This window comes from Pinus tabuliformis, chromosome 6 (assembly GCF_031772625.1).
Source record: "Pinus tabuliformis cultivar Carrire ecotype Pingquan chromosome 6, CPIR1, whole genome shotgun sequence".
Lineage (NCBI taxonomy): Eukaryota > Viridiplantae > Streptophyta > Pinopsida > Pinales > Pinaceae > Pinus > Pinus tabuliformis.
Window position 1 is genome coordinate 2,060,525,613 of NC_142292.1, and position 72,089 is coordinate 2,060,597,701.

A 72,089-nucleotide genomic window follows, 5' to 3' on the forward strand; every position below is an offset into this window, starting at 1 on the left:
CCACTTAACGTCTGGACGCTCCCATGCTATGGACATGCCAGCGTCTAGAGAGATATGGATACTCCCACAAGCTTGCATGCCAACGTTTAGGGACTATTTCTAGTAGACCCGTGCCAGAGTCCGAGGACATTAAGGCACCTTTCAGGCCTAGAATTCCGGCCACTACCCAAAACTTGCTGTAACTTTTGGAATCCATTAAACACATGATGACAAGAAAAATAAACCAAAAATTAACTCTAGGACTAGGCCTGACCACCCCCAATTGGGACTAACATTTTGTCAAACACTTGGCTTCAATGTAATCTACAGGTGTAAATAATAAATCTGAGCATAGGGGTCTCATAGGCCATTTCACTTTCAGTTTTATCCATTAGGCCATAGATACATTGTTCATTTTTATACAAGTAAAAACATGATGGGATCCATACATAGCTACTGTCATAATACATATTCATAACCAACATAATAACAGCATAAATACCAAGGAAACAACAACCATATAATCCACATATAAACTTATATAATACTCATGAGATAACAAGGATAAATAACCTCATATTAATGATGAAAAATCCAACCTGGTATGGGACTACCACATTCCACTGAGTGTAAAATGGTTGAGCCAAATCTCTCTTCAACCATTCACCCCCGTGCCATATTCCAAGCATGAATGTTGGATCTCATAAAACACATCAATCCAAAACCATCTAGGGCTTCTAGGGGCCAACCACCTCAACCCATCAAATAATGATTCCACCTCATGGTCGGACATCACAAAATCATCATCAGATTGGTCTCTATCCAAGCCTTCCAAGGTTCTAGAGCGTTTTTTCCAACCAAGGCTCCAAGACTAGTAAGTCAACCCACAACTTTTATTGGGTTCCAGAGTGTTTGTCCAACCAAGGCTACAAGACTAGTAACTCAACCCACCAAAGGCTCCAGAGAATTTATCCAACCAGGGCTCCAGGACTAATAACTCAACCCAAGCTGTTACAGGGCTCCAGAGTGTTTGTCCAACCAAGGCTCTAGGAACTATTAACTCAACCCAAGCTACGGAAACATGAGAACCAACCAATACAAAACAATGAAATAAACCCACAATATCCATGGCTATATAGGAAATGGCAAGGCTGGGAAATCCACAGTCAATCCCATCCATCCTCCATGCCAATGACAGGTCATAACCAACAAACCACATGCATATGCCATGCATGTAAAAAATAGTGAGGAAAACATACATGCAACTCGGTACCTGCAAGAAAGTATCGTTGTAGCTGCTGATTCCAATGTCCTCTTGCGCTTTCCTACTCTTCCCTTCCTTCTTGCTCCAAAAATCCAAGTATGCCACACCCTCCACGAGTGCTCCAAGAAAAATCTAAGTCTCCAAGGATATGTGAGAGAGAGAATAACGAGAGAGCTCCAAAACTGAACTGACCAAGCTTACCCGAAGCCTTTTTATTAATGAGGCCTTTATTTTCTTCATTGTCCATTATTTTCCTTCTTTTCCTCCTCACATTCAACCTATGAGCTTTCATTTCCATTTTCTCCTAATTTCCATTATTTTCATAAATAAAATGCCAATTAATGCCTCATTCCTTTCCAAAACCTTTTCCATTGCCTTTGCCAATTTCGTTAGCCATAATAAACTGAATGAACACCCACTAGGATATTTCTCCCACCATTCAGCTGAGAATACGTGTCCCATCACCGCAACCTTATATATTTTACATGGGTTTTTAACTAGGGTTTTTACATCATTGACAAATACTAAAAATAAAACACCCTCCATTAGGGGAATTATGTCCCATCAGAACTTGCTGAGTCAATAAAAAATTAGAAATAAGATTTCGAGAAAATTATTTTGAATTTACGAAAAAATAGAAATATTCAACATTTTCTTGAAAATTTGGTTATAATTGCAAAAACACACCCAAATAATGTAGATTCAATGCACTTTGTTTGTGAGGGGAATGCTATAGTCCCTGGTTAGGCATGGACTAATTACTTGAATCTTTAGCATAGAAAATTCTATTTTAGTTGAATCTTAACTGACTCCGAATGTTTCCTCCGACTGTCTACTCAAAAATAAATTTGCATGAATTCTAAAAACAGCAATATTATATTATATTAACTTTATTCTAAAAATTTTAATATTATAAAAATGGAGAATTCACTTTTAAATGTCGTAGTCTAACTAGCAGGAGGAATTGCCCGGAAAGTTATGGAATTTCTGGTCATATTTAGAGAAAATCCGGCAAAGATTTTTGTAAATCCAAGTTATAGTTGTTAAATTTCAAAATTTTAGGTGTCCTAGACGTTTTTGATGGTGATGAATCCATTTCCACCATCAAAAACATGATTTTTTGCAATTTTTTTTCCTAGATTCCGGCCACTTTTGGCTGTCCGGGCAATTCCTCCGCCTTGGTAGACGACTCCCTTTTAAATTGATTAGTAAATTTAGTGACAAAGTCAACTTTTATGTATATATTATTAAATAATAAATAATAATAATGTAATTTTAAAGTGATAGTTAAGCCAAATATCACATTGACTTATAAAACCACTTTGTTTTTGGACAAATGACATGATTGCTTAAGTTTACAAAAATGTACATATACTACTTCTCTAGGTTTAAACCTATAAATACACTACCTCTTTTGATTTAAACCTTTAATCTCTTAGAAGAGAATACATACTTTTTAATTATCATTATATACATTTAAATCATTCATATTTAAAGTAACTTGATCACCAAAGACTAAAAATTTATCACATTACCATTTTAAATACAAATAAAACTAATAAACAAATATCTAATATTTCTAAACAATTTTAAATCATCTCAAATTATAAAGTTAATAACAATTTATTTATATAAATTCTACCAAAAATAAACTGATTCCAAATTTATAAAATAGAGGCAAAAGAAACCCAAAGATTTGCTCAAAAAGTAAAGATATCCCAAATATTTGCTATTAACATTAATTGCTTATAATTTTTGTTCCTCATTTTTAACTTGGAATCTTTAGCATAGAAACTTCCATTTTAGTTGAATATTAATGGATTCCCAATGTTTCCTCCGAGTGTTTTCTTAAATTAAACTTGCACTGATTTTAAAAACAACGATACCCAATATCATATTATACAATACAACTCGCTCACAAATGGATGCACATATACTGCATTTATTGTTGGAAATAATACTGAGAGGGGGGGTGAATCAGTATTATCTAGCAATTTAATAAATCTTCCTTATTTGATCTTTGAATTATTTTTGCATGTCAGTACCATAAAATAATGAGCATGAACAAAGAAAACAGATAGTCACACCAAAGAACACAAGATGTAAGGTGGAAACCCAATGTGGGTGAAAACCACCTGCTGCAATATGTCTCTATCTTCTTTCAAATTAGAAACTCCTTTTACAATGATTTTGTACTGGTGCAGTCCTTTACCAGTACGCAGGCTGCAACCTGCAGAGAGCTACAACTCTCTCTCTCGTTTTCCAGTCTTCTCCTGGAAGGGAGCTACAACCCCCTACTTCTTTTCATAAAGCATCAAATGATCATCAAGTACATCACAATTACAGTCCACTACAGTTATCAGATCAGTAATAACAGAACTAACCCAGAACACCTTATCAACAGAGAAATTCAATCAACAGATCATCTTAAGATAGAGACGCAGTTTTCCCTTCTGTGGCCTGCGACCAGACGCAGTTAACCTTCTGCTCCGATGCGTCCACACACAGAGATCCTTCTGCTGCGCTGCGTGCCCACGCACTGTTCCTTGAACTGCACTGCGTCCTGTTGCTGTAGGGACGCACCCAGAAACACTATCGCGCCGCGTACTTTGCTGCAGAGACGCACCTAGAAATGCTATCGCGCCGCGTCCTTTTGCTCCAGGGACGCACCTGAACCTTAGTCGCCCTGCGTCCCAACGCAGATCTCCTGTTACTGCACTGCGTCCCGGACGCACCTGAACCCTTCTGCGCCTGCGTCCCGCCGCACCTGAACCCTTCTGCGCCTGCGTCCCGGCGCACCTGAACCCTTACTGCACCTGCGTACCTCCGGGCATAGATGATTTCAAGACTTCAAGAGTAACCCAAACAGTCAGATCTACAGATCTGATCATGCGCCAAAGAGATCTCAGTCTTTCAGAAGATTCGCCTTTTTAGATCTAGACCAGATCTAGCCTCATAAGATATTCAACCAAAGACATACCCAAACCAAATGATCTCCTTTGCTTTATATAGGCAAGCTCCTCCTCAAAACATGGAACAATACCACGAGCCGACACCATAGTAACACAATACCGTCGGCTAGATACCAAGAGTAAAACACAAGAAACCCCCACGTGTGCTTTTATTTGCCTTAAAATGTGTGCACTGGGTGGACGCACTTCCTGAACGGCTGGCCTGCGTCTCTGGATGCGGCTTCTGCATGGTGTACCTATGGGTACGCATCTTTTGAACTGATTTCCTGCGTCCTTCTTTGTTTTCAATAAAAAGAGAGCCTTGCCATGGGAATTGCCATCAAGTACAACATCTGTAACATATATAGCCATTCCTGAAACATAGTGCACTGGGTGGACGCACCTCCTGAACGGCTGGCCTGCGTCTCTGGATGCGGCTTCTGCATGGTGTACCTGCGGGTACGCATCTTTTGAACTGATTTCCTGCGTCCTTCTTTGTTTTCAATAAAAAGAGAGCCTTGCCATGGGAGTTGCCATCAAGTACAACATCTGTAACATATATAGCCATTCCTGAAACATAATGCCAACAATCTCCCCCTTTGGACTTGATGGCAACCTCACAAACTTTGCTTCATTCTCCCCCTTTGACATCAAGGGCAAAGGGTATGCTCCCCCTAAGATCATGTTCCCCCTGAACCAGATCTGCAACAAAGAACCATAATCCTCAATGAAAGAGATAGAGACATATTGCAGCTATTTCCAAGATCTCCTTCTGACCATCCTCCATAATGCCAACAATGCATTATGTGCTCCCCCTGAACCTGTACCATCAATCAGAAAAGGTTCAACAATAAGATGATGCATCAACAACCCCCAGCTTTTGCCTGAGGTATTCAAAAGTGTCCCTGGGCAAGGGTTTGGTGAGAATATCAGCAACTTGTTCCTTAGAAGGAACATACTCCAACTTGACCTTCTGTTCAAGCACTTGTTCCCGGAGAAAATGATACTTGATTGGTATGTGCTTGGTTTTTGAATGCATAACCGGATTCTTTGAGACGCTGATTGCACTTGTGTTATCACATAAGATGGGGATAGGTGGTGTACAAGTGATTTGAAAATCCTGCAAAGTCTGCATCATCCAAAGGAGTTGGGTGCAACAAGATGCAGCAGCAACATATTCCGCTTCAGCTGTAGACAAGGCAATCGAACTTTGTTTCTTGCTGAACCAAGATACCAGTCTGGAACCCATAAAGAATGCACCACCACTTGTGCTTTTCCTGTCATCCACGCTTCCGGCCCAATCTGCATCTGTATAAGCATGAAGTGTAAGATCTGTATCTCTAGGATACCATAAGCCATAATTTTGAGTCCCTTGAAGATATTTGAAAATTCTCTTCACTGCCTGTAGATGAGTCTCCTTCGGATTTGCCTGAAATCTTCCAACTATTCCAACTGCATGCATGATATCCGGTCGGGTACCTGTCAAATAAAGTAAACTTCCAATCATAGATCTGTAGGTTGGTTGATGTACTGCTGCAGATTCATCATTTGCACTGAGACTACATCCTGTGACCATGGGTGTACATACTGGTTTTGCATCTTCCATGCCATATTTCTTCAAAATCTGTTTGAGATACTTGGTTTGAGATAAAAAGATTCCTCCTTCTTTTTGTTGGATTTGCAAACCAAGGAAATATGTCAGTTCTCCTAGCAAAGACATTTCAAATTCTTTCTGCATGACCGAGGCAAAGTTTTGACTCATAGCTTCTTCATTGCTCCCAAAAATAATGTCATCTACATACACAACAAGTATTAGCAATTTGTCATTTTCAACTTTTATATAAAGATTGCTATCTGCTGATCCTTTTGAAAAACCTTGTTGATGAAGATATTTGTCCAAACGGTAGTACCAAGCCCTTGGAGCTTGTTTGAGACCATAGAGAGCCTTTTTCAATCTGCATACAAGATTTGGATCATTTCCAAGAATGAACCCATCTGGCTGTTCAATGTACACTTCTTCTTCCAAGTCTCCATTTAGAAAGGCTGATTTCACGTCCATTTGAAATACTTTGAAGTTTTGAAAACTTGAGAGAGCAAGAAACATTCGGATGGCCTCAAGTCTTGCAACAGGAGCAAAGGTTTCTTCAAAGTCTATCCCTTCTTGCTGTGCATATCCTTTACAAACAAGTCTGGCTTTGTTTCTAATTACTTCTCCATTTTCATTCAATTTGTTTTTGAAGACCCATTTAGTCCCGATAACATTCTTATCTTTTGGTCTAGGAACCAGCTCCCAAGTGTTATTCTTTTCGATCTGCTCAAGTTCTTCATCCATTGCTTTCACCCAACATTCATCTTTGCATGCTTCTTTCACATTTTGTGGTTCAGTCGAGGAGAGTAATGCCAAATAGCTTGAAGCTTCTGCAACTGTTCTTCTAGTTTGTACACCTGCTTCTTTTTGTCCCATAATCTGAGATTCTGGATGGTTCTTCTGAACATATCTGGATGGAGTCTTTTCTTCTATTCTTGTTTGCTCCTCTGGTTCTTCTTGAGGTTCTTCTTCTTCATCATTCTGTTTTTGAGGGTAGCCTTCATCTTCTTCGATGTCTTCACGATGTACTTGCCTAGGAATGTATCCCTTCTCATCAACCACTACATCAATGCTGTCAACAATTCTGCCAAGTCTTTTATTGTAGCATTTGTATGCTTTGCTATATGGAGAGTAACCAAGAAGAATGCCTTCATCTGCTCTAGGTTCAAGTTTGCCAAGCTGCTCATCAGTATTCTTGATATAGCATTTGCTCCCAAAGATTTTGAAGTGCTTTACTGAAGGAGTTCTACCACTCCAGAGCTCATGAGGAGTTTGAGTGCTGTTCACCCGGACATTTGTTTTGTTGAGAATAACAACCGCAGCATGTGCAGCTTCACCCCAGAAAGTTGCGGGAGTTCCTGATTCATCAAGCATAGCACGAGCCATTTGTTGGATTGTTCTGTTCATTCTTTCAACAACTCCATTTTGCTGAGGAGTTCTAGCTGTAGAGAATTCTCTCCTTATCCCATGTTCATCACAGAAATCGAAAAATTCATTTGAAGTAAATTCCCCACCTCTGTCGGATCTGAGGCACTTAATTTTGTGACCTGATTCATTTTCAACCAAGGCTTTGAAAGATTTGAATTTTTCGAATGCTTCATCTTTGTGCTTCATAAGTCCTAACCAGACAAACCTGGAGAAATCGTCAATGAATAATATCAAGTATTCTTCTCCTCGAGGTGTCCTTTTTCTGAAGGGACCGCATGTATCTGTATGTACTAGCTCAAGAGGCATGCTAGCTGATCCTTCTTTCTCTGGAAAGTTAGTTCGGGTTTGTTTTCCAAACTGACATGATTTGCATATGGTGTTGTCAGGAATTTTGATATCTGGAAGATCGCGAACTGCCTGATATTTGCATGCTTTCCTTATTTGTGAGAAGCTTAGATGTCCCAACCTTCGATGCCATAACCAGTGCTCTTCATCCTTGCTCAGATAGCATTGTTGTTGTCCTTCTTCAAATATGTACAGATTATTTGGAGTTCTTTTGCCTTTGAGCACTGTTTTACCTGTATCAAGATCACGAACAAGACATCCATTTGATCTGAATATAACCTCGGTTCTTTGATCACACATCTGGCTGACACTTAGAAGATTATGCTTCAATCCATCAACATACAAAACATTTCCAGCCTTGACCTTTTCTTTTAACTGAGCAATGCCTTTTCCTTTTATAGTTGCAGGAGTATCATTTCCAAAAGAGACTTTCTTTCCCTTTTCTAAAGTAGAATAAGACTCAAGTTTTTCTTTATCACCTGTCATATGCTTCGAACATCCACTGTCAATATACCATAGATTTTCCTGTCCCTCTGCATAAAATGCTATCCCACATCTTTCCGTTTGAGGTTCCTTTATTCTCCATGTTTTGGTGCTTGAGGCTTGTTCCTTTTTCTGCTCTTGTTCCTTTTTCTGCTGAAACCTGCTCCTGCATTCAGAGTCTTCATGACCAAAATTATTGCAAATAGAACATTCAACTTCATTTTCAAGAACCGAAAAGTTGTTATAGGTCCTTTTTGTAATCCCTGTCATACTTCTTTGTTTTTGAGCTTCCCTAGTCATGATTGTTTTATATGCAACACATTGAGCTGCTTTGTGACCAAAGTTATGGCAAGAAAAGCATTGTCCATTGAAGAAGCTTCTGCGGTTATTGAATCTACCAGCCAACTGATTGTAATTCCTATTTTCATCTATTCTTGAACCAAATTGAGAAGATTTTACCTGTGGCTGGTTGTAGCTTTTGTTCACCCTTAAGATGGATTGCCCCTGATAGTTTCTGTTTGTAATACGTCCCTGCTTTACCTGATGATCTTCATTATTCTTTTGCTCATTTCTTCTTGCCGCATCAAGATAACTTTTTGAGGTGGATGCTTGAGAGGTTTCTCCATTATAACCCAGACCTGTCTTGTTTAGAGGGGACCGCTGCACATTGATAATCTCATCCAAAGTTTCAGATCCTTTGACAAACTTAAGATTAATAGCTTTTGTTTTCTCAATCTCTTTTCTAAGACCAACAATTTCACCTTCTAGTTTTTCAAGGTGTTTTTCCTTTTCATCAATTTGAAATTGTAGAGTATCAATGATCACATTCTTTTCTTCTATACATCTCTTGAGTCTAGTAATTTCATCATAAAGGTTATCCACATCTACAGCATCCATATAATCATCATCTTCAAATGCCATTAACAACTTATATTTATTACCTTGTTCATCTTCATCACTGTTTGATAAACCATCACTATCTTCATGGGTGTAGTAGCTTTTCTTATTTGCACCTTGTTTCTTGTTCCATCTAGCAGGTTCCTTTCCTTTATCCTTATAAGGACATTTTGCAGCATAATGACCTACTCTTCCACAAGCAAAGCATTTAAAAGGTAGCTTACCTCTGAACCTTCCAGAACCCCTTTGAAGATTTCTGACAAAATTTGATTCTTCTTCCTCTTCTTCTGGAACATGGCTTGCTTCATAATAATCTTCTTTGCCTGATGCCTTGAAAGCAGCTTCCCTTCTGTCTGATGGACCTCCCTTTCTCATTTCATAAGCAGTTAGAATTCCATGTAGCTGAGACATAGTGAGAATTCGTAGATTTTCCTTTTCTTCTATAGCAGATACTTTAGATTCAAATTTGGGGGACAATGATCTTAGAACCTTTTCAACCACTATAGCCTCTCTTATTTCTTCACCCAAATTTTTCATACAATTAACAATCTCATCTACCCGAAGAAAATAGTTAGCCACACTTTCATCATTATACATCTTGAGAGTCTCATACTGAATCCTGAGAGTTTGAAGTTTAGCACGCTTTACCTGTTCATCTCCTTCATAGCTTGTGACAATTTTGTCCCATATCTCTTTTGCGGATTTGTAGTGCATTACCTTCATGAATTCCGTTTGGGATATACATCCTAACAGAGTACTGACTGCTTTTGCATTTGTTTCATACTTCTTTTTCTCTGCTGGATCTGTAGGAGTAGCTGAAGGAAAAGCGTAGCCTGTTTCTACAATGTCCCAAACTTCTGTACCAAGAGATTGAAGATATGCAGTAACTCTTACCTTCCAATAATTGAAGTTTGTCCCATCAAAAACCGGTGGCCTGATTGATGCTTCTCTCTCGTAGTTGCTCATGATGAACGATCTACCTTCAAGCGATCAAGCTTCTCTGAAGGACCTGCTCTGATACCAATTGTTGGAAATAATACTGAGAGGGGGGGTGAATCAGTATTATCTAGCAATTTAATAAATCTTCCTTATTTGATCTTTGAATTATTTTTGCATGTCAGTACCATAAAATAATGAGCATGAACAAAGAAAACAGATAGTCACACCAAAGAACACAAGATGTAAGGTGGAAACCCAATGTGGGTGAAAACCACCTGCTGCAATATGTCTCTATCTTCTTTCAAATTAGAAACTCCTTTTACAATGATTTTGTACTGGTGCAGTCCTTTACCAGTACGCAGGCTGCAACCTGCAGAGAGCTACAACTCTCTCTCTCGTTTTCCAGTCTTCTCCTGGAAGGGAGCTACAACCCCCTACTTCTTTTCATAAAGCATCAAATGATCATCAAGTACATCACAGTTACAGTCCACTACAGTTATCAGATCAGTAATAACAGAACTAACCCAGAACACCTTATCAACAGAGAAATTCAATCAACAGAACATCTTAAGACAGAGACGCAGTTTTCCCTTCTGTGGCCTGCGACCAGACGCAGTTAACCTTCCGCTCCGATGCGTCCACACGCAGAGATCCTTCTGCTGCGCTGCGTGCCCACGCACTGTTCCTTGAACTGCACTGCGTCCTGTTGCTGTAGGGACGCACCCAGAAACACTATCGCGCCGCGTACTTTGCTGCAGAGACGCACCTAGAAATGCTATCGCGCCGCGTCCTTTTGCTCCAGGGACGCACCTGAACCTTAGTCGCCTTGCGTCCCAACGCAGATCTCCTGTTACTGCACTGCGTCCCGGACGCACCTGAACCCTTCTGCGCCTGCGTCCCGCCGCACCTGAACCCTTCTGCGCCTGCGTCCCAGCGCACCTGAACCCTTACTGCACCTGCGTACCTCCGGGCATAGATGATTTCAAGACTTCAAGAGTAACCCAAACAGTCAGATCTACAGATCTGATCATGCGCCAAAGAGATCTCAGTCTTTCAGAAGATTCGCCTTTTTAGATCTAGACCAGATCTAGCCTCATAAGATATTCAACCAAAGACATACCCAAACCAAATGATCTCCTTTGCTTTATATAGGCAAGCTCCTCCTCAAAACATGGAACAATACCACGAGCCGACACCATAGTAACACAATACCGTCGGCTAGATACCAAGAGTAAAACACAAGAAACCCCCACGTGTGCTTTTATCTGCCTTAAAATGTGTGCACTGGGTGGACGCACCTCCTGAACGGCTGGCCTGCGTCTCTGGACACGGCTTCTGCATGGTGTACCTGTGGGTACGCATCTTTTGAACTGATTTCCTGCGTCCTTCTTTGTTTTCAATAAAAAGAGAGCCTTGCCATGGGAGTTGCCATCAAGTACAACATCTGTAACATATATAGCCATTCCTGAAACATAGTGCATTAGGTGGACGCACCTCCTGAACGGCTGGCCTGCGTCTCTGGACACGGCTTCTGCATGGTGTATATGCGGGTACGCATCTTTTGAACTGATTTCCTGCGTCCTTCTTTGTTTTCAATAAAAAGAGAGCCTTGCCATGGGAGTTGCCATCAAGTACAACATCTGTAACATATATAGCCATTCCTGAAACATAATGCCAACATTTATTTGTCCAGTTTGGAAACATACAAAAACGAATGTACATGAAATTTAATGGAATTCTTCGGCCAATGCACACTAAAAAATTGTGAACCGCTGACTGTGGTCTAACCACAGTGTGTGCAGTTAAGTTTCCACAAATCTGATGGTCCATTAAGTTTTCATAAGTCCCGCTGTCTATTTATAGAAAAGACTATGTACACTGGTAAAGAATACTCCAGGTGCAAATTTCCCAGCCAAGCAATATTCTGACTCTGGAAAACCTAAACCATGGCATTGCCAGCTGTCCCATGGAATTTCCAATTATCCCATACCTATAACGACACATAGAAAGCAACGATCGTTGGATGCTTATCAATGGGTTGCCTGACAGACAAATAGAGAGAGAAACAAACACTTTGTATTGAATATAATTATGGAAGGGTGACATGAAATACCCTTCAAATTGAAATTAAGACCAACCCTTCAAATTTGATCATTAATTTCCACACTCACTTCGACGAGATTAAGGGAACAAAAAAGGGCACTACGTCAGGCATCCCATTCGCCTGCGCCTCCTCAACGTGGTGGCGGGAACAGACGAGATTAAGGGAACAAAAACGGGCACTACATCAGGCATCCCATTCGCCTGCGCCTCCTCAACGTGGTGGCGGGAACAGTGGTGGCAGATGATGTGTTGGAGAGCCAGGCGTACTTCACCGCCAATAGTTACACTGCCCCAGATGTGGAAGAAAACTCACCACAACTGTCTCTTGTCATATTCTGTGGGTGCGACCAAGAAATTTGTGAGCCGAAATGAGAGGCTTCCCCACCTCTCATTTCTTAATCACATCAATATTTTTCTCTCATAGAAATCTCCATCTTGTCCCCCTGCTCCTCCTCTTACTCATCCTGAGATCACAACCACCCATTGTTGATTTAGTTCAGAGACAATCAAGAAATAATGATTGATTTGATAATGAAATGAAATGATATTTTAAGGTCCACGAGACTAAAAATAGTCTATGAGACCATTAGTTCCATGTTTTTCGCTTTTTGCAATTCAATCATCTTCCTATTGAAATTGATGATGAGCTGACCCAACCTTCCAACAATCCCCTCACTAAAAAGATAATGCCAAGAAACTAATGCTAACATGTTCTCACAACTTTCTATGATGTCTTTCAATGCATCACATTCCAAGATGAAATATTTTCCTAATTCCACTTCTCCAGACGTGCAAAATGTACACACCCATTCTTCCCAAGCTTCTTTAGATCTTTTCCACCATCCTGTTTCACACTAAAGTTGATGCGAGTTGGTCCTTAATTGAGAAATAAGAACCTTTGTCATCCATGGAATGTTGTCTCCAATGAACACTTTTTGTTGTAGATCACACGTAGGGTTGAATTCCTCAATGTAGTACTTCTTCTTTCTACCCAACTCTTTTCCCCATACCATTTTACGAAACTTCTCGATAACAAAATTCTTTAGCTCCTTGCTATTTGTGGGATAGGCCTTAAGGTAGATATTCCATTTTTACATCCATGTGTAGTTTTGTTTCATCCACGTTTTCTTTCTTTCACTCGTGCCTACATTGAAGATATCATTAGGCCATCTACCTACTCTCATATGATCAATTATTTTTAGATATCTTATGAGTCACACCATAGAAATTGCTTTGATAGGATTTTCTCCTATTTCACCCAACATTATCTCATAAGGTATTGAAATTTTTATTTTGAACTTGCTCATGATCAAGTGTTTTTGGATTTTCTCAATTTGTTTCCATTTTGAGATGGGGGTGCTGCTAGCTCACAATTCACACCCATATAGCATCACTGGATGAACTAGGAGTCCAAAAAGCACCTTAATTGTTTTCCAATCTAGGGAAAATTTTAAGAACCCCCCCAAATTTACATGTATAATAAATGGGCAAATCTCCATGGTATATAGGAAAAATGGAAGGCGATTTTATCAATAATATGATATGTATATATAATTTTTTGGCGAATCTCTCACCAGGCCAATATTTTACTCAATTATAAAATCTTGTGTTTATTGAATACACAAATGAAATCATTGCATTTCTTTAAAATATCTTTTGAAATCAAAATTACCAAAACTACATATCGATAACCTAGTGGGTGTAGAATAAAATTCACGCATGTGAAAAAAACCTAATACTATATATAAAACCAAGAAAAATTCAAATTAATCACTTCTAGGGACCTCGTAACCACCCTGCCAATACACAAGTATGTTCCTATTTGCAATTAGAAAAATTACCCAAATTACAATCTGTTTACTCCAGCATATGTTGGAAAGTTGTAGAAGGATGACTAGTGCAATCAATCCATTCCTTTTAGCCCTGGATTTGTTTCAGTTTAAAACAGAAGTATACAAATATACTTGTCCAATGTCTATGCTTTAACCATTCACCTTAAGATTTTTTTACAATATAATTTCCTAAGTCTATTTAATATCTTCATTATCATAAAAACCAACCTATATCCATCTTAACTCCACATCTACCACTCTTAGTGGATGAAATTTATTTATCCCTCTGAGCACTTGGTAGACCTAGAATTAAGATGGATCTAAGATGATAGAATTTCCCCTTTAAATAGTCTATGCTCACATGAATACCATGGGTTATCATAAACCTGGAGCTTAAAAATTACTATTACTAATTTATAAAAATTAATAAAATTAATAGTTGATTTTTGATTTATTTTTTATTTTAACCAAGCTAAAATGTTTAAGATACATTAAATTACAACATCCATTTTTACTCTTGATCGGATCAAATATTTTTTCACTCTATGCTAGTTTGCATATCACGATATTTGATACCTCTCGGGGGTTAGTAGATCCAAAGTAAAGATGGATCTATCCTGGTTTAATTCCCCCATTTAAATAGGCTACATTCCAGGTCAATACCATGGGTCAATACCATGTGCCATTTTGGTGAATACCATGGGTCAATACCATGTGCCATTTTGGTGAATACCATGGGTCAATACCATGTGCCATTTTTATTTTTATTAATACTAATATTAGGGTTAATAATGTTTTTTTGCATGGTATTAATAACAATCTAGTCCATGGTAGTTGTCCCATAGTATTTTGCCCATAGGTTTCACCTAAATATAACGCATTTTTTGAGTGTTCGTAAATATAAGGTGACTTATGGAGTAAATATAAAAAAATGTTTTATTTTTTTACCATACCTCTCGTTTATTTATATTTTTATTAATTTACCATACCTCTTTTACAAATATGGTATTTTTCCCATAGGATTCACGTAAATAAAACCTCTTTCTTGAGCCTTCATAAATAAAACAAGGGTTATGGACTAAATATAAAAAGAGGTTTTATTTATTTACCATGCGTCTAGTTTATTTATATTTTTATTTGTTTACCATACCTTTTGAGTAAGTATAAAAAGAAGTTTTATTTATTTACCATATCTCCACTTTACTTATATTTTTATTTTTTTACACCCTTGCATGTACATAAGGTGACTTATGGAGTAAATATAAAAAATGTTTTATTTATTTACCATACCTCTCATTTATTTATATTTTTATTAATTTACCATACCTCTTTTATAAATATGGTATTTGGGCCTTTGGCCCATAGGATTCACTTAAATAAAACCTATTCTTGAAAATGGGCGAATGGAAGGTTGTAACTCCTAATTTCAAGGGCTAAATTTACTTTTTTTACCCTCTCCCTTAAAATAAGGTGGGCTATTTGAGGTGATTTGTAAAAATGTACTATGATACAAAATATTCACCCACTAAAAATCTAAAACCCCTTAATTTCGCCCCTAAAATTTTCTATGTTACAATCCCATAACTTCGCCTCTCTACATTTGTTTTGAACAACATATAATACTTTCCACCCTCCTAAAATTGTCTTATTTCTGTAGTCCTCCCAATTGAGTTTGTTGGTGAAATCAATCCTGAGGTACTTGTACTCATTTACTTCTTTAATAATGTTGTCTTCAAAGAAGAAATTATGTTGGCTCTACTTCCTTTTATTAGAGAAAATCATATTTTGGTCTTGCTAGTATTGACTTGTATCCCCACTACTCTACAACAAATGCTAAATGGCATATAAGTGCATTTGCAATCCATATGCTGATTTAGAAATCAATACAATATCATCAGCATATAAAAGAAGCTTTATCATAAACTCCCCCAACCGAACACCATCTCCACCTTGTAGATTTAGCCACTCTTCCAATTTATCATTATATAAACCAAATAGAGTAGGGGATAAAGGGAAACCTTGCTTGACTCCAATGTCACTTCTAAAGATTTCTGAAATACCTGCTGAGGTTCTAATTTTGACTTTCACCTCTTCATAAAGTCTATGGACAATGGGTCTATAATGCACATGAATTTCAAGTTCTTCCATTCTACACCACAACTTATCTCTAGGGACTGTGTCAGATGATTTTTTGAAGGAAAAAAAGCAACAAAATACTTCTTCTTTGTCCTCACAAACCTTTTCAACAATGTGTCTCAAATTAATACCATGATCCACTTTAGAATGCTTCGGCCTAAAACCCGCTTGTCCTCTTGCCCTCTTTTCTTTTACTTCTGCCCACTTACTGATTCTGTTTTCTACCATGTTGCCGAAAATCTTTGCAAACAAAGGATTGATCATAATGGTTCTATAGTTGGATGGATTATTAACGTCTCCACTTTTAAAAAGGGGTATTGCTAGGCTAGTTGTCCAATATCTTGGGAATCATTGTTGAATGTTGTTGTTGAATATTTCCATGATGTGCAGTGCAAGAGCATTCATTCCCTATTTTAGATACTCTACTTGAAGTTCAACCAAGTCCTTTGCCTTTCCTGTTTTTAGCTTCTTAATTCCATTCTCCCCCTCCTGTAACGTGAAGAGCTTTGAAGTTGTGTTGATCCTAAGGGGGGCCTCTGCCTCAGATTCTTTCTCATAGAGTTGCCTTGCATATTCAAACCATTGATTGGATGTAATATTATTTTCAATTTTCTTCTTCCTTGGTTGCAGTTCCTGCCAGAAAAGCTTTGGATTATTCTTTCTTAAATATATTAACTCTTCTCATCTTGTTTGCATGAACTCATCTTTTTTCCTTTTTAGTGTCTACTTATATAGCTTTACATTCATCTTCTCCTTGCCTACCTTTTTCAAGATTCTCCTTTCCATTTTGCATTCCTCATCAAACCAAGCATTTACAGGAAAACACTTTGATTCTGATTTCCTATTTTTTACTCTTTTGCGCTTCTCAAGTGCACTTTGAATTATATTTGTTAACTCATGACTGTTGAAACTTTTGAAACCAATTTTCTCCTTCTGAATCAATCTCTTTAACATTGCCTTGAAGATAGTACAATTTCTTTGTGTTAGAATAATTTTGCCCCTTAATAGTGATTGTCGAGAGCATTGGGTTTTCCTCCCATGTTTCCTTTCTTCTAACCATGATAACCTTATATAAATTGGGTTATGGTCTGATTTTAAGTCCCAAATATGCTCTCCAATATTAGCTTCATCTATCTTTTCTATCAATATTTGTGAACACATCACATAGTCAACGACACTTGCCCCATTGTATGTGTTGCAAGTGAAATTCCTAGACCTTTTCCATCTATCTAGACCAATGCAAATAAATAAGTTGAAAGCCCCACACAATGTAAGAAACTCCTCTCCAAAATGATTTCTAAGTTTGTCATCCTCTGAACACCTCACCCATTTGGGATTCTCCTCTTCAGTGAGCCAACTAGAATTGTTATCCTCTTTGCAACAAAAATGCTAGCTTGATTATTTGTTGTTCTAGCATTGAAATATCCCACTAAAAGAACTTCTCCCTGCTGAGATTAAACAACAATATCTTGTTTTAAAGCTGCATATAGATCCTTGTTGTCAAGCCCCTTATTTTTGTAAGTTTTTGAGACTTGAGGGGCAAAATAACATGCTGCAATTCTTATGTGATTCTCATTCTTTGATATTTTGAACCATAAAACAAGGAACTAATGGTCTCATAGACTATTTTTAGTCTCATGGACCTTAAAATATCATTTCAAATCATAATGAAAAGCTTAAAAAAATTCCTTTCAATTGACAATAGTATATTATCCTTACATTTCATTTTCAGAAAGAAAAAACCAACGATGTTTGTGTTAATAAAGGGTTGTTACATATAGCAGAATTTTCAAAATATACCCCATTTATGGTGAGATGTCTCAAGAAAAATATCGACCCTTGATAGGAATACATGGGTACATGCCATGGACAAGCAAATATTGTCAACCTGCATTAGAATTTGAACTACTAGGCAAAGAAAAACAGGCCTCAAGTTGTTGCAGCCAAAAGTTTTCAAGTTTGCAAGCTATGTTCTTATTTTTCAATGATAACAAGTAGAACCATATATCGCATTTTTGTTGCACCCTACGAGCCTCCATCAAAGGATTATGTCCATTTTCCTTTCATTAGAATGTCATATAGAGAGCTGCAAATGGTGACAAGTAAACTAAATGCAACTAAGAGTGATAGTGAATGGCTCCAACTATAATAGAAGCCAACAATGAGCCTAATAGTGACTAGCAGGAGGAATAGCAGGTTGTATTATTAACTTCCTAGACCAACAACTTATAATGGCTATGGGTCAACGTATAGGACTATAAGACAACTACATTGCACTGAACTTGCAGATATATTCAATAGGCTAAGGATCATATAGTGAATGTTATCCTAGCATAAGGCCTATTTTTTCTCAGAATGATAAATATTTGGGGAAAACAACAAATTTAAGTTCTTTCACCTTGCCAATTAGGTTGTTGTTTAGCTTTGAAGAGAGTGGCCTAGCTTGATAGGCCACCCAACAAGGTTTAAATCTCGTGGAGGGATGAATAAGTGGTTAGGGATGGCATAATTCTTAGGTCATTTTGATGGAGGAGAACACCCATCGTGGAGTTTTAGTGCTTGTGATTAATGGTTCACCTTCCTAAGGTAGTTTTATTTGTGAAAAAGGACCACTTGTGGTTCCTGCTATATTCAGGCTAATATAGTCCTCATTATAGTGTAGCTAATATAGTCCCCACTGGGGTTTAAGTACTACCAATACATGCTAGTGGTTGTGCTCGCACTTGCGGATGTACAAAAACACATACAATAGCACTTGGCAACTTTAGTGGAGTAGATAAATTCCATTAGCAAATGCTTAGCTAGATATCCAAATTGAACAATTTTAATACTAAATCTGGTCATGTTAGCATCATCATCATATGAGGAAGCTAGTTAAAAAAAAAAAATCTCTCCTACTTAATGCTCGCAGGGAAAATGAATTCCCAACATCTAACTAATTCTAGAAAGGTTCCCTATACCAGGGTACAATATCCAGTAAATCCTGAAACATATGGGGTATTCACAATGAGTCTCATTTTTCATTAAGGAGCCTCTAACAAAAGGAAAAACCCCTTGCCAATTATTCTGAAAAATGCCAGAGGATATTAAAATATTGAAGTTTTCATGAGTTGATGCCCTGCAAAATCATTACATATGATGAGCCCAAAAATGGGTAACTTATTGGGCTCATTTTTCCTATTTAGATCTGTTCCTTATTGGGCTCATGGAAGGCTGAGGATTTCCAAGGGCAGCTGAGCAGCTTTTGTGAAGTGGCTGATTACTTGCAGTTGTGAGCAGCCAAGCTCCTCGAGTTAAGGAGGGCTGTTGGAGGTCCTCGTGGGGCATAAGTAGGAAGGCTTCAAGCCTTGGTAGTTTAGCTCTTGAATAGTTGTTTTTTGCACTTTGGTGCTGCTATGCCTTTCAGCTCATTTTCAAGCTTTTGCTGTAAACATTTTTGTGACATCGTTATTTTTTGAGTAATGGAGATAAATTTCACTTTGCACTAGCTCTGAGCTTTTCTTAGGAGGTTGTAGCTCTTGGGGTTGGGCCCAACCCAAGCGCCAATACCTCCTTCGTGTACTATTATGTGTTTTATTTGCATTCATAGAATAATTTCTGTTATTTAGGTTAAAATCTTGCTTTGTTGCTTAGGTTGCTTTTGATGATTAGAATAGCTTTTCATGCTTCAGGTTGATTTGACAATTTGATAACAGAAAAGATCTGCAAAAAGGCCACCAAGCAATCCTTGATCTCATATCTCCCTCCTTGGGACCATGAGCTGAGACCAAGGCATACTTGCTGCCACAAAAACACTATTTTGCCTTTCAATGAAATTGCAAGTGTTGGATTTTTAGATGGAAAAGTTGATACCAGTTGTGCTTGCATATTTAGATCTGTTCTTGCTTAGGTTTCCACAGTTATCTTGCATGATTTACTGTTCACAACTTGTTGGTCATCATGACTCTGGTTCCTAGGTCAGATTAGGTCACAGTAGATAGATCTCTGATTTTTTTAGTCTTTCTTTGATTAGTTTTGAGAAATAGTGTGTAGATCACCTAATCCATCCCTGCCTATCCTCCCTTCCTCACACAACCTGTTTCAACCCAAAATTCCGGATTCCTTCCTTCATTTGCCACACCTTGCCAGTTTGACCTAATTCTTCATTTCTGGTGCAACATTGCTCCCTCCATCCTTGAACAAATCCAACTGTCTTCATCACTCCTTAGTCTCATTTACCAGGTCCTAGACCTCTTCACAGCCTCATCCATTCTCCATTTCCACTTTCTCACCATTTTTCCTCCATCAACCCTCAAAAATCCTCTCTCGGCTCTTCCTGTAGAAAATCCTGTAGAACCCCTGCAGACTTCCTATAGAAGATCACGTGAGTAGTTTCTCAAGATCTGATCATTGTGAAACTCTATGGAAGGGTGCTAGGGACCCCTTAGGCCCTCTTCTCACCTTCCCAACCTCCTGCAACCGCCCACTCCATTTCCTTTCGCCAATAAACCCCTGCACAGTTAAACATAGTTAAAGAACATGCATAATAATCCTGTAAAATTACTCAAAAATACAAAAAGATGTGCTTTCCATATTTTCCTTCAGAAGTAGCTTAGTCACATGCATTTCACCTTTCCAAGAGTCAATGGCATCCATTTCTGCAACTTTCATCTCTTTTCTTGCATCCGTAGGGCTAGTCGGTAAAACTAGGGTTTTCTAGGGTTTGTGTTTCCTTTCAGCTTTCAGCTTCTTTCTGAAAGTAGATTAGCCTCCTTTGAGTTAGCTTTCATCCATCACAGTTAAAAGCTTCTTCTAAGAGCTCATAGAAGTTGGTTTAAGCTCCTAGCGGACTTGTGCCAGCTGATCAAGTGACAGCCTGCGGCAAAGAGCTAGTACTTGTGCATACAACACTGTCGCTTCCAAGTTTGTTACGAACTACTGGGTTGATAAAAGTAAAGAAGGGAGTCCCAGGAGTTGCAGCATCATTTCTGCAATACTAGAGCCCACCATCTTTTTGGCACCATTTCCGGGGAAGCGCCATTGTATTTGTGATTGCTGCTTTTCTTCTATTTTCTATTGCAACATTCTGCTAAGTAGTTTATTTCCTCAAAAGTAGATTAGACATTTCCTGCTTTCATAGATTAGCATTTCAATTCTGCAAGCGTAGATTAGCATTTCAATTCCATAATTTCAATTCTGCAAGTGTAGATTAGCATTTCAATTCTGCAATTTCAATTCCGCAAACGTAGCTTAGCATTTCATTTCTGCAATTTCATTTCAGCAGCATAGATTAGTCCTTTCCTACTTCCATTTCAATTCTACATTTTCATTTCAGCAAGATAGATTTTAGTTAGTTTCAGTTCAATCTATTTCAGTTTTGCAGGTACAAGTAGAAAAAAAGCAAAAATCAACCAAAAATATTTCATTTCATGCCTCATAGGAACAGAGACCATATAGGAAAATTCTTATCCAACACCCCCACCACATCACTGAGTCACCCTTCTCTCTTCTTCAGTGGCAGTGATCCAGAAGAACCTATAGGTGAACCTCCAGAGATATATGAAGATCCTATAATAGAAGAAGAGCAAGAAAACGTTCCTCTTGAGACCATGGCTGAACACAGGAACGGTATAGGGAATGAGGAGAGAATAGAAGGTGCCTTTCCTATCCGAGAAACAAATGGGGACACAAAAATGAAAAACATCAGTCCCTCAGCCTTACCTCACTTCCATGGATTGACCACTGAAGACCCTCATACCTTCTTGTTTGAGTTTGTTGTCCTTTGTCGAACTTATGACTATGCAGAAGACGAGCAAAAATTGAAACTCTTTCCCTCTACCCTCAAGGATGCAGCACTACGCTAGTTCATGGGGTTACCTGGAAACAGTATCATAACTTGGGCTCAAATGTAGCAAGCCTTTAACAACAAATACCGGGACTACTGTAGGTTAAAGGAAACGAAGGGAGAAATCTTTCGAATGACCATGGGAAGTGATGAGTCTTTGGAAGACTATGAAGAAAGGTTCCAACTCAGTTATAAAAGGGCCAGGTGCACACTTGACCCCGAATATCTGAAGCTGGTTCTACTCCGAGGAGTCCCTGAAGACCTTCTAGATACCCTCCATTTGCTAGCTGGAGGAGACATCTACCAACTACCTTATGATGACATAAAGACTGTGTTTAGAAACCATTCTAGGGCAGCCCGAAAAGAGGTAGGGGGAATCCACTTTCAGCTAGTGCCACCTTCTCCAAACATGAGTTTATAAATTAGATGGAAGATCTTAAAAGTGAGGTGAGACAGACCATTGCCATGCAACTGGATACTTTCCAAATCCAGCAGAAGAAAGAGGAAGCTGACAGTTCTTTGGCCATCTTTTATCCTAGATGCACAAGGAATCATCCTAAGAACGAGTGTCCATTGCACTCAGTAGAGGTATGTTTCATTTGTGAGGAAGACCACCCTAAAAACTAGTGCCCAACCTTACCTGAACTTAAAGTTGTGTACCAAGGGGCTGAAGGAGCCACTGAACCACTCTACTTCCTCAACCAAAGGAGGCCACATGGATCCAGACCTTACCAGCAGGGGATGCAAGGGACATCCCAAACGTATTACAACCCCAACCAATCCACTCACATACCTTCTTGGGGTCCCCCTGTTCATCCTTCTTGGTCCGCACCCCCTCCTTGGTCATATCCACCTCAATACCATACTCAACCTGCTGCTCATTCGTTTCATTCTCATGTTCAGCCACAACCTCAGTGGAATGTGCTGCAACAGGGGTGGAGGCCCCATTACAACTCTCCTCCCTCCATTTTTCCTCCACCACGTGCTCAACCACAACCATTACCTCCTGCTCCTCCAAGACAACCCCAAATGCCTACTCAACCGAACCTGAACCCCAATAACAGACAGGCCTAGCAGGTATATGCTGGAGAGACAACATGCCCTACCTACGCTGTGGAGATTCAGGAGATCAACCTACGATCTGGGAAGGTCCTCCCAGATAGCCAACCTCCTCCTAAGGAGGATGAAGCAGGGGAATAGGAAAGTGAACCCAAATCCATTCCACCCTTTCCTGAGAGACTAACTGGAAACACACAACCAAACCCAGAAGAGACTGAACTTCTGGAAGAACTTAAACAGCTGTGTGTAAAAATACCACTTCTCTAGGCCATCAAAGATGTACCAATCTACAACAAATTGATCAAAGAGAAGTGTTTCAGGCACCCAGGCAAGCGCAAGAGAGATGCCCCAACTATCAATGTCATAGAACAACTGTCCGACCTAATGTTGGGACATGTAATATGTCCAAAATATTTGGACCCTGGGAGTCCTGTAGTGGATGTCCACATCAATGGCACCATAATCCCCCACACCCTGATTGATTTAGGGGTTGCCATTAATGTGATGACTAGGGACACTATGCTCAAACTTAACCTTCAGGGTTCCCTGAGAAAGACCTTGACAGTACTGTAAGATTGTGGAAGATGTCCTGGTCTCTGTTGATTCTTGGGAGTACCCTGCAAACTTTTTGTTCCTTCAGCCAAAGGCAAAACTCACTGGATACCCCCTCATTTTGGGAAGGCCTTGGTTAGCTACTACAGATGCTTACATCAGTTGTCGAGCTAGGAGCATGACCATTAAGAATGGGCCAATGTCCAAACAGCGAGTCCTATATCCTCCTACCCAACCTTTACTCGAACATGACTTACCTCTCTGGTTGGAGGAAGATGATGAGGATGAAGTCTACTCTGCACTAATGTGCACCATGGAAGCCACCAACGGGGTCCTCAAACCGAGGATGACCTTATTGAGAATTTAATCCAAAATCCACCTCCCAGTGTGCTGCCATTAGAAGAGTTGGTAGGAGACACCCTAGCCAGTGCTTTAGTGGATCTCTGTGTGGCTGATCCGACCGCTTCCCAAGTTAAGAATGTGGAATTTGACCCCGAAAGAACCTTGAAGATCAACTTGTCCCTATCTCCCTCTCCATTGTTTGGTCTTTTGGGGAAAGATGTTGAGTTTATGTGGACTGACAATTGTCAAGAGGCTCTGAATGTGTTGAAGTATAAGCTGGTAACTGCCCCAATCTTGAGAGGTCCAAACTGGGCCCTACCTTTCCACATTCACACAGATGCCTTGAACAAAGTCATAGGAGCAGCCTTAGGACAAGTTGAAGTGAAGCTACCATATGCCATATATTTTGTCAGTAAAAACCTGTCCAAGGCAGAATTAAACTATACTGTAACCGAGAAAGAGCTCCTAGTTGTAGTCCATTCCCTAAACAAGTTCAGACACTACATCACTAGTTATCAAACATTCGTACACGGTGATCATGCTGCAATTAAGTATTTGATGAATAAACTTGATGTAAATGCTCGTATCATTAGATGGTTACTTTTATTACAACAATTTGATTTGACCATTGTTGATAAGCTAGGTAAGGAAAATGTTGTTGCTGATTTTCTATCTAGACTAGATTTGTCTGCAGGAGAATAAGGGGTGGTGGATGATCAACTGCTAGATGAACACCTGTTTTCTATTTTAGTACGCTTGCCATGGTTTGCTGATATAGCAAATTACTTGGTTTCAGCACAATTCCTGCCACACCTATCCTCAAAAGAGAAGAGCAAGATCGTGAGGAAAAGCACCCCATTCACTTGGATTGGGGGCAACCTGTTCAAACTTGGCCCAGATCAGATTTTGAGGCATTGTGTCAAGGAGGAGGAAGTTTTTTACATACTCTTGACCTGTCATGATGGACGCTGTGGAGGCCACTTTGCAGCAAAGAGAACCACTTTCAAAATTCTACAGGCAGGGTACTATTGGCCCACTCTTCATCAAGATGTCAGAAGATACATTAGCCAATGTGACTGATGTCAAAGGATGGGGAAACCGACTCCAAGGGATGAAATGCCCCTCCAACCTCAGGTGACTTTCGAGCCATTTGAGAAGTGGGGCATGGACTTTATGGGTCCTATCAACCCTCCTTCAAGACAAAATTCTTACATCATTGTGTGCACAGACTACCTGACAAAGTGGGCATAAACGAAGGCAATCAAGGCAGCAACAGAAGAAAAAGTGGCTGAGTTTTTGAGGGAAAATATCTTCTATAAGTTTGGCTACCCAAGATAATTAGTCACAGATCAAGGAAGCCAGTTTACCTCTAACTTGATTGTAGACCTGCTTGCTCATCACAAGATTAAGCATAGAACTTCCACCCCTTATCATCCGCAAGCAAATGGGTAGGTAGAAGTCACTAATAGGGCTTTGGAAGAGATCTTGACTAAAGTGGTGAGCAGTAGCAGAAAGGATTGGGCAGATCGCTTGGTTGAGGCCACTTGGGCCTACAACACTACTTCGAAAACTACAATAGGTTTCACACCTTATGAGCTGGTCTACGGGAAGAAGGCTTTGTTGTCCATAGAATTTGAATACAACACATTGAGGTTGGAAGCTCAGCTAGACCTAGATCTCAACCATGCACAACAACAAAGACTACTTCAGCTGAATGGTCTAGATGAACAAAGAATGCAGGCCCTCCTCCACTCAGAGGTGGTCCAACTTCAAAGAAAAATATGGCATGACTGGCACTTTAAAGAGAAAAAATTTCAGCCAGGAGATTGGGCACTGTTATATGATTCAAGATACAAAGATTTCAAAGGAAAGATGAGGACAAGATGGCTGGGACCATATACCGTGGAGAAATGTAATGACAATGGTTCAGTCCTTATCAAGACCATTGATGAAGAAGCCATCCGCATGCTTGTCAATGGGCATTGTTTGAAAATCTACAGGAAGCCCCTTTCTAAGTAGGAGTTCATTGAAACTCTGGATAAATCAGTGCTGGTAGTGGAGCAGGCCCCTGTCTCCACCCCATCCACACTTTGCACCAAAAAAAAAAAAAAAAGATAAAAAATAGGAAAAGAATAAAAGATCCTTGGGTGAAAACCTCTTGGGGGTGCCCAGGGCAGGCAGTGAGGGTGAAAACCTCTTGGAGGTGCCTTGGCTATCCCGAAAAAAAAAGAGTAAAAAGGAAAAAAAGAAAAAATAAAGAAAAAAACACAGCAAAATAAACTTGACTTCTGTTGAACAAATTGCAAGTTGCAGGAAGGACATTGTAAGTTAACAGGATCACACAAAATAAGGACAGAGGTCAGCACCAGGCTGCAAGCATCCCTCACAATCAATTCCTCCATGACCACTACCCTTGCCTAAGATTTGATCTCATTCAAGCCAAGATTTCACCTTTTATAGGAAGTTTTGTGTCTTCTACAGAAAGTTCTATGTCTTCTACAGGAAGATCCTGTAGAACCCACAGATGAGCAAAATTGATCTCAGAAGGGAATCCGAAGGTTAGGAATCTGCCTATGAGACCTGCAAACATCCCCGTTTCCATCCATCGCCATATGTCACCCTCTTCCATCTCTTTACACCTCCATTGCACCCATTTTTATTTTGTTCCTGCACAGTCACTCACAGAAAACCATGTTTTCGTCATACTGCTAGCAAAACTCTTATTGACAAATCAAGCAACAGTTTCTCACACACCATACCTATCACTATCCATCTCACTCCTCATCAGCCGAAATCCTCGTTAGCGGCATAGCTCTGCTCATTCTAGCTTGCATTCTAGGAGGAGAAGCAGTGACAGGACATCCTACAAGAATCCTGTAGTAGCTGATCCCTCTTGAAGACATACTCTGGAGATAGGGACAACCAAGAATGGAACAAGAGACATGCAAGGAGCTCTTCTTGAACGTCATAATATTAGCAGCAGCCTAAGCCAAGCATGCAGCGACAACAAACGAAAGAATGGGTTCCAAAACCCGTGCATGTAGCAACAACACACGAAGGAATTGGTTCCAAAACTCGAAATCTGCATAACGCGGCCATGACCACACAGGTAAGTGCCTAAACTCATTTGTCAATTGCATAAATCATATTTTAAAAGCTGCATGCCTATGGGAATGGTTCAGATTGAGTGGAATTGGTGGCCAGTCAACTGGCCACCCTCGGCCAGTTACATATCCTCGTGGGATCCAAATGAGCCCCGTTACATTCAAAATTTCCAACGAGATGTGCAACCAGCACGTGTGGAGTGTCCATTCAGGGAGAAATCACCGAGACTGGTAGTGGCAGCGGTGGATAACGACATAGAGGAGGTGATGGTGGTCAGAAACACGCCAAAAAATTATGGCTGTGACGTCGAACCAACGGTCCGGTCCAGCCACCTCATCCCCTCACCATGAATCATGCCGCAGTTAAAAGATGCCCGACCGAAACATGCACCACCTTCTGTTCACTTTGCACTCACAATGTCCTCGACGGGAGTACGCATCCACCGCTTCCAAAAACATTTAACCAGTCGTCCTACACCAGTTTTTCTGCCTGTGTTCGAAAATCTCCTGCGTATCAGGCTCACTCAGAAGCACAATGTCATTCTATAGGAACCGGGGGCCTTCTACAGGAAAGGCAGAACAGAAAACCTAGGATTTTCGTTGAATTTGAAGCTCTAACCGAGGTAGGCTTGAAAAAACTCCTCTCTGCATGGTGTGTTTTGTGCAAGGTGGTGAATTGAACGGCATCAGATTGAAAAATCAGAGGAAAAGTCTGCCTGTGTACTGGAAGTAAAACGTTTGCCTGCATATTTCACTAAGTTTCCTCAGTTTCTCTACATCAAAATTCTCCTCCACGATTTCTTTTTAAATTCTCCTGTAAGGAAGATATATATACAGCCGTAGAGGCCAGCCTGTGTGTGAAAAAATTGAATTTGCATATTTACGTGTGTTGAGAAGGGAACCTGATCCTTATGCTCTGTCTGTAAAAACAAAATTCTTCCTTTCATAAACAGACAGTCGAGTTCGGGTTGACAACGGTCTTAAAACAAGGGAATTGTTGCTAGTTGATATTGAACACGAGAAATTCCTTCTTGAGTTCAAGGGAGACCAAATTCAGCTATCCTCTGTTTCATATTGACTGTTTGGTTGCCTGAGCATTTCCTTTTCTGATTAAAACATAAAAAGAGAACTCTCACCATGAAAGGAGGATTCATAAGGAAAGAACCATCAGACTCTATCAAACTGCACGAACATCCTTAGGTGGTGGACCTTTTCACCCGAGCAAATTGGATATCCTTCTTTGAAAAAATTCAGGGTCATGATGAGGAGATAACTGAGGAGTTTTTAATGTCCCTGAGACCACAGTCAAAAACTCATGCCACAGTTAATTTTAGGGGCTTGACCCTAGAACTCACCCCTGAGCTCATCAGTGCAGTTACTGGTCTACCATTGGGGCTCCCTTGGAGCAAAGAGAGATCATTGGGCCAAATTGCTAAGAAGTCATTCTTTCTGCCCACGGAGCATCCTGTAGAAGACAAAAACGGGGTTAGAAGAACCAGCTTGCCTCCTCTCTAGAGTGAAGTCAGTTTCCAAATTATGAAGTACATCACATGTGAAGGGAGGTTTAGCATCATCTATGGATATCATTTCAGGTTGTTGTGTGAACTAAGGCATGGGATTGACTTTCCTCCAGCCAAGAAACTGAGCATCCCCTATTTCCTTCTCCAGTCACTAATTGAATGTGGTACAAAGCTTAATGAGGGGATCGCAGATCAGTTGGCCCATCATGGGCTCATCAAACTATTGGTGGAAGATGCTTTGCACACCTACACTATCCCCATATCTTGGGAAATCTTTTGAAACATGTCCAGGGATGACAACATTAGAAATTTGGCCGAAAACATCACTCCATCCAGCAGTGAAGAGGGAGAACACATTGAAGAAGGTGAGAAAAACAATGATGAAGGAATGCAGGACATTCAAGCACAGAAAGAACAGAAAGAAAAATGGGAAAGGGGCCAGATTATTGAGCCTAAAACAGAGGAAGAAACAACAACAAAAACACCAAGGGAAAAGAGGATGTAGAGTAGAACATAGAAGGCCTAAAAAGCCCAAATGAAGGCTGCCATAGCCAAAGCAGGCACACAAAAACAAAAGGAAAAGTCACACCTTGAAATCTCAGCAACACAGACAAAAATAGTTGACACAGGGATTTCTACAGGAAGCAAGGAAAAAGGACAGCGAGAGGAGAAATCACCTGAGATATTGGCAAGGGAGGCAGTAGCTGTGCTTGCTGCCTTAAGCACACCTCCAAAACAAAAAGGGAAGAGAAAGAGACAAACCTCCATGTACTTTAAAGCAAGGAGAAGCACAAGTGTCAAAGTGGGCAGACCCTAGCCACAGTCAAAGGAGCAAATTTTCATTGAGGACACAACAACTAAACCAAAAGAAGAGTCTCCTTCAAAGATGTCTATCACCTATGAATGAGGAAGCCCAAAAACCTCCACCTGGAGAGAGAGAATTAGGATGATGGACTCAAAGATAGCTCTACAGGAAGCCGAGACATCTCTACAGGAAACTTTGGCTAAGTTAAAAGAGACTGAGGAATTGGAGGAAAAGGCAGCAAAATAATCACAGGGAGAGGAAAAGACCGAGGAGATACTGGAACCAAGCCCTCAGCCTAGCTTGGGCTCATACTACAACCTGTTAGAGGGTGGGAAAATCATCCCACAGAAATTTTCTATGCCACTCTTCTTTGCATTGGAACAGGAGAGGATCAGAACACACACATGGATGAAAATTGCCAAATCTAAGGGAATTGAGGACATAGGCCAGATGGAGGAGAAGTTAAAAGAGTTAAGAGGAGAACTGGCCATGGTCAGGCATGTAGAAAGCTACAAAAGAGCCAAGTTGTAGGAGGAGAATGAGCTGCTAAGAAAACAGTTGCAGCTACAGGAAGTCCACAAGGAAGGTAGCCCGTCCATTTTGGGAGGGCAACAGTAGCAAGAAGGACCTCTAGCAGACAAGGACACAACTGAGAAACAATAGAAGGAGGCAGAGCTACAAGCTAATGTGGAGATGCTCACAAAACTGCTACAAGAACAGGAGTCTCAGGCAGCAGAAAAGATACAGGGTTTAAAACAATAGTTGCAAGAAAAGGACGCCCAGATGGCCTGCATGGCCAGCTGGGCAGTAGAATCCTTACAATGTAGGCAACCAGCCAAGTCATATGCCTTATATCTTAAGGATCAATGGTTGCAGTTTCAAATTAACACCTTGGCCCAGAGGGGCACCATTCCATTTCAGAATTGCCATCAGTTTATGGACTTTTGTGACAGTAGCTCAGTAGAAGATAAGGCCAGGTTATCAGAGTTCTATTTACACAATTTGTCCCTTCCAAACATGAATCTGTGGGACCCCAATGCTTCATTGGGAGATGTGCAACTCATGGCCATGGCCTCTTGGTTAAACCATGAGGAAAAGAGGGCAGCATAAATTCAGAGTGTTATGGACAGGGAGCTACGAGAGCCACTCATGATTAGAGCAGAACCAGAAGATCCCTTAGCTTTAGTGTATGCCCATCAGCACCTCGCCAACAACCCCTAGGTTCACCCAGACTACATTGAAAGACAAGCTCAGGCCATTGCTCACTTTGAGGACATGGAAAGACTGTTGGGGGATAACTGCATTCATGCTTGCACAACGAGATGGAACACATTGTCCCACAGTCTAAAAATCAGAGAATACCACTCCCCAACAAGGATGAGGGAGGCCTTGGCAAGAGTATCACTCTATAAAAAATCAATGCAAAATCTGCAGGCCAACTAGATCGGCCTAAAGTTTAGTCCTCCATTGCTTTTAGGACTGCTGGAAGGGGTCATAGAATAAGAAGAGCACAGGCAAAGGGAGGAAGTAGAGAGAAAAACAGGGTTTCATGACCAACAAGAGGACATCACCTCGGAAGCCTGGGATGTTAGAGAGGTAGTCAAAGCAATCAAAGATGATGAGCTGGATTAGTTGCTCATAGGATGAGCAACACATTTAGCAGGGGAGTGATGATGAGCCCAAAAATGGGTAACTTATTGGGCTCATTTTGCCTATTATTCTCGATTAATCCATCATTCTTCATAGTTTATGCATGCTTTTGAGTATATTTATGTTAATTGAATGAATGAGGATAGTCACTTGACCATGAAGTATAATACGTGCTTATTGCAGATTTTTGGACATCTTTTGGACCAAGGTCAAGCATTTATGAGCCAGTTGACAGCCAAATATGAGGGAACAAGGCTGAGGATTAGTAGGAAGGGTGTCTCCTGCACTAAATGGCCCCTTCCTCGAGTTCTCCACCATCAGTTCGGAGTTCAGCAGCCCACCAAAGATGATTTCCAAGGGCAGCCGAGCAGCTTTTGTGAAGTGGTTGATTACTTGCAGTTTTGAGCAGCCAAGCCCCTCGAGTTAAGGAGGGCTGTTGGAGGTCCTCGTGGGGCATAAGTAGGAAGGCTTCAAGCCTTGGTAGTTTAGCTCTTGAATAGTTGTTTTTCGCACTTTGGTGCTGCTCTGTCTTTCAGCTCATTTTTGAGCTTTTGCTGTAAACATTTCTGTGACATGGTTATTTTTTGAGTAATGGAGGTAAATTTCACTTTGCACCAACTCTGAGCTTTTCTTAGGAGGCTATAGCTCTTAGGGTTGGGCCCAACCCAAGTGCCAGTACCTACTTTGTGTACTATTATGTGTTTTCTTTGCATTCATAGAATAATTTCTGTTATTTAGATTAAAATCTTGCTTTGTTGCTTAGGTTGCTTTTGATGATTAGAATAGCTTTTCATGCTTCAGGTTGATTTAACAGTTTGATAATAGAAAAGATTTGCAAAAAGGCCACCAAGCAATCCTTGATCTCATCTCTCCCTCCTTGGGACCATAAGTTGAGACCAAGGCATACTTGCTGCCACAAAAACATTGTTTTGCCTTTCAATGAAATTGCAAGTGTTGGATTTTTAGATGGAAAAGTTGATACCAGTTGTGCTTGCATATTTAGATATGTTCTTGCTTAGGTTTCCATAGTTATCTTGCATGATTTACTGTTCACAACTTGCTGGTCATCATGATTCTGGTTTCTAGGTCAGATTAGGTCACAGTAGATAGATCTCTGATTTTTTTAGTCTTTCTTTGATTAGTTTTGAGAAATAGTGTGCAGATCACCTATAATCCATCCCTGCCTATCCTCCCTTCCTCACACAACCTGTTTCAACCCCAAATTCCGGATTCCTTCCCTTCATTTGCCACACCTTGCCAGTTTGACCTGATTCTTCATTTTTGGTGCAACATTGCTCCCTCCATCCTTGAACAAATCCAATTGTCGTCATCACTCCTTAGTCTCATTTACTAGGTCCTAGACCTCTTCACAGCCTCATCCATCCTCCATTTCCACTTTCCCACCGTTTTTCCTCCATCAACCCTCAAAAATCCTCTCTCGGCTCTTCCTGTAGAACATCCTGTAGAACCCCTGCAGACTTCCTGTAGAAGATCACGTGAGCAGTTTCTCGAGATCTGATCACTGTGAAACTCTCTGGAAGGGTGCTAGGGACCCCTTAGGCCCTCTTCTCACCTTCCCAACCTCCTGCAACTGCCCACTCCATTTCCTTTCACCAATAAACCCCTGCATAGTTAAACATAGTTAAAGCACATGCATAATAATCCTGCAAAATTACTCAAAAATACAAAAATATGTGTTTTTCATATTTTCCTTCAGAAGTAGCTTAGTCACATGCATTTCACCTTTCCAAGAGTCAATGGCATCCATTTCTGCAACTTTCATTTCTTTTCTTGCACCAATAGGGCTAGTTGGTAAAACTAGGGTTTGCTAGGGTTTGCGTTTTCTTTCAGCTTTCAGCTTCTTTCTGCAAGTAGATTAGCCTCCTTTAAGTTATCTTTCATCCATCACAGTTAAAAGCTTCTTCTAAGAGCTCATAGAAGTTGGCTTAAGCTCCTAGCAGACTTGTGCCATCTGATCAAGTGACAGCCTACGACAAAGAGCTAGTACTTGTGCATACAACACCGTCGCTTCCAAGTTTGTTACGAACTACCGGGTTGATAAAATTAAAGAAGGGAGTCCCAGGAGTTGCAACATCATTGCTGCAATACTGGAGCCCACCAGCATATACAAACCATGGAAGTAATTGAAAATGCTAGTTAGCGAACTAAATTCATAGAGCCAAGTTTGATTTAAAACAGAGGAGAAAAGCCTCTTGGTGAATCAATATCCGAATAAAAGCATAAGGTTGAGCAATGAGAAAAATAAAATTCAAAACGATCATAAATGAGGTGGCATTCTCAACAAAGTCTAGGCAAAGGAATTGCTGCTAATGTCGAGAGTTGTACTTGAGAACCTTTGGAACCAACCTCGCAACTCCAAAACTGATTCATATATTTTATATGAACAAGGTACTAAGGATGATAACACTTGTACAGGAGGGACTGATCTTTGATAGGTAAGAGCGAAGCCAAATAATTGATATAGCTTTTGTCTATCAGATTTTTTTCCAAATAATTTGGGCATCTGCAATAGAAATAAATTCAAAAATACAACAAAGGTTGTTTTTCTACCCAACATATACTAGAATCAAGTCCATCCCAATATACAAGGAGAAAATTGGCTTCAACTTTACTCACACCCAAGCATGAAGTAGCTTTTCAACTTGGAAGCAAAAAGTTATATTCAACTGAGACATTTTGAAATTGTCAAGGAATCCATTCTAGGCTCTTCTTAAAATAAGTATTATCCTTAAAGGATATCTCATACTTATAAAAAAATTAATTCATTCGGGGTTACGTTAGGCCCTTGTGAGGGCGAAACCTCCCAATTGTTCTCTTTCTCCATAGTCCAACATTCTTCCCCTGGATGAAACATTCACGACTTAACCTACATTGCTTGATAAGAACATAGGCGTGACGGATGGAGTTGGCCATATTGTATTTGAAAATGAGAGTCTAAAGGTGGCACTCATGTCTCTGCTATCAAACCCTCTCTCATTTTGCAAGCCATACCCTTCATATTCCCTATTCAAGTTTGTAGGGTAAAATCTGTGTTTATGTTTAAGGTGCATTTATTGTCTCTATGATTGATTAGTGCAAATGCATTCACAAAATTCCTGGTTCATAGGAGCTTATTTCATATATAGATCTTGCATTCTTGTTTAATCCATTTTGTTGACGAGTCACACTAGTATGTACCATTTTTAGTAACCCAATCAATTTATCACCGATGAATTTAAGCTTAGTATTTCATATAAGTTCGTGTTGGGTTAAGCCAATGTCGAGCAAACTACATGTCAAACAATTGCACTATGATTTTGATAGTCTAGTGAAGCAACAACTAGGTGGAAAGATATGAGTTGAGTTATGATGTAACAATGTAAACTTTGAGGCAGGTATTGATACGATTACCCGTTTTGTTGAGGTAGCAAAAGAGTCAACCGATTTTGAAAAGTGGTGATGCAGAATACATAATTTTTTTTTTGGAGCATATTTTTGACACTTTAAATTTTCTTATGTATCAAATATAAATATTTGTTTTTAAATGTTAGTGATTTTCATGCTGATTTTGAAATGTGTTGATGCAGGATCGACCCCTTTTTTTAGAGGGCTTATTTTTGATACTTTATATTTTCTAATGTATTAACTGTGGATATTTATTTTTAAATGTTACATTTTTTGACAATTTTTTTTTTTAATCTTGTAAATGATAAAAAAATGGTTTTTTTTTTTTTTTTAACTATAAAAATAAATATATAAAAATACAACAATTTAAAAAAACTATTGAAAAAAACTAAAAAAAATTAAACAAAAATTAAAACAATTTTAAATAATTTAAAAACAAAAATAAAAACAAACCAACAAAAGTTAAAAACTATTAAAATTAAATTAAAAAAACCATAATTAATTAAAAAATTTAGAACATTAATGTTAAAATCTTAAAAAAATGATGAACAAAACGTAAAATAAAAATAAAAATTGGAGGTTGGGGCTGAAATCCGATTTTGAGAATTGGATTTCAGCCTCGCTCACTTAAAAAAAAATGATTAACTATATATATATATATATATATATATATATATATATATATATATATATATATATATATATATATATTTTTTATTTTTAATTTTTAATTTATTTATTTTTTTCTATATTGGGCAGCACTGAAATCTGATTCTGAGAATCGGAATTCGGCCGTGTCCACTTAAAAAAATATTATTAAAAAAAAAAAAAAAAAAAAATTGCTAATAATTTTTTTAAGTGGGTCGCACGAAATCCGATTCTCAGAATCAGATTTCAGCCCTGCCCAAAATAAAAATAAAAATATTATTAACAAAAAAAACTGTTATATATATATATATATATATATATATATATATATATATATATATATATATATATATATAATATATATATTAATATATATATATATATCATATCATCATCATCATATATATACCACCATATATATATATCATATATATATATATATATATATATATTAAGTCGGCGGAGCTAAAATCCGATTCTCAAGATCGAATCGGATTTGAGTCCCGCCCACTTCAAAAAAAAAAAGAGAAAAAAATTGTTAATAATTTTTTTTTTTGAAGTGGGCAAAGCTGATATCCAATTCTTAGAATCGGATTTCAGCCCCACCCTCCATTTTTTTTTCTTTTTACGTTTTTTAATAATTTTTCCTTTTCTAAGATTTTAATATTAATGTTCTAAAATTTTTAATTAATTATGTTTTATTTATTTATTTATTTTTAAATTTGATGTTTTTGGTTTATATAATATATATATTTTATGTATTCTTAAATTTAAATTTTATCATTTTTAAATTTTTGTTATTTTGTTTTTAAATTATTTAAAATTGTTTTAATTTTTTTGGTTTTTTTTTGTTTAATTTTCTAGTTTTGTTTTGTTTTGGTTTGGTTTTTTTTTTTCTTATTATTATTTTTTTTTAATCAGGTCTGTTTTTAATTTATTTTTTTTGGTTTAATAGTTTTTAAAAATAGTTGTATTTTTATTTATTAATTTTTATAGTTTTTATAATTTTTTTTTCAAATTTTTATCATTTACAAGATAATTTTTGTTTTTTTAGAAAACATGGTTTTGTTATTATTTATTCTTTATATTTTCTTTTTCGCTTTTTCATTCTTATATTTATAGGTTAAGATTGTTTTTATTTTTAACATTTTTATGATTGATTTTTTTTGTTTCTTTGTTTTTGTTTTTGTGTTTTGTATGTTTGATTTTTTTTTTGTCTTTTTTATAAGTTTGAATTTTTTTTGTCATTTTTTAAGTTTATGTTTTTTTTTTTAAATATATATTTTTATTTACTTTTTGTTATTTTTTTTTTAACTTTTTGTTTTTGTTTTTGCTTTTTTTATTGTTTTTATTTTTAAATTTATGTTTTTATTATTCTTTTGAAATTTTAATGTTTTTTGGAGTCATGATAAAAAAATTTATGCATTTTTTTCAAAATGTTGAAAATTTATCCTAAAAAAGACAGACGTTATTTCAACATCAACACATCAACACTTTTCGTTTTCAGGGTATTTTTTGCACAAAAAATTGGTTTCCATTGCCATTTTTAAAACATGTTGAAAATTTATCCTAGAAAAAAAAAGTGTTATTCTAGCATCAACACTTTTCATTTTCAAGTTGATTTTTCATGTTTTTGGGGGATTTTTTTGCTAGAGTTCCCGTTTTGATTATAGTTTCTGTTTCAAAGTTTACATTGTTATGTGGTATGTGTAGGTGGTTTGACCTGAGTGTCACTTTGACTATGTTGCTCTCAGATCTCCTCCAATGCCACCTCTCACCTTCTCCATTCCTTTTCCTCAAATCCCATGTAGATAAAAGCCTCGAGGGAGGAAAGCTTGCAAGCCTCTATGTTTTGAAATCATGAATCAAGGGAAGAATTTTGATGGTGAGGATATGGGTTTCCAAAAATACAAATAAAAACATGGAGTATGAATTTCTCATAAGTCTTGAACATAGCTCTATCATCCACTTGTAACACACTAGGAAACAAGTAAGTGCGTAGTCTGGGGGATCGAAATTGATGAGTGAGTTAGTGACACAAACACTTCCTTAACACATTAATGCATTTCTTCTTTCCAGTTGGGGATTCAATGCGAGATTTGTTAGCTGGTGGCAGAGTGCCTTGAGCCACTAAAATTCTTGGCATTTTAGGGGTTATGTGTATTAATGTTCCTTACCTACTTTAAGTTTAATCATTATCTCACTATCGTGGGATGAATATCCCCATGCATCACGAGGGTCAATACATATATATCAATATCCTAAAACTTGCATTGTTGCATCTTCACTCGCTACTGCTTATCGCTCAAAATGTATACATTAGGCATTGTTTTGCTACTTATGGATGTGTTGAACCCCATTTTTTCCTAAGATTTGTTTACACAAAAGGATATATACATCATGTTGGATGTGTTAGTGGGGTAGACTCAAATTTACACCCAAGTAGCAAGATAACAAGAACATTTATAACTGCAGCAAGACAAGATAATATTGAAGAGGAAGAATTTGTTTTTCATATAAACACTAGATAGGCCAACTTAACTACATCTGAAATTTAGACCGACATCATTTATTTGAAGTATAATCTTCATTTGAGGTGGTGTAAAACAAATAGCAACACCCCAATCCTGAAGAGCGCATGAAGGGAAAATGTTAATTGGCCATTCAACTTGGTTTATTCATTCTATCCAACAATTAGCAAACATTTTAACATATGCAAAGTTCAAACTTCAAATTTGCAACATTCAAAGAGTCGTCTCCTCCATATTATTAATGTTGAAATGTTATGTATAATGGTGCAAAATGAGAGGCTACTGCCCAATGCCAAACTTACCCCAACAAACCAATGATTTTGCCAAAACATAATATTTTTGGTTCAGGGATTCTATCAAAAACTTTGCAAACGTTCTTAAGAAACTTCAAGACAACAAAAATTTAACCATTAAGAAACATTTTATATTGAGCTTGTTGCCCCTCCTTGGGTGTTCAAGGGTCCATTTAAATACCCATGCAGATAATTGAATTTCAGTGTGGGTCTATTTTCGACAGGAGCGAAAAGCAATGGTAGAAGAGATCATCCTTCAATGCCTTTGGTTTTATAATATACATGCATATATTTTCTAGAAAACAAATAAAAAAAACAAAAGAGAGAGAATAAAAAGAATGTCCGATGCCGAGAAATACCTATGAATCTGTGATTGTTGGAACTTGGAACTCTAACCAGATTCATGCTACAGAGGAATACCCTATTACTCTTCCGCAATTGCAAAAAATGGCTCTTTCACAATTCTCCAATTAGATGGGATGAAAAAATTGGTAGGAAAACTGGCCATTATGACTGTTGGCTTGGAAAATTGGCAACAAAACAACCTCCATGCTCCATTATGTTTTATTTATTGCTACAACCATTGCTCCTGACTCTTGAGTCCTGCAAGTGCCACTGTTTAGTAGCATACTCTGGACTCTATACCTCAAATTGTCAAAGAAAAATTTGGATCGACAGAAAACAAGGCGGACCGACTGACCAACAACCCTTCACTGATCTAAATTTTCAAAAATGTCTAGTGGACCGACTGCCCTTCATAGGGAATTTTTAAATATTATTTAAATTTTTTAAAAAACTTGTAAAATTCAATTTTTTTTACGGGTAATTCTACCCTAACACTTCTTTGATGTGCTAGAGGCCTCTTGAAGGGTTGTTTGAACACTGGTGGGCATTAATGACATACACTTCTCCAAAAACATGTTCTCCAAAGCCATCCAAATAGTGGAGGAAGGGGACCTAATATGACATGTAAAAAATCACAAAGGGTCAATGATAACAAAGTGTGATTAAGTAGTGCAAAGAATTACCAATTCACAAAGTGTCATTAATGGATACAATTTAAAGGAAAATAATCACAACGTGTCGAGGATATTTACTGAGCATAGAGAAAGGATTAATAAACTAACTAAAAGAAGAAATGAGTCAACAATTGAACCTAATAAACTTACAATTGAAATATAAATAATTGATAATGAAGAATTGCAAAAAATATATATATCATTAGCTTCAATCTTTTACACTCAAGAAATGAAGACGATGTGTTTAAAAAACTCACTACTACTCAAGAAGACCCAATACAACAATTTCTTACAAACTATATTCTATTTCATTTTAGGAAGGTTAATAATACCAATGTTTGAAGAGAATAAACAATAGAACTTACAATTTCACTTGTAATAAGGACAAGGAATTCACAACTTAAGACACCAAAGTTCAAAGAAATTGTGAAAAATAATAATTTAAAATTACTTGTAGATTTCAATGGTATCCATAATTGTATAGACATATATGTTGATAAACAATTAAACATTTTTGTGTATCCCACAAAGGACCTCATAGTTATGGTCATTGATGGACAAAAGGTCAAGGGAGTAAGAAGATGCTACAACGTTTCTATTCAAATACAAAAACTAGATTTATAAATAAGAATATACATTCCACCTCTTGGTGAGGTGGATATGCTACTACTTGTGGAGAGGTTGATGTCGTTGGGCACTTCTACCACCAATCTTTAATAGTCCATAGAGTTTAACTAGGAATGCAAATGTTATAAATGATATGGTCTTGAAGGTTCTACTCTTAAGAAAGATGAATTATAACTAATTAAAAAGCACAAAAAGCATAGATGAAATATAACAATTAAAGCAAAAGAAAATATTACCAAAACGCATCTAAGTTTTATGTCAAACAACTTGGTCAAAATACTTTAAGAAATGATTCAAACAACACAAAGGAACTTTGATGCAAGAGCATCCAAAATGTTGGTCTCTGCCAAGGTGGAAAATTTTATTAGCGAATTGGTTTCTTTATGTTCAGTTTGTCAAAGTATGATGTAGGACTTTGTTTTTCTTTTTAATCTCAGTATTAGTTAAGGACAGTTTGGTCGGTTAGGGTCACTATTTTGTTTGTCTTTAATAAACAATAGGTTAATAACTGTTCTTTCATTTTTAGAGGAAAAAGACAAATATGTCTAATGTAAAATCTTGTAGTATAGGCAGAACCGAATACATGAATAGTTATGTAACTAATAAGAATTGCAACTGAAAAAGTAACTACACAGTTCAGGTAACTGTGGACAGAAGACATAAATGTAAAATCAAAAATCATTCGAAGAGTTCAACATTTTTTTTTGCATACAATAATAAAAGACAGAGAACAAGTTTATTTTCGAATCCATCCATATGTAACAATTTTGTACTGTGTATCTATACTTCTTTACCATTAAATAATTCAGAATGACAAACATGGTGCACACATACAGTTTTATATATTTCATCTCTTAAAGAACAGAGTACAGACAGAATGATTGCATACAATTTTCCAAAGACGAGAATGGACAACAGTGAATAAGCCCATGGTCGGAAGAATGCAATGCAGCACAACCAACTAAACTAGAAAACAAGAACCTGAGCGCCAAGTGGAAAAAACCCCAAATAGAGGTAACCCGTGTTAGTCTATCTCAAAGCAATTTCTTTTCATTTCCAACGAAACAAGGAAAAAAATATATGTTTATTATTACATCACAGTCCAATGTTACTTTGCCAGACAAGGTAAAAGAAAATAATGTCCATGAAACAGAGTAAACCCTAGTTGAGGGTTTGATACAGTAAACCCTCGTATTTGACTATATGGTTACAATGAAAATGAATTGCAAACAAGAACTGTAATAGAGGTGAACCCAGGTCACCTAGAGACATCAGGAAAAAAGACAAACGAACGAATGATGTGGCGTGACCAACGAAAATTACAGACCCTAGTTTCAACCATAAGAAGAATACAGTGACAGAGCCTATCGGATAGGAACCGAAGAGTTCAAAACCATCCACGTCCAAGGTCAAACCCTGACCTGCAAGACCAGAGCAGGAAAAACCTATTAGTCCAACCACGAATAAAAGAGAATGAAGAGAAATACAGTTCGAGCAAAGGGAGAACAAAACCATTACCTGGGGACGCATTTGCATAAAGGAAACATAGGCCATTGAGCCACAGAACACGGAGACCACCTGAGACAAAGGGGCAACACATTGTTAGCGCTGGAACCGGACGAGAATAGAAGTGAAGCATGGAATGTTAAATTGCCTGAGGAATAAGAGCAGAGTGAGGTCACCATGCCTGTAACCTGGAGCATGCAGAGACATTAACAAAAAAATTTAGCAGCAAAACTGTAGCAAAGCAAATAAATAGCAGAACAGTAACAATTGAGAATCAGACAAGACCAACCAGTGGTCATTTTCTTGCTCGAACAAATAAATTAACAAATTGTGCCTAGAAGCTAAATAGACAAAGCTCCAAAATGCGTGACAAAGCCGCACTAGCAAAGAGCATAGTCACCACCAGCACAGGCAGAGCCTGTAGCTCATTATCATTCACAGACAGCACAAAAGACCATTACCAAAACAAACCCTCATGGAGTTTACCATGCAGAACAGAAAGTCAAAATGACGGAATGCCAAAGAAATGCCAAGGGTTTTGCCAAATTGAACAAGCGGGAAACGAGGACCGAGGTAGGTACAGATCAGCTGTCACATTAACACTCGTCATAAATGCTTTCGACCACCATGGAAAATATCTTATGATTAAATGTGTGATTAGTGCCTAATTGCAACCCAAATACAAATTATCAATCAACGCCGGTCAGACTTTGGATGAAGTCGTATATTGGAGTGTGGGCTGGTCCCATCATAGTGGTATTAGAGCAAGATTTGGAATTGGCTTGAGAAATGGAGGTAGGAAGGTGAGGTCATGGAAGAGGTGTTTGAAGGATGGCAGAGGAAGGACTGAGAGAGGAGATTAGGATTCTTACTGCCTGTTTGGAGGCAGTTGAAGTAGGGAGAAGAAGGGATCCAGAGATAGGTGATGATAACGAAGAGGAAGCTGTAGCAACAACAGATGGATGGGATGGAGAGGGCACGGAAATAAGACTGTTGAGGTCGGTCTTAATGGAAAGCAGTAAACCCAAACCAGAACTCCCAAATTATGATGGTAGCTTGTCCACAGAGGTTCTGTTGGACTGGATCAACGAGCTGGATAAGTATTTCAAGTGTGAGGAGGTCAGTGAAGACTGCAGAGTTAAGTTCGCTGCGAAAAAGTTGAAGGGACACGCAGCCCTGTGGTGGGACAGTGTCCAAACAGAGAGAAGGAGATTGAACAAGTTTCCGATCAAAAACTGGTCAAGGATGGTGGCCAAGTTGAAAGGTAGATTTCTGCCTAAGGATTACCAGATTGCACTACACAGGAAACTGTAGAATCTAAAACAGAAAGGAATGACAATAAGGGAGTACACTGAAGAGTTTTATCAAGTGAACTTAAGGGCCAGTTATACAGAGGATACCTTGGAGAAGACAGCCACGTATGTAAATGGTTTAAGGTTAGAGATCTTAGATGAAATTAGTATTCTTTCTCCAAAAAACATTGAAGAAGCATATCAGAGTGCTATGAAAGCTGAAGAGAAAATTACTAGAAAGCAAAATGCTAGGAGAGGACGAGGACCCGGTAGAGGAAGAGCCCAGTCCTATGGCAAAGGGCGAACTGCTAGCAGTAATGAGGAAGGCAGCAGTTCTAAAGCTTATGGATCAACAGAAATAGGTGACAACACAAGAGGAGGTAGGCCATATCAGCGAGGCAGGGGAAATGGCCGAGGCAGAGGAGCTGGTTATCAATGTTATAGGTGTCATAAGTGGGGACACAGAAATTTGAATGTCTTGAGGCAGACCAAGCCGGACAGAGGGGTGCGTATGTCGCACAACCAGAAGAAGCAGAGGCACCTCCCCAAGAAGCAGAAAATGCTCCAGAAACAGGGGAAGCCTTGGTTTTGAACAAGGTGCTGTTGAAACCATCCAAAGAAACAGTTGAACAAACTCAGTGGAAAGCTTTGTTTCATATGGTTTGTAAGTCACACTATAAGTGTTGTAAGCTCATTATTGAAAGTGGAAGTACAGATAACTTGGTGGCCACAGAGATGGTGGAAAATTTGGGGTTGAAGTGGTTGAAACATCCCACCCCTTACAAAGTTTCATGGCTACAAAAAGGTCATCAATTGCTGGTAGATGAGCAATGCGAGTGTGGAGTACTGAAGAAGGTATGTTTTTATTGATTATTTTGTCATCTTTTCTTTAAAACTCATAGCCCATTTGCATCATAAACTAGGTAGATAATAAGAAATTATGGCAAAATCTATGGGATTTTTGTGTAACGCAAAACAACTAATAATTGCCATTTTCTTATGCAGAAAAATGGAAAAACGAAAGATTGTCGTCCCAAAGAAAAAGACAGGGCAAAGTTAACTGTTGTCCCTTTGGCAGGGAACCACATGCAGACAAGGCGATCCAAATTGAAGCGTATCAGCCAAGGAAAGGAAAAGGAGATATCGAATCGGTGCAAGAGAACAAATGGATAACTGGGAATTAACAGTTTGGCGAATCCCTCAGGATCCTTTGATCCTGAGGGATTGCTATCTTAACTATTTTTGCATCATTGATATCTCCGCTCGGCTGTTATAAAAAGGGGCAACACTGCTAGCCTGAGGGGGATGACCTGTTGTTATTCTTATGTAATTTCTCTTTGTATTTAAAACTTTGATCATCGACTCTCGTTGAGAAGTGATCTACTGTAACTCTTCTTTGATGCTTTAATATAAATCTGGTTGTTGTTCCATCTTTGATCCTGGAATAATCTCAAGCGGTGTGTCCCTGGAGGCTAAGGGCTCGGCCCTAGTGGAACACTTGCTCCTGTACCATTATCTTTAATTCGTGCGTGGTTTTCATTATCAACTTTGTTCGGTAATCTGATGTGTTTTGTTATTTTACATCACGATTCTGTTATATTTACAATATCGTTCTCTGTGACAGGAATGTTGTATTGTTCATTCTGACTTTGTAACGCATTGTTGTTCCTTTAATCATTGATATAACATTACTATTTCTTACAGAATGCTATTGTTGTTCAATTACAGAGTAACAGGCTGTAACGTTCATAAGTTGGTATTACTGTATTCATCTATGGTTTACACTTAATCGCGATTTTTGTTCAACTGACATTGCTGTTCCATTACGAATTGCAATCGTTATTCTTTGTAACTGAGATTAATATTTGTGGTATCGAAGTCAGATTATTGTTTCTCTCAATATCAAGGCATGCTGTGTGTGTTATTTATTTTGGTTTACTGTACATTCACATTTGGCTCTAAGTGTTGTTCTATATTTCATTGTTAATCAGTTGCCGTTCTATTTCCATTTGCTGTCCTATTTATTGCTATCTGATTTTTATAGGATACGATTGCTACATTTATTTCCTTAGAATAAGGTTTCGATGTTTATGAGAACTAGTTTCTGTTCCATTTCCTAGTTGTTGTTCCATTTATAGTTGTTGTTCCATTTCCTGTTATTTGCATTGTTATTTCTTTGAACGATCTGAGACTGTAGTGAGCATTGACATTTGTTGTCTAGTTCCCAGGTTGATGATCTGTTCCTTGATTATCTTTAGTTACATCAGTTTACAGAGGGATGAGTTACTGTTACTGTACCCTTGACTGATAATTCGCTTAGTTTTCTGAATGCATGATTTAAGTCTTAAAGTGCTTTGCTGTAAGTAGATCTTGTTTTAAGCATCCGTTTACTCTTGTATTTTGAGCACTATACTACTAGCATTACTCTGACAAATGACCGCCTCAAACTGAGTACACTCTTTGAGATAACAAATCGTTCCTAGATTGATAAGTTAATGTGGGGTAAATAGAGGTGAAAAAGACCCTTTTTACTGCTCGACATTTTGGCACCGTTGCTGGGGAAGAGTGTAGCCATTTGTTTCTTTTCCAGAGTAGTGTAAGAACCTGTTAGGAAAGAATTGGGTTTTAAAAACGAAAGGTAAGAACCTGTGTGTGGAGTATGTAATAGCCCTGCTCCCCTGCTCGCTTTCCTACAGATTTGTTGCTATTTTGTTTGGGTAGAACTTAGCAGTTGATTTGAGTGCATGACTAAGCAGAAAAAGCCTGAAAAGAATCCCAAACCTCTACCCAAGCCCGATAAAGCTAAGGGGCTGGTGAGCCTTGGCCGATCGACCTTTATAGACGAAATCCTTAAGAAAGCAGAATCTCAGCCTTCAATAGGACCTAGAAAAGTTACTTTTAGACAGCCTAATAGTTCCCTTCAGGCCACAAGATCACCATCTGTAGCATTTGCTGAGGTGCATAGTCAAACTGAAGAGCAATATTTTCAAGAAATTGAAAATTCTAGCCCAAAATCATTACAAGAAGGGAACCTTAGCAACCTCTTTGAAGGAAGAGGAGAAATAGGAGAGACTAAAGAACCAAGATGTCCTCTTGGGGTAATTCAACCATTAAGCAGCCCAGATAAGGGAAGTGCTGCAAAAATCATTTATAACGAAGTTGAAGAAACTCAAAAACCTGAACCCCCCCAGACATTAGGCACTCTCGTCATCCCAGATAAAGGAAGTGTTGTTAAGACCATTCCCGTTAGAGCCATTCCCCCTCGATAACCTAGGAATACCCTCCTAGATATCACAGAAGGCTATTAGAATATATTTGACCAAATGGCCCAGAACCAGCGAAACATCCAAACCTCTACACTATAATACCCCATTGTGGATACTGCAGCTAATGCACCTAGGAAAGCAATTCCTCTCCAGCATATCCCTACCTTCCATGGCCTTACATCCGAAGACCCCGATGCATTTTTATTCAAATTCGATGTGATGTGTAGAGGATATGACTATACCACCGATCCCTAGAAACTGAAATTATTTCCCTCTACATTAAAAGGGGATGCTTTAAGATGGTTTATGGGATTGGGTGGTGGTGTTATAAATAACTGGGACCAAATGAAAGAGTATTTTCTAAAAATATATTAGGATTATTGTAGGTCTAGAGAGTTAAAAGATGAAATATTTCAGATGGTAGCTAGACCAAATGAAACATTAGAAGAGTATGCTGAACGTTTCTAGTATAATCTTCAAATATCTCCTTATGCATCATTACCCTTACCTGATAATGTATTAAAAACAACATTAATTAGGGGAATGAAGGAAAAATGGATTGAAACACTAAATATTATGGGAAAAGGAGATATTTATCAGGAAAATTTTGCTGACATTATTAATCTATGTATCAGGAGCTCGAGAGGTAGCACAAGACTAAAACCAACAGAACATGATCGGTTTGCAAGAGATAACAGAATTTCAGCATAAGGAGTAACTCGTGCAGAAATTGGAAATTTATTAGAAAATTTTAAAACTGACATATTGGGGACACTGACAACACAACTTGATATTATGCAGGCCAAACAAAAGCAAGCAGAGGCAGAACATAATTTGGCAATCTTCTGCCCCAGATGCAGAAAGAAACACAGCCATAAGGAGTTTCCATTAGATGCAGTCCAAGTTTGCGCCATTTGTACAAAAGACCACTCTACAGAAAGTTGTCCCTCACTTCCTGGATTGAAAGCAGTATACAAGGAAGCAGAAGAAGAGCCGAAATCAGTGCATCTACTTAATCAGCGCTGTCAATGGCCTCCGCGACAATCAGGTATGTTTTCAGACCTAGCTTCTTCTTTTCAGCCTCCACAATATCATGCTCAACAATATAATACAATGTGGCAAAATCAGCCTCCCTTCCCGAATTGGTCGCAACAATCATTTCCTTCATCATCTCCATGGCTGAATCAAGCAAGCCAACCCAATTGGCCAAATTTTCCCTATACCCCACCATATTGGAAAAACAATGTATATCCAGCACAATGAACCCCTCCTACTTCACAGAGTCAAGCCTGGCAGACAAACTAGCAAAGACCGATGAATCAGCCAGTAGGAACTATCCTGCTCCCTCAACCTACACTGCCAACATTACAACAAAACCCCCAGTCTAACTTAAGACCGCAACTCCCAGCCCAACCCAACCCCAATCCGAATAACAGACCGGTCCAATCCATTCAAATAATTGAAACACCAGAGACAGGAACCAATCTAAGGGAGTGTAATGACCTTCAATTAAGATCTGGGTGTATCATTGAAACAGAGGGAGATAAAACAGCTCAAGTTGAAAATCAGTTACCTATAGAACAACCACTACAAGAAGAGGACATGACCAGACAACAAATTCATGATCTAGCAACCACATCCTCTCCCCCATTCCCAGAACGATTAATTATACCTCAACCTATACAATATCCTGATTTTGACATTCTGGGAGAACTACAAAACCTGTACATAAAAATCCCACTCCTCCAAGCCATTCAAGACATCCCGATATATGCAAAGATTATCAAAGAGTTATGTATAAAGAAACCAAGGAGGAAAATAACAAATAACCCAAAATTCCAAGTAGTTGGCACTCTATCCGACTTATTATCAGGGAAAGAAACACCTGTTAAATACGAAGACCCAAGAAATCCAATAGTAACCGTACAAATCAATGGAAAAACCTTCTCAAATGCCTTAGTTGATCTAGGAGCTGCAATTTAATATCTTAACAACCACCACTTGCCAAAAAATGGGCATTACATCAGTAGAACTGAACTCCACTTTACTAGAACTGGCTGACCGATCTGTGGTTAGGCTAGAAGTCACACTACATGATGTCATGGTATCCATTGACTCTTGGGAGTATCCGGCCGATTTTCTGATAATAAACCCCAAAAACTGACTTGATGGACATCCATTGATTTTAGGCAGACCTTGGCTTGCAACTACCGATGCTTATATTAGCTGCCAACAAGGCAGTATGACCATAACTAGGGGGGAAAATATCAAGAATCTAGCTTTATACTCCCCAGCGCAGCCAAGTGTCACAATAATAAAAAATAACAAGCATCTTGTATCATACCTCACCGAAAATATTAGATATCCATTAACCATAGAAGAGGCCCTCAATTTCAAAGACCAAACAGAAGATGACGCCATTAACAATTTTATTAGCCAAGCTGAACCCAGATCTCGCCTACAATGTTACATGATAGAAGTAGAATTTGATAATGAATTAGAAGAAGATCCTCTTAAAGATACACACGATCAAACAATACCTACTACCTCTGTCTCAAATAGCAAAATTGTAGAAAGTGAGCCAGGAAATACTTTAAACATTAATGCCAACCTGACTTTCGAACAAGAAGAGAAGCTTATCTAACAACTGAGGATATACGAAGAAGCATTTTCATGGGACTATCCTGATATGAAAGGAATTGATCCCCAGTTATGTGCACACCACATCTACATAGAAAAATATGTGAGACCAGTTCGCCAGCCACAAAGGAGACTTAATCCTCATCTAAAAGACATTGTAAAAGCTGAACTTCAAAAACTTTTAGATGTGAACTTCATCTACCCTATCTCCGATAGTAAATGGGTCTCTCCACTTGTTGTGGTACCAAAGAAGAATGGAAAGTGGAGGATTTTTGTAGATTATAGAGAACTAAATAAAGCAACACAAAAAGAAATTCATTGACCAAGTGTTAGACACTTTGGCAGGAAATAAATTCTTTCCTTTCTTAGATGGCTTCAGCGGATACAATCAGATTCAGATTGCCCCTGAAGACCAAGACAAAACCATTTTTACTTGTCCTTGGGGAACATTTGCCTACAGAGTTCTACCTTTTGGCTTATGCAATGCTCCTGCCACATTTCAAAGGGCTATCCTCAGCATCTTTTCAGATTTAATAAATGAAGGGCTCGAAGTATACATGGATGATTTTACACCATACGGAGACGATTTTGACCCAGCATTGGACACACTGGGCAAAGTATTGCAGCGCTGCATTGCCACTAGGCTTTGTTTGAGCCATGAAAAATGTGTTATGATGATGACTGAAGGACTTATTCTAGGCCATTATATTTCAGCAGCTGGCATACAGGTAGACCCAGCCAAAATTCAAATAATTTTGCTAATTCCCACTCCTACCACTCAAACAGAGGTACACAGTTTCCTTGGATTTTCTAGTTACTATAGAAGATTTATAGAACATTTTTTGCACATTGCTGCACCTCTATATCCATTGACAGGTAATGTTGATTTTCTTTGGACAGAAAAGTGCGACCGTGCTTTCCAGGATCTGAAGAGGCTTGTGTCAACGGCCCCAATCCTTAGAGGTCCAAATTGGGACCTGCCATTTCAAATTTCATCAGATGCCTCAGATACAGCTATTGGAGTAGTCCTTGGGTAGGAAGAAGATAAAAAACAATATGCAATTTATTATATTAACAAGAATTTATCTCTTGCTGAATTGAATTATACTGTTACTGAAAGGAATTTCTAGCTGTTGTTAGAGTCGGTATTTTCATCCCTCCATCAAAGATTAAATCCTCTTGTTGCATTTCATATTAGGTGTCCCGCCCAGTCATTTGCATTCCATTAGGTGCATAGATCGTCTGATGGTAGTGGCTTCCCTACATTTTCCCTCATGTTATCTACCTGCTGGCTCATGTTTGTTGATTAAAAAGCATACATAGTCTTCTTTTTATCTTAAAAATTAAAGAAGTTGTCTTTAGGGTTTCATGGTCAATTAGGTCTAGGGTTTCATTAGGGTTTCGTCAAAAAATGTTTCAGAGTGTTCAATAATTTCCAGCAGGCCATGAGGATGTTTCAAAATCAATAAAATTCATCATCAAGTGTTCAAAATGTGTTTTTCCTCAAAACTCTGTTTTGAGGAAAAAACAGAGTATTTAGCTTTTATTGTAAAAAATCATGAAAATTTTGTTTTTCTCATTGTAAATTTCTTCATTTGTGATCCTAGTTTCCTTCCTTAGCCCCAGAAGCTCCATTACCTGCAAAACAAGCAAAGCTCAGGTCATATGGTTCATTGCAAAGCTAAAAAGAAGTGAAAAGTCCAAAAAACAGAGTTTAGAAATAAATTCAAATCCAAAACATTATGAAAGTGGGTTTCATGAGCCAAAATTTCAAAAGCTCTTTGTTTATAAGCTATTCCTTCATTTGACAAGTTCATTTGCAAAAGAGAAGCAAGGTAGAGCAATTTTAGTGAGCAAGAGAGAAATTGAACGAAAATCATTGTAAGGTTGCCGGTGCGATGCACTGGGCAGGAGGGGCGGTGCATACATCCGGCGCGGCGCACTGGGCCTCACCATCCAGTGTAAAATAATACAGGCATGACACAAAGGTGGGGTGCGGTGCATTGGGTGTGCTGCGCGGCGCACACAGCCAGGAAGCCCGAAAATTGCCAAATTCGCTCCAAAATCGCCCAAAACGCATGCATTGCCATATATACAAGTAGGTTGAACTTCTCTCATGGTTTTTCATCCAAGATTGATGGTTGTTGATGGTGTTTGATGAATGGTGAAGTGTGTTAAGGAAAGCAAACCATATCCCTTCAAAGTTGTCAAAGGAGATTGTTGCTAGGGTTTTGTGTTGGTCATTTTACTACCCAGTATCCCCCCACCTCATCACTCCCTAGTTTCATACTCCCCTTGCTTCCCTATTTCCCAAGTTTACATACCCCTTAATTCACTAATCATTTACCCCTATTCCTATTTCCTAAAACCCAAATACAAACCCCAAACCCTAACCCTATACCAAAACTCCCATAACATTCCATATTTCCCCTAACTAAATCTATCCCAATAGCCCCTAATCCCCCACTATTTTTCCCTCCCCTTACTGTCCCTCATTTCACTGTTTTCTCTTGGTGGCAAAGGTCAAGCACATCACCAAAAACAATCCACCACAGTTTGACACATCAGCACCTATTTCTCCAAGGCAATTTATCTACCAGCAACTATGGCATCTGATCCTTCATATGATTATGAAGAGGAGACCCAAAGTGACTCACCCACGGAGGGACATGAACCTAGGAGGCCTCATAGAGGTGGCAGAAATATCAGAGAAGAACCAACCACTCTTGTCGAGTTACAAGCCTACCCTCTTGCCATCTTTTGTTTCTAGCATCAGTCATGTTATGAATTTTGTGAGAAGGTTGCTAATTTTCAGTTTCATCATGAGTTGGCCCGCTTATTTGTGTTGCATTTACATGGTGATCAAGCCACTCTTGCTGGTGTCACTTTTACATTAACACCAGAAACCATTTCATTAGCAACCGGCATACCAAACATTGGAGAACCATGGAGCAAGAGGCAGAAAATTGACCGGCAACACTATGAACCGTACATCAAGCCCGAATTTTTGAGACAGCTCAAGATATTGTTTCCTTTTCAGTACCTCAGGGATGAATATGTTCCTTTAATGAAACTCATCATGAAGTATTTCACCTGTGAGGGTCGGTTCTCCCGCTTGTATGCTTATCACATCAGGCTGCTAATGCATTTTACCTGGGTATGGATGATGAACATTCCTTATTTCATATGTCGAAAGATAGAGAAGATGACCACTCTTGTGCAGCACAAGACCCCGCAACATCAGTTCAACAGTATTTATCATTTTGCTCTCATCAAAATTGTGGTAGTTCATCAGCTTTGATTACAGGGCATCACTTGGGATGACTTCATCTCTCGTGAGTTTTTCAGAGCTTCACAGGGACCTTCAGAGGTTGGGCATGAGACAGGTGGACCTTCTCATCAGCATGAGGGCCATGAGATCGCTAGTGTGTCGGTGTTCATCACATATCAGAGGGGTACTAGACGATTGTTTGCAGCAGCAAACCGAGTGTTATCTCCACCCGGGGTGGAAGAGGCCTCGCTTCCTTCATTAGCACAGCAGGTTCAAGACCGAGGCAAGAGGCCTCTACAAGAGGAAGGACCATCAGGTGAGTGAGAAACTGATTTCATCCTCATTGAGGGTGATGATACCGATATGGGCCCACAGAGTGCAAATCTTAGAGAGATCATTAAGGAGAAGCAAGCAGAAATTGATGCCTTGTTTACCAACTTGGATAGAGCCCAATGGACTATACAGTACTTGGAGTAGAGGAACAAGCATCTTGAGGATCAGCAGGTGGTTATGGAGTTGCAAAACATTCGGCGAAACCACCAAGCTGCCCGAAGGAGGAGAGTGGAGTTCACTTCATTGGAGCAAGAGATCAATGCAGATAGGGATTCATGGCTTGAAAGAGCCAACATCCACTTGGAGAGGAAACTAGAGAAGGCCATCAATGAGAAGAATATGCTTAGAAACTTATCATATCATTACTTGTCCTGAAACATGGTGTGCAAAGCGAGAATCAGGAGTTTGAAAGCAAAAGTGAAGAAAGCATCAAGGAGGCAAAAAGAGGATGAAGGACTTCAAATCTTGGCTGAGGCTTCCTTGGCCCATCGCAGAACTTGATAGAGATGACTCAGCCCAAATTTCAAGAAATTTGGAGCAATTTTTGTATTTTGCAATTTTTTGGCACAAAAAACAGGTTTTTCTGCCCTATGCACCGTTCTAGAGGCCTCAAAATCTCAAAAACTCAGCATTTTTGGATTTTTCATGCAAAATTACACTTGTCTACCTATTTCCAAGAAATTTGGGCAGGTTTTGATCCCTCAAAAAGGTCAAAAACACTCAAAAAATGACCTCACTGCCCCTATTTTGACACACAGGAAGCAGTGTTGGGAGAATGGACTTTTGAAGGGGCAAATGGAGGTCAAATTGAAAAATTCCACTTGGGTTGGAAAGTAGACAGGTAGAAATTTCTAGAAAGCACACTTGAAGCTCATTTGGACATTGGGAAGGCCTCCAAAAGTGGGTCCAAACAGGCACAACGCATAGAGAATCAGGCGCAGTGCATAGAGAAAAAATTGCTAGTTTGACCAAGTTTTGCTCTGTTTTTCGCCCAGCTTCGCCTAGTTTGACTTTTTAACTTTCCTAATGGAAAATTTATGATGTAATTTGATGAACATTGATGGATTATGATGTAAATATGTTGTATTTTCACTTGTAGAGGTAGATTCATTAGTTTAGAGGTTGTTTGAAACTGAATGAATCAGTTCCCTTGTTTTTAGAGGCATGCTGTTATCTTGCCTAGTTTCTAGTTCTCAGTTTAGAATCAGTTGGATCAGCTCCTAAACTTGTGAGATCGACCCCTAGAGGAAAGGAGGAGCTATGTTTGTCTATATTATGTTGTTTTTCAGTCATGAGCATGGTTGGACTCTTGAGAAAGCATTGAGCTTCATTGTACACTCATATTTTCATTTTGGCTAAGGAATTGAGACTAGGATTTGCAACACTCTTTGGGATTCATGTGGCAATTTGTCTTGGTACAATATTTCTCTTTTTAATTGTGAATTTTTTTTATGTGATTCCATTATCTATATTATTTCTTCTGAACTAAACAAACAAGAGTGTAAGTAGAATTCATTGAAAGTGCAATGCTCTACTTGAAGTTTGCTTTAGTTATTTGATGTTTTCAGTTGTTTGGGGAGGATTCATGATTGCCCTTGCCCTATTAAACACCTCACCTATCTTTTCCTTCAATATCACTCAAATTTAAGTGCCAAAACAATTGCCTACCTTGCCCCATTGAGATCCCTGCAGAACTAAGCCTCAATCCCCGCACCCCAAAATGTGTCTTTCCATCTGAGCGTGCAAACACTATTTTATTCAATCAAACTCTCTTGTACTCATACCTAGCCTAAGATCAGAATATATTTCAGTCATCTCAAGCCCCATAGATCATTATTTGCTGAGATTGACCTGGAGAGAACCCTCTCCTGACCTGGTAGGGCTAGCTACCAGGTTGAGCGTGGTTTGATGTTGGACCTAGATCCTACCTTTTCAGCCTGAGATAAATCTAGGCACTAACAGCTATAATACATGTTGTCAATAAGTTCAGACATTACATTACTGGATATCCTATTATCTTGTATAGAGATCACTCCGCCATAAAATATATAGCAAATAAACCAATCACAAATGGTAGAATAACTAGATGGCTGATTTTATTGTAGGAATTTGATATCACAATTAAGGATCGACCTGGAAAAGAAAATCTTGTAGCTGAATTTATCTCGCAAATGCCAAAATCAGTGGACGCAGCAGCAGTTGAAGATCAATTTCCAGACGAGCATCTGTTTGTTGTCACTGTTAAAACACCCTGGTATGCTGATGTTGCGAATTACTTAGCAGTAGGCAAATTATCGAAACATCTGACCCCCAATGAACAAAAGCAGATTGTCTAGTGAAGTGCTTGATTTTCTTGGATTGGGGGCTACCTATTCCATACAGGGGTAGATATGCACATCAGGAGATGTGTCCGTGAGGATGAAATTTTTGACATTTTGAAAGCTTGTCACGACGGACCATGTGGTAGACATTTCACCAATCGGAGAATTGGACATAAGGTGCTGCAAATAGGGTATTATTAGCCCACGATATTCAAAGATGCAAAGAAGTTCATTCAAGCTTGTGACAGTTTCCAAAGAGCAGGACGCCCTGGTCAGTCCGACGAAATGCCCCTGAATCCACAGCTAGTTATTGAACCATTTGAGCGATGGGCCCTCAATTTCGTTGGTCCAATTAACCCATCCTCAAACCAAAAAACATATATTTTGGTAGCAACAGAATATGTCACCAAATGGGTTGAAGCAGAGGCATTGCCGAGAGCTACAAAGGATTCCGTCATACAGTTCCTGTTCCATATATTTGTGTGATATGGGCTTCCAAGAGATATAATTACAGATGGTGGACCACAATTTGCTGGTAACAAGATTGCTGCAACACTAAAAAACTATCATATCCAGCATAAAATTACCACTCCATACCACCCACAGGAAAATGGTCAAGTAGAAAGCAGCAATAAAATAATAGAAGCAATCTTAACAAAAACCATTGCGTCACATAGACGTGATTGGGCTGCAAGATTACCAGAAGCCTTGTGGGCTTACAGAACAACATGGAGAAGCACTACTGGCTATTCACCATACCAATTGGTGTTTGGAAAGGAACCCATTTTCCCATAGAATTCGAAATCCAAACACTGCAAACAACACAAGAAGTTGGTCTAGATCTAAACAAGGCACAGATTAATAGATTACAACAGATCAATGAGCTAGATGAAATCAGGCTCTCTAACCTTCAACACACTGCATTGATCTAATAGTAGCGAGCTAAATGACATGACGCTCTCATTAAAAAGAAAGTCTTCCGTGAAGGAGATTGGGCGCTCTTATACGATTCCAAGTTTCAGGATTTTCTCGGGAAGCTTCAGACTCGTTGGCTGGGGCCATATGAAATCCATAACGTACATGATAATGGCACCCTTACTCTAATCACCATTGATGGATCTGGACATACCTTCAAGGCAAACGGCCACTGAGTTCGACTATACCGCAAACCACTTACTCGGGAATCCTTCTACCAGCAACTCCGCGAAGACTCCGACATGCAAATTTTGGAGGAGGAAGAGAAATCTTCCTCACCTCTGGTTCATTAAAGTGATTCAACTGTTCTTACATTTTGTACATAATTCCTTTGTTTTGTTAGCATAAATTATTCTCTGTACATATTTTTTTTTGTATTTTGCATTCTGCTGTTCCTTTTCAAAGATTCAACAATTCTATCGTTTTGTTGTTCCTTTTAGAAGAAACAACACCTTCACCATTTTGCTGTTCCTTTTTTTCAAAAGAACAACACTTGCATTTTTCTGCTGTTCCTTTTTTAGAAGGAACAACATTGTCGTTTTTGTTGTTCCTTTTCTAAAGGAACAACATTTGTGTGCATTTTTGTTTTTTTGCTGTTCCTTTTCCAAAGGAACGGCACTTGCGTTTTTCTGCTGTTCCTTTTCCAAAGGAACAACACTTTTGGTTTTTGTTGTTCCTTTTCCAAAGGAACGACACTTGCGTTTTCTGCTGTTCCTTTTCCAAAGGAACAACACTTTTGGTTTTTGTTGTTCCTTTTCCAAAGGAATGACACTTGCATTTTCTGTTGTTCCTTTTCCAAAGGAACAACACTTTTGGTTTTTGTTGTTCCTTTTCCAAAGGAACGGCACTTGCGTTTTTTGTTGTTCCTTTTCCAAAGGAACAACACTTGTATTTTTTTTCTCTTCCTTTTTGAAACGCCAACATTTTCATATTCCTTTTACTTATGCTTGTTCTCCTTGCCGTTCCAATTAAGGGACAACTATTGTTCTTCTCAATATATAATAATTTCGAGTCTTTTGGAGCACAGCTATACACTTATGCAATGGATACAAAACTAGAGCATACTGAAATCGGTAAATTATATAAAATCGCTATTTTTCCAAGGAATTGCTTTGAATTGACAGGAGGAAAAAGGAAAGGACACAATTATTCATCACTTTTACTGTCATTATCCTACTAACACTGATATGATTGGTTATCTTTATCATGGTGGTTTTTTTTTTTTCTCCCATAATCTTCTTTCATCATTATTAAAGAAATAAGAACAAAGGGTATATTTTTCTATTGAGATGTTAAGACTTCTTCCACCATTCCTACTCTTATGGAGTGCTGAACCACCCTTTGTGTATAAATAGGAAAGTACTTTATAAGAGAAAAAAAAGAGAAAAATGTTTATATAACTTATGGATTGTCAAATGCAGGATAGGGGGTCTCATCAAGAGCCAGCCTACCATGATCATAAGGAATAAGGTGAAGTGGCATTCCCACTATGGCCACCACACCAGGGATATTATCCAAGAGGCACATCAGAGAAAATAAAGAGTCCTTGGAACAGGAGGTCTCATCACAAGTCGGCCTGCCCAGCTTTCACTCCTTCCTGGTGAATGGCATTATGGTTTAATTGGTTACCAAGCCAGCATAATGACCTCCATTTTGACATTGCACAGCACTTCCTAAGCATACACAAAGGATCATGGTTCCATGGGTGAAACAAACAACTCTGTCAAGGTTATGGACACCTGTCGGTAGTAGAGCTCTGTTAATGGTATTGAAGTCACATTCCTTATACACCAATAGCAATCATCAACACCCTTCTTTGTCTTATACCTTTGTAATATGTCAAATAAGATTATGTATATCATTTCCCCGAACCATTAAACACATGAAAATATATTATAACCAATCATGATGGAAAAGTCGATAACGACCGCATTAGAATTTTTGTGCGTGTCAGTTGTCCTATCCTCCCAGCCTCGGATCATATCATAGCATTCTATTACTTGTTAAGCGATCCTACTATACACCTCGATTTCGGAAATCTGCTCCTTTTGTAAACATGGCATTTCGGCATACGTTGTTCCTTTATGACTCTGTACCATGGCAGTTCGGCACGCCGCTCCCTCATTTGATGGCCGAGGATGGCCTATCACATTGCAGGGGGGAGGCAGGTGACCTCATAATTTGCTGGTATACGTGTCAGACTATTATTCGGAAAACTTTTACTTGGGAATAGCAAGGCTTAATGGTATATTGTTTTTCAATTTGCATGGCTTGCTGTTCCTAAGCTATTTCCATATTATTCTCTGCGGTAATTAGTAAGTGACTCAGGATTTGAACGAGCCCTACTGTTTCGTTATTTTCTCTGTATTTCTAACAGTTTGAATAGCCTGCTATCCCATTGCGGTCTCTATGTTTTTACAGTGAGCTAAAGCATGGGAGGAAGATCAATTCGGAGAGAACCACAGGTATTGACAGTTTCTGATGCTGCACAGGAAATCCTAGAAAGGGCAGGATGGTTAGTTTATCTTAATCATTTACAGGAATCCAACAAGACTGTAGCAATAGAATTCTTGTAGAACTTGCAAGAACATCACTACACAGTAAGGGGGAGACACATAGCAGTCACCAATGACATAATTGCAGAGGTCTCGGGACTGCCAGCCACTGGACCTGTGTGGACTCTAAAGAAGGAGAGACTGCGAAAGATCATAAAAATATTCCAAGATGAAGGCCAGAACCTGACAGTCAGAGGAAAGGGAGTCCTACCAGAAGCATTGGGAGAGTCGTGGGTAGAATTGGCAAAGATCATCCAGAGCTACATCACCTGTGAAGGCAGGAAAGATGTGGTAAGACCATGACACCTTAAACTCCTAGCCATATTAAAACAGAAATGCTCTGTGAACTTACCTGCATTTTTAAATTCATTACTTCATGATGTTTCCCGAAGTATGAAAAAATCACAACATGTAGAATCAGTAGTAAGTCACCATGGGCTGATATGACTGATAGTTAGTCACAGTCTTGCTTAGCAACAGAGCAGTTGGGAAGAGCTAATTGCCATGATAGATAGGGGACTGACTATGCTAGCCCCAAAACGTAAGCATGCTACCAGTACATCGAATAGACCATTGAAACGGAGGAAATCAGTCAGATTGGCATGGATTAGAGGGAGGCTGGAAAATTCCCAAGGGAATACTAGCCAACCAGTGGAGATAGACGATTCAGGGGAGGGCAACCCTTGCAATTGGAAGGAGAAGAGAATGAGAAAGGATTGGAAGGAAATGAGGAATGAGAAATGGAGGAAGAGACCGAGCAGCTTGGGCAGGTGGAGAAAGAGATAGAGCAACACAGAGAAAGCCCATTGCAAAATCCATTGCAAGAGGACGAATTGGCCCAAATTCTGGCCAATATGGGCAAATATGCCCAACCTCTCAGCCCGCTAGGCCTCCATATTGAAGAAGAACCAAAAGAGCATTCTGCTCAGGACAAAAATGCACCCAAAGAATTACGTGACGAGGAAGAAAAAGAAGAGAATCATTTTGTTCATGATGAAAGTATGACAGGAGATAAAAGTGATATAGAAGAGGAACAATTTGTTCCCAGCCAGACTACATCGGAAGAATTTCATGGAGAAGAAGGGGTGGAAAAAGAAGTCACCCAGGAATTAACAGAACCAGCTAGGGTTTTTACTCCTGAGAAACCCGAACAGAACAACGAAGGAGCACCCCAAGAAGAAAACCAGGGAATTGGCCAAGGTAACAGTCCAGGCCCGAGTAAACAGACAACTGTTCTTTCTAAGAAAACAGAAGAAATTAAAAGACTACGAAAAGAACAAAAAAGATTGTTGAATGTGATAGCACGACTTCGACAACAAATTAGGGTTTTGAAAATGAGAAAGATAGTAAAAAGGACTTTGGGGGTAAGACATGCAACCACTCCAGTGAGACCCCTCAAGAAAAAGGTTTGGAGGACTCAAGTCCAGCCTACTGTTCAAAACCCTGTTGAAGAGCAGTTTGTTATTCAAAACCCTGTTGAAGAGCAGTCTGTCATTCAAAGCCAAAAGGAACAGCATTCAGTTGTTGCCCATGTTGAAGTACAAATAGATGATATATTGGCCTGTGACAAAGAAGTTCAGACAGAGGCACAACCCTCTGAAGGAATGCAAACCACAAACATGAGACGATGCAATAAGAAGATTCAAGTAAACCTTCCGCTTACCACTACCATGTGGGACAGTGATCCGAGGACAGTAACCCTATGAGAGGGTTTGATGCAAGCTCAACAAGCAGTAGAAAAACTCACAGAACAAACGGTTTCTCGCGAAAAATATGAAGAATTACAACAACAGCTAAGGAATGTCAATTTATCCGAAAGCCAGGCTTTTGAAGGATGGCGAAAGGAAGAAGAAAGAGTCGCAAAGGTAACTCATAGGTTAGATGTAGTTATCAGATAGATGGATACCTTATGCTCTTTGTACACTGACATCCTAGCATGTAGAGCCCCTGCTAAGAATTATGCCTTGTTTTTAATGGAACGATATTTGCAATTGAAAATTAAGGCTGTCAAAGCAGGAGCCCCTATACAAATTAATACTATTGATGATTTTATAAATTTTTGTAAGCACTATGGAGTAAAGGTTCAAAGATTATTGTGTGAATTCTATCTGCATAACCTTGTGTTAGATCAAGAGATAGAGCAGAACACTGACCCTTTCGTTGGGGCATCCAACTGCAGGCATTTATTTCGTTTGTAGTTAATCAAATCAAATGGCTTAAAGCCTATAATGCCTTCCAAAGACAAGAAAACGGATTAGACTTATGGGTAAGAGCTGAGCCTAGAGATCCATTATAGTTGTGGAATAAACATAGGAATCTTATGAGGACTCCAGGCATGATTGAAGCATTAGGACCCATTCATACAACAATCAATCGGCAAGGGATAGAATACTTCTTTACCATCAAGGACCTTGCCATTGCAGCTGCTAAATTTCGATATCAGACCTCTAATCCGAATATCCAACTCAGGGAACCATTTAATTATGAGAACTTTAAGTTAGTCGTTGATCGCTTGAGCCTCTATGGTGAACTTATCTTGAGGGCAGGGCCATCTTGGTTAGGATATAGGTTCAGGAGTCTGATTATTTGGCACCCTGCACCTGGGTACCAAGCCCTGTATGAGATGCCTGAGGGTCAGACAGGCCATATTTTTGAACACCTAGTTAGGCATCATGGCTGTAGACCACCACATGAGATCCCGTCTCCGGCCTACTCTCTCACTGCCTTACATGTCAACTACAATGTTTTCATGAGGGCATGAAAAAGGGTAAGTAGGGGGGTGTGTGGAGTACTGAAGAAGGTATGTTTTTATTGATTATTTTGTCATCTTTTCTTTAAAACTCATAACCCCTTTGCATCATGAACTAGGTAGATAATAAGAAATTATGGAAAAATCTATGGGATTTGTGTGTAACGCAAAACAAATAATAATTGCCATTTTCTTATGCAGAAAAAGGGAAAAACGAAATATTGTCGTCCCAAAGAAAAAGACAGGGCAAAGTTAACTGCTATCCCTTTGGCAAGGAACCACATGCAGACAAGGTGATCCAAATTGAAGCGTATTAGCCAAGGAAAGGAAAAGGAGATATCGAATCAGTGCAAGAGAACAAATGGATAATTTGGAATTAACAGTTTGGCGAATCCCTCAGGATCCTTTGATCCTAAGGGATCACTATCTTAACTATTTTTGCATCATTGATATCTTCGCTCGGCTGTTATAAAAAGGGGTATCACTGCTAGCCCGAGGGGGACGACCTGTTGTTATTCTTATGTAATTTCTCTTTGTATCTAAAACTTTAATCATCGACTCTCGTTGAGAAGTGATCCACTGTAACTCTGCTTTGATACTTTAATATAAACCTGGTTGTTGTTCCATCTTTGATCTTGGAATAATCTCAAGCGGTGTGTCCCTAGAGGCTAAGGGCCCGGCCCTGGTGGAACACTTTCTCCTGTACCATTATCTTTAATTCGTGCATGGTTTTCATTATCAGCTTTGTTCAGTAATCTGATGTGTTTTGTTATTTTACATCACGGTTCTGTTATATTTACAATATCGTTCTCTATGACAGGAATGTCGTATTGTTCATTCTGACTTTGTAACACATTGTTGTTCCTTTAATCATTGATATAACATTACTGTTCCTTACAAAATGCTATTGTTGTTCAATTACAGAGTAACCGGGCTGTAACGTTCATAAGTTGGTATTACTGTATTCATCTATGGTTTACACTTAATCGCGATTGTTGTTCAACTGACATTGTTGTTCCATTACGAATTGCAATCGTTATTCTTTGTAACTGAGATTAATATTTGTGGTATCGAAGTTAGATTACTGTTTCTCTCAATATCAAGGCATGCTGTGTGTGTTATTTATTTTGGTTTACTATACATTCACATTTGGCTCTAAGTGTTGTTCTATATTTCATTTCTAATCAGTTTCCATTCTATTTCCATTTGCTGTCCGATTTATTGCTATTTGATTTCTGTAGGATACGATTGCTGCATTTATTTCCTTAGAATAAGGTTTCGCTGTTTATGAGAACTAGTTGCTGTTCCATTTCCTAGTTGCTGTTCCATTTATAGTTGTTGTTCCATTTCCTGTTATTTGTGTTGTTATTGCTTTGAACGATCTGAGACTATAGTGAGCGTTGACATTTGTTGTCTAGTTCCCAGGTTGATGATCTGTTCCTTGATTATCTTTAGTTACATCAGTTTACAGAGGGATGAGTTATTGTTACTGTACTCTTGACTGATAATTCGCTTAGTTTTCTGAATGCATGATTTAAGTCTTAAAGTGCTTTGCTGTAAGTAGATCTTGGTTTAAGCATCCGTTTACTCTTGTATTTTGAGCACTATACTACTGGCATTACTCTGACAAATGACCGCCTCAAAGTGCGTACACTCTTTGAGATAACAATTCGTTCCTGTATTGATAGGTTAATGTGGGGTAAATAAAGGTGAAAAACACCCTTTTTATTGCTCGACAATGAGGTGGAATTTCATATCGGCAGATATAAGGATAAAGTCATTTGTGACATAATGTCGATGGATGTATGTCACATACTACTAGGCAGGCCATGGCAGTATGACAGGAAGGTGGTACATGACGAGAAGACAAACTTTTATAAGTTTGTCAAAGATGGAATCCAGCACACGCTTGTGCCCATCAAAGATGAATAAACAATAGGGACAAGTGAGACAAGAGTATTGTTAATGAGCGGAAAACAGTTTCTGAAACAAGTTGAGGACATCGAATTGATATATGTTGTTGTAAGAAGAGCAAAGACAGTACTGCTACACACAGAGGTGTCAGATTTACCAACAGAAATTTAGCAGATGTTGTAGGAGTTTACTGACATAGTGGTGGATGGTTTGCCAGATAAACTGCCCCCCAAAAGAAGCATAAGTCATCATATTGACTTCATACCCGGAGCAAGTTTGCCAAATAAGGTAGCATATCAGATGAGCCCCAAAGACAATGAGGAGATTAGAAAGCAGGTGCAGGAACTACTAGACAAAGGGTTGATAAGGGAGAGTTTGAGCCCTTGTGCAGTTCCAACGGTTCTCGCTCCCAAGAAAGGAGGAGAATAGCGGATGTGCACAGACTCGAGGGCCATCAAAAAAATCACCATCCAGTACAGGTTTCCACTGCCACGGATGGACGACATGATGGATTGCCTAAGTGGGGTAGTATATTTTTCTAAGATCGATTTAAAGAGTGGGTATCATCAGATTCGAATTCAAGAGGGGGATGAGTGGAAGACAGCCTTCAAGACTAACAAGGGACTGTATGAGTGGCTGGTTATGCCATTCAGACTGAGTAATGCACCCAGTACTTTTATACAGTTAATGAATGAGATGCTGAAAGAATACATAGGGAAGTTTGTGATAGTGTACCTAGACGACATATTATTTCAGCAAGACAAGGGAGGAACACTTTCAACATGTTCGGAAAGTGCTGGAGAAATTGTAGCAGAATAAGCTGCTGATAAATCTAAGAAAGTGTACTTTTCTGCAAAAAGAGTTGATTTATTTGGGCTTCGTAATAGCAGAAAATGAGCTGAAGATGGATCCGGAGAAGATTGCAGGAATAGTTAATTGGCCATCCCAGAAAAGCTTATTTGAGGTACGTAGTTTTCATGGGCTGGCGAATTTTTACCGGAAATTCATAAGAAATTTTAGTGAAATCTGTGCACCTATGTTAGACACTATCAAAAAGGCCAGTTAGCCTTTTCAATGGACTGATGCAACAGAGAGGAGTTTTCAGCTACTAAAGAAGAATATCACAGAGAGACCGATCCTGAGATTTCCAGATTTTAAAAAGCTTTTTTAGGTTCACTATGATGTTAGTGGTACGAGTATTGGAGCTGTACTTAGTCAGGAGGATAAACCTGTTGCATTTTTCAGCGAGAAGTTAAATGAAAGTAGGCAAAAATATTCATCTTATGACAAGGAATTCTATGCTGTCGTCCAAGCACTGAAGCATTGGAGACACTATTTGCTGGGAATGAATTTGTGTTGTTTTCGGATAATTCTGCATTGTAGTATGTCATGCAACAGTGCAAGCTGAATCACAAACATGCCAAGTGGGTGGAATATTTGCAGAGTTTCACCTTTGTGTTGAAACACATCAGCGGGCAGGCCAACAAGGTGGCGGATGCATTGAGTAGGAGGACCTTAGTCTTATAGGAGAGTATTGTACAAGTGCTAGGTTTTGAGCACTTGAAAGATTTATATGAGACTGACACAGATTTTAAGGAGGCTTACGAGGCATGTCAGAATCCCTTGGTGAGAGATAATAGTCCATGGTTGGACTACAACTTGCAAGAGAAACTGTTGTTTAGAGGAGGACAACTATGCATTCCTGACTGCTCGATGAGAGAGAATATTATTCGAGAGAAGCACAGTGGAGGTCTAGCCGGACATTTCGGCATAGACAAGACACTCGAGCAGCTCAACCATTTTTACTTTTGGCCAAAAATGCGAAGGGATGTACAACGATTCATGACCAGATGTAAAGTGTGCCAGTTAGCAAAGGGTCACAGTCAAAACACGGGACTGTATACACCATTTCCTGTTCCAAGTAGACCATGGGACTCAGTTAGCTTGGACTTTGTCTTGGGTCTACCAAGGACACAACGGGGTTATGACTCGGTGATGGTAGTAGTGGACAGGTTCTCGAAGATGGCGCATTTCATCCCTTGTAGAAAAAACAGCGATGCCACTCATGTGGCCCACTTGTTCTTTACAGAGATTGTCAGGCTACATGGTTTTCCTAAGTCTATTCTTTCTGACAGGGACGTGAAGTTCACAGGGCACTTTTGGCGCACCTTGTGGAAGAAGATGGACACATAGTTGAGTTACAGTTCTGCTTATCACCCATAGACCGACGGACAAACAGAGGTGGTAAACAGAAGTCTGGGGAACTTGCTACGAAGCTTGATTGGTGAGAATTTGCGGATGTGGGATCGAGTACTTGCCCAAGCAGAGTTCGCTTATAACGACTGTTATAGACATTTTTGTGCCTTACAGCTCTAAGCATGAAATGTCCATAAACCAAGGGATCCTAAGTCCCTAAAAGTGTTGTTCCGACCCCTAAAGGAACAAGGTCAAAAATTACAGCTTCTCCGAGAAGTTCTCCACCAGAAACTGCTCAGAATCAGTCGAATCAGGATCATTTTAGCTGCTCCACTGGCTAGCTGCGTTGCTTAGCACCCAAATACACTAGCTAGGTGCGTTGCAACGCACCTAAATGCACTACCAGGGTGCGTTGAGCGGGAAATGACAAATGGCAGTGCCATTCCGCGAGGTGGAAAGACAATAGAAGCTTCCAGAATCTTCTCCAATGACACTTGCCTCACTGAGTTCGACCAAGGATGAGTAAGAGGCTCTCAGTCTCCATGTGGAAGCAAGAACTAACAGAGGGAAGACACTAGTCAAATCATAAGCTGACTCATCCTCTTTGCATACATCTATATATGGATCCCTCATCCCAGAGATCCAGAGGTTGGAATTTTGTACATTGCAAAGAATTGTTGTTGGTTTTGAGATAGACATCAGAGTATTGGGTGATTTATGCTTTGTTGGAGGTGAAGAGGGGCTTCTTTGCTGGGAGGTTGATGCTGGATCAGGAATCATCAGTTGTAACTCCTCCTGGATCTTCTTGTTATATCAATAAAACTATTTGAGTTTCTCCTACATGCTTGTGTACCATTGATGTTTGTTACATTTGTATGTTTAGCTTAAATCTGATCCTAAGCTATTTATGAATATAAATCCATGTCTTTGTGTAGTTTTCTTCTTCTGTGATCTTACAGGAACTTGGTGAAGCTGGGCAAGTAAGGGAGCAGGTAGCTGGAAGCTGTCAAAGAGGAGAGAGATTGGATCAAAGGACTAGCACAAGACACAGGTTGGTTCATCCTATTCCTCTTCGTTTATAGTTCATAAAGAAGAATACAAAAGTAGTTTTCTCTGTTTGCTTCTAAGGTCACTGTCACACCTTAGTGGGATAGGGTCGTTCTGAATAGACACTTTTCCCGTTAACAACAACTCACCCAATCGCAACACGGGTTGTAGTCATTTTCAGATCTTGTACGCCATGCATCCTCGCGAAGTGCATGAGTTGCGAGATCTTGGATAGCAAGAGAGGCGAAGTGTAGATGGGGAAGATTTCGCTAACATGATGAGAGATTTGCATGAGCAGGTGAAAATTAAATTGTAGGACAGTAGCCAAAAATATAAACAACAAGCAGATTTGAAAAGAAGGGAAGTGCAATTCAATGTGGGAGATGAAGTCCTCGCGCATTTGCGCAAGGAACACTTCCCTAGAGGTGCATACAACAAGTTGAAGTACAAGAAGATAGGTCCCTGCAATGTCCTCCAGAAATTTTCAGCGAATGCCTATGAGAAACAGCTACCACCAGGGATAGGCATTTCACCCATCTTTAATGTGGCAGACCTGTTTCCCTACACTGCTGACCCAGAAGAAAAAGATAGAACCACATGGCCTACACAGAATACCCAAGATGGAAGTGAAACTTGGATGAGAAAAATGCCTTACGTTCAGCCTCTCGAGATCGAGAGAATCCTCGACACTCAAGTGGCCAAATAAACTTCGCGGAAGGAATATCTACAATACCTGGTCAAGTGGAAGAACTGTCCTATTGAGGACAGTTTGTGGCTTGATGCCAAGCAAATTGAGCAGGCGGGTTCTTCAGTCGAGAAGTTCATGGACCGGAGTCATGATTTTTTTTACCCTGGGAGCCTGATGCAGGAGCATTTAGCTAGGGCACCATGACTGGGTGTTGGTCTTCACCAAGGTGGAAAATTTTATTAGCAAATTGGTTTCTTTATGTTCAATTTGTCAAAGTAGGATGTAGGACTTTGTTTTTCTTTTTAATCTCAGTATTAGTTAAGGACAGTTTGGTTGGTTAGGGTCACTATTTTGTTTGTCTTTAATAAACAATAGGTTAATAATTGTTCTTTCATTTTTAGAGGAAAAAGACAAATATGTCTAATGTAAAATCTTGCAGTATAGGCAAAACCGAATACATGAATAGTTATGTAACTAATAAGAATTGCAACTGAAAAAGTAACTACACAGTTCAGGTAACTGTGGACAGAAGACATAAATGTAAAATCGAAAATCATTCAAAGGGTTCAACATTTTTTTTTGCATACAATAATAAAAGACAGAGAACAAGTTTATTTTCAAATCCATCCATCTGTAACGATTTTGTATTGTGTATCTATACTTCTTTACCATTAAATAATTCAGAATGACAAACATGGTGCACGCATACAGTTTTATATATTTCCTCTCTTAAAGAACAAAGTATGGACAGACCGATTGCATACAAGTTTTCCAAAGACGAGAATGGACAACAGTGAATAAGCCCATGGCCGGAAGAATTCAATGCAGCACAACCAACTGAACCAAAAAAAAAGAACCTGAGTGCCAAGTGGACAAAACCCCAAACAGAGGTAACCCATGACAGTCTATCTCAACGCAATTTCTTTTCATTTCCAATGGAACAAGGAAAAAAATATATGTTTATTATTACATCACAGTCCAGTGTTACTTTGCCGGACAAGGTAAAAGAAAATAATGTCCATGAAACAGAGTAAACCCTAGTCGAGGGTTTGATACAATAAACCCTCATATCTAACTATATGGTTACAACAAAAACGAATTGCAAACAAGAACTGTACTAGAGGTGAACCCAGGTCGCCTAGTGACATCATCAAAAAAGACAAATGAACGAATGATGTGGCACGACCAACGAAAATTACAGACCCTAGTTTCAACCATAAGAAGAATACAGTGACAGAGCCTACCAAATAGGAACTAAAGAGTTAGAAACTGTCCACGTCCAAGGTCAAACCCTAACCTGTGAGACTAGAGCAGGAAAAACCTGTTAGTCCAACCGCGAATAAAAGAGAACGAAGAGAAATACAGTTCGAGCAAAGGGAGAACAAAACCATTACCTGGGGACGCATTTGCACAAAGGAAACGCAGGCCATTGAGCCACAGAACACAGAGACCACCTGAGACAAAGGGGCAACACATTGTTAGCGCTGGAACTGGACGAGAATAGAAGTGAAGCATGGAAAGTTAAATTACCTGAGGAATAAGAGCAGAACGAGGTCACCGTGCTTGTAACCTAGAGCATGCGGAGACATTAACAAAAAAATTTAGCAACAGAACTGTAGCAAAGCAAATAAATAGCAGAACAGTAACAATTGACAAGTAGACAAGATCAACCAGTGGTCGTTTTCTTGCTCGAACAAATAAATTAACAAATTGTGCCCAGAAGCCGAATAGACAAACCTCCAAAATGCGTGACAGAGACGCGCTAGCAAAGAGCATAGTCACCACCAGCACAGGCAGAGCCTGTAGCTCATTATCATTCACAAACAACACAAAAGACCATTACCAGAACAAACCCTCATGGAGTTCACCATGCAGAACAGAAAGTCAAAATGACGGAATGCCAAAGAAATGCCAAGGGTTTTGCCAAATTGAACAAGTGGGAAACGAGGACCGAGGTAGGTACAGATTAGCTGTCACATTAACACTCGTCATAAATGATTTCAACCACCGTGGAAAATATCTTATGATTAAATGTGTGATTAGTGCCTAATTGCAACCCAAATACAAATTATCAATCAGCACCGGAAAAACTTTGGATAAAGTCGTATATTGGAGTGTGGGTTGGTCCCATCAAACTTCGCCAACTCTTATAGTAGAGATGAACTCAAACCCCTAAAACTAGACAAGCCCAAAAATATGCCACCATGAGAATATGCTTAGGTAAAAAAGAATCCTATTTATCATAAGTTAACAACCAGGTATACATTCATTAAGAATTGGACTATATTATAACAACAACAACAAAAAGGATATAGAACCCTTTACTTTGCATATGAATATACCCTTACCATCATCCATTTCAATGAATCATTATTCAATAAATTCTCTTAAATATGTATAATTACTTTCTCAATTTATAATGTTCACTATACGTTATTATCCATTATATTGATTTTCATAATTATTCAAAATATATTTAAAAAAAAATTATTTTCAGTTGTGTTTTTAAAAATAAAGATTTTTTTTTTAATTAACTATTTATATATTTATTTTTTACTAGAGGAATTGACAATTAGGCTCGTCTCGCACTGGTTTTGTATTTGGGTGATAAGGGGTCTATTCCAACTGCTACCAATATAACCTTTAGGTGCCTACGTATGCCCCTTCCATAAATACAGGTGAATCGGGGGAATTTGAACCTCGAACATCCTTATACATAACACTCCACTGCTTGATGAAATGGATATGTTGTTACTTATGAAATGGTTGATAAGGTTGGGCACTTCTACCACTAACCTTTAATAGTTCATAGAGTTTAACTAGCAATACAAACATTATAAATGATATGACCTTGAAAGTTCTACTCTTAAAAAATGTGAATTATAACTAATTGAAAAGCACAAAAAAATATAAATAAAATATAACAATTGAAGCAAAAAAAATATATTACCAAAAAGCATCTAAGTTTTATATTAAACAACTTGCTCAAAAGACTTTAAGATATGATTCAAGGAAAAAAGAAACTACACCAACTCTCAAAGTAGAGATAAACTCGAACCCTTAAAACTAAACAAGCACAATGATATGCTACCATGAAAATATGCTTGGTAAAGAAAAATCATATTTATTATAAGTTGAAAACAAAGCATATATTCATTAAGAGATGGACAACAACATGATTAAAATGTTGAAGAGTCAAAAGATATACCATCCTTTACTATCCATATACATATACTTTTACCATCATCCATTTCAATTAATCATTATTTAATAATTTCTCTTACATAAGTACAAATAATTTTTCAATTTATGATGTTCACTATACATTATGATTTTCATAATTATTCAAAATATCTTTATAAAAAAAATATTTTCTTATCGTGTTTTTAAAAGTAAAGAAATATATTTCTTTTTAATTAACTATTTATTTATTTATTGTATTTAGAGGAATCGAAAACTGGGCTAGCCTCGTATTGGTCTTGTACTCATGTGACACGAGGTCTATTGTATTGGTTTCATACTCATGTGACACGGGGTCCATTGTATTGGTTTCGTACTCGTATGACACAGGGTCCATTCCAACCGCTACAACTATAACCGATAGGTGCCTACATATGCTCCTTCCACAAGCATAGGTGAACTGGGGGATTTTAACCTTGAACCTCCTCACACATAACACTCCACTACTTGATAAGGTGGAGATGCACATAGCACTCCACTGCTTGATAAGATGGATATGCACATAACACTCCACCACTTGATAAGGTGGATATGCTGCTAAAGGAAGATGGTCGATGCGCTTGGGCACTTAGACCACCAATCTTTAATAGGTCATGGAGTTTAAGTAACAATACAAACATTATAAATAATATGGTCTTGAAAATTCTACTCTTAAAAAAATGAATTATAACTAATTAAACAATACAAAAAATACAAATAAAATATAACAATTAAAAAAACTAAAATATGTTACCAAAAAATATCTATATTTATATTAAACAATTTGGTCAAAATACTTTAAAATATGATTCAAACCACACAAAATAAATTCACCAATTTTCAAAGTAGAGATAAACTCAGTCCCCTAAAACTAAAAAAGCACAAAGATACACTGCCATGGAAATATGCTTAGATAAAAAAAATCATTTAAATGGACAACAAAGCATACCTTCATTAAAAAAATGGATTATATTATAATAACAACAATAATATCATTAAAATATTAAAAAAACAAAAAATATACCACAACAATAATATGAATAAAAGATTAAAAAGTCAAAGGATATACAACCCTTTACAATGCATATAAATATGCCCTTACCATCATCTATTTCAATGAATCATTATTAAATAATTTCTCTCCTAGATATGTACAAAGAATTTATAAGGTTCACTGTACATTATCATTTATTATAAGGATTTTTTTAATTAATCAAAATATATTTTATAAAAAAAATGTTTTTCAATTGTGTTTTTAAAAACAAAGAAATATATATTTTAAATTATATATGTATATAGAGGAATTGACAATTAGGTTAATTGGGTACTAGTATGACACGAGGTCTATTCCAATTGTTACAACTATAACCTCTAGGTGCTTAAGTATGCCCCTTTCGTACACACACGTGAATTAGGGGAATTTGAACCATGAACCTCTTGGCGTATAACACTCCACTGCTTGATGAAGTGATGTTACTAGTGGATGGTTGATGAGGTTGGGCACTTGACCACCAATATTTAATAGTTCATGGAGTTTAACTAGCAATACAAACATTATAAATGATATAGTCTTGAAAGTTCTACTCTTAAGAAAGGTGAATTATAACTAATTAAAAAACACAAAAATCATAGATGAAATATAACAATTGAAGCAAAGAAAATATGTTACCAAGAAGCATCTAAGTTTTATGTTAAACAATTTGGTCAAAGAACTTTAAGATATGATTCAAACAACATAAAGAAACTTTACTAACTCTAGAAGTAGAGATGACCCATAAAACTAGACAAACACAAAGATATGCCACCATAAAAATATGTCTAGATTAAAAAAAAATCTTATTTATTATGAATTAACAACAAAACATACATTCATTAAAAAATCAATTATATTATAATAATAATAATAGTAATAACAACAACAATAACCATAGCCATAATAATATCATTAAATTATTAAAAAGCCAAAAAAATATATAACACTTTACATGCATATAAATATACCCTTACCAACATTCATTCTCTTAAATATGTACAAATAATTTCTCAATTTATAATGTGCACTTTATATTTTCATTCATTATATTGATTTTCATAAATATTCAAAATATCTTTATAGAATTTTTTTTTTCCCAACTGTGTTCTTAAAAGCAGAGAAATCATTTTTTATATATATTTATTTTGTATCTATAAGAATTTACAATTGTGCTCGTCTTAATTAACTATTTATGTTAACAAAGAGTGTAAAAATATTTTATTGATTTTTATATTTAATAAAAAAATAATTTAAAAGTAATTTGATTTTAAGCAAAGGATTTCGGTAGAAATTACATAAAAAAAATTTTTGGTTGACGTGTTTCGAACCATGGTTCATCATCAAGACCAGATGATGAGGATTGAGCTAGAGGCGATCTGGGATGAGTGACCTCCCTGGAAGTCCTGGTTACCCGATGCAAGCCCCGGAAGTGATGATTGATGCTATGTGAGTTATTTTACTAGTTTCAATCACAATTCTTCACCCGTTAACCCTTGTGAGCATCACTTGATGCAATGAGTGCTAAGTGGACTATTCAAAAATCATGAGAAATTAGTTAGAGTCTCATGGAAATGGTCATAGAAGAATGACTTACTTAAACCAGTTGAATCCTAAAAAATGATATCCAATATAATACACTACAAAAACCTGCAATACTTAAATCATATTAACTTATAAAATATTTTATTGATTTTCTTCTTTCATGAAAATTGCTTGAAAAATAAATTTATATTTTAACGATTTTATTATATTAATTTATA